General features: G+C 41.7%; 7 protein-coding genes and 1 non-coding gene across 12 annotated transcripts in view; 6 read left to right on the forward strand and 2 right to left on the reverse strand.

The window, feature by feature from the left end:
• The first annotated feature begins 15,156 nt into the window (after positions 1–15,156).
• On the forward strand, positions 15,157–17,733 carry LOC135505913 (alpha-1,6-mannosyl-glycoprotein 2-beta-N-acetylglucosaminyltransferase-like). The gene is made up of 2 exons (XM_064925156.1): positions 15,157–15,235; positions 15,333–17,733. The coding sequence occupies exon 2, from the start codon at positions 15,624–15,626 to the stop codon at positions 16,866–16,868; it is 1,245 nt and encodes a 414-aa protein (XP_064781228.1). The 5' UTR covers positions 15,157–15,235; positions 15,333–15,623; the 3' UTR covers positions 16,869–17,733.
• Positions 17,734–20,534: 2,801 nt separating this feature from the next.
• LOC135505914 (BRO1 domain-containing protein BROX) lies at positions 20,535–28,461 on the forward strand. 2 transcript variants are annotated; one of them, XM_064925157.1, is made up of 13 exons: positions 20,535–20,611; positions 21,156–21,289; positions 21,373–21,479; positions 21,638–21,734; positions 23,981–24,076; positions 24,235–24,307; positions 24,592–24,697; positions 25,037–25,126; positions 25,268–25,353; positions 25,891–25,972; positions 26,089–26,239; positions 26,346–26,505; positions 26,710–28,461. In XM_064925157.1, the coding sequence occupies exons 2-13, from the start codon at positions 21,189–21,191 to the stop codon at positions 26,797–26,799; spliced, it is 1,239 nt and encodes a 412-aa protein (XP_064781229.1). In that variant the 5' UTR covers positions 20,535–20,611; positions 21,156–21,188; the 3' UTR covers positions 26,800–28,461. The 2 variants fall into 2 exon arrangements, with proteins under 2 accessions (XP_064781229.1, XP_064781230.1); XM_064925158.1 differs by having other exon boundaries at positions 20,552–20,611; positions 21,159–21,289.
• A 444-nt stretch (positions 28,462–28,905) lies between these two features.
• LOC135505919 (protein FAM177A1-like) lies at positions 28,906–32,216 on the forward strand. 4 transcript variants are annotated; one of them, XM_064925162.1, is made up of 6 exons: positions 28,912–29,112; positions 29,248–29,309; positions 29,938–30,093; positions 30,192–30,246; positions 30,407–30,501; positions 30,885–32,216. In XM_064925162.1, the coding sequence occupies exons 2-6, from the start codon at positions 29,289–29,291 to the stop codon at positions 31,077–31,079; spliced, it is 522 nt and encodes a 173-aa protein (XP_064781234.1). In that variant the 5' UTR covers positions 28,912–29,112; positions 29,248–29,288; the 3' UTR covers positions 31,080–32,216. The 4 variants fall into 4 exon arrangements, with proteins under 4 accessions (XP_064781236.1, XP_064781234.1, XP_064781235.1 ...); XM_064925163.1 differs by having other exon boundaries at positions 28,912–29,101; XM_064925164.1 differs by having other exon boundaries at positions 28,906–29,309; positions 29,989–30,093.
• A 147-nt stretch (positions 32,217–32,363) lies between these two features.
• Positions 32,364–32,445, reverse strand: trnas-gcu (transfer RNA serine (anticodon GCU)). Its single transcript has one exon. It is a non-coding gene; the product is annotated as a tRNA-Ser (tRNA).
• A 3,694-nt stretch (positions 32,446–36,139) lies between these two features.
• Positions 36,140–41,882, forward strand: mep1a.1 (meprin A, alpha (PABA peptide hydrolase), tandem duplicate 1). The gene is made up of 14 exons (XM_064925155.1): positions 36,140–37,734; positions 37,875–37,899; positions 37,998–38,042; positions 38,174–38,214; positions 38,345–38,420; positions 38,570–38,687; positions 38,917–39,092; positions 39,301–39,522; positions 39,746–39,892; positions 40,021–40,236; positions 40,336–40,800; positions 41,029–41,202; positions 41,418–41,495; positions 41,659–41,882. The coding sequence occupies exons 1-13, from the start codon at positions 37,675–37,677 to the stop codon at positions 41,465–41,467; spliced, it is 1,815 nt and encodes a 604-aa protein (XP_064781227.1). The 5' UTR covers positions 36,140–37,674; the 3' UTR covers positions 41,468–41,495; positions 41,659–41,882.
• Positions 41,883–44,117: 2,235 nt separating this feature from the next.
• Positions 44,118–48,260, forward strand: LOC135505911 (meprin A subunit alpha-like). Its single transcript, XM_064925153.1, has 14 exons — positions 44,118–44,228; positions 44,317–44,341; positions 44,553–44,609; positions 44,714–44,754; positions 45,000–45,075; positions 45,203–45,320; positions 45,524–45,699; positions 45,789–46,010; positions 46,171–46,317; positions 46,492–46,707; positions 46,861–46,995; positions 47,103–47,429; positions 47,666–47,836; positions 47,931–48,260. Exons 1-14 carry the CDS (start codon positions 44,166–44,168, stop codon positions 47,996–47,998), a joined length of 1,842 nt encoding a protein of 613 aa, XP_064781225.1. The 5' UTR covers positions 44,118–44,165; the 3' UTR covers positions 47,999–48,260.
• Positions 48,261–50,430: 2,170 nt separating this feature from the next.
• mep1a.2 (meprin A, alpha (PABA peptide hydrolase), tandem duplicate 2) lies at positions 50,431–59,417 on the forward strand. The gene is made up of 14 exons (XM_064925148.1): positions 50,431–50,524; positions 50,631–50,655; positions 50,743–50,796; positions 50,932–50,972; positions 51,067–51,142; positions 51,233–51,350; positions 52,948–53,123; positions 53,383–53,604; positions 53,789–53,935; positions 55,572–55,787; positions 55,928–56,377; positions 56,615–56,791; positions 58,418–58,631; positions 59,129–59,417. The coding sequence occupies exons 1-14, from the start codon at positions 50,462–50,464 to the stop codon at positions 59,277–59,279; spliced, it is 2,130 nt and encodes a 709-aa protein (XP_064781220.1). The 5' UTR covers positions 50,431–50,461; the 3' UTR covers positions 59,280–59,417.
• A 1,390-nt stretch (positions 59,418–60,807) lies between these two features.
• LOC135505905 (adhesion G-protein coupled receptor F3-like) overlaps positions 60,808–69,536 on the reverse strand; it is a 19,260-nt gene continuing 10,531 nt past the window's right edge. The window contains exons 2-18 of the mRNA XM_064925146.1: positions 68,056–68,116; positions 67,563–67,575; positions 67,208–67,336; positions 66,943–67,095; positions 66,656–66,720; positions 66,446–66,504; positions 66,182–66,303; positions 65,568–65,795; positions 65,140–65,376; positions 64,793–64,933; positions 64,431–64,627; positions 63,971–64,141; positions 62,566–63,888; positions 62,417–62,458; positions 62,233–62,268; positions 61,116–61,192; positions 60,808–60,914 (exon numbers count right to left, since the gene is read on the reverse strand). Of these exons, the coding sequence (XP_064781218.1) occupies positions 61,127–61,192; positions 62,233–62,268; positions 62,417–62,458; positions 62,566–63,888; positions 63,971–64,141; positions 64,431–64,627; positions 64,793–64,933; positions 65,140–65,376; positions 65,568–65,795; positions 66,182–66,303; positions 66,446–66,504; positions 66,656–66,720; positions 66,943–67,095; positions 67,208–67,336; positions 67,563–67,575; positions 68,056–68,116 (3,043 nt within the window). The 3' untranslated portion in view covers positions 60,808–60,914; positions 61,116–61,126. The remainder of the gene's footprint in view (positions 60,915–61,115; positions 61,193–62,232; positions 62,269–62,416; positions 62,459–62,565; positions 63,889–63,970; positions 64,142–64,430; positions 64,628–64,792; positions 64,934–65,139; positions 65,377–65,567; positions 65,796–66,181; positions 66,304–66,445; positions 66,505–66,655; positions 66,721–66,942; positions 67,096–67,207; positions 67,337–67,562; positions 67,576–68,055; positions 68,117–69,536) is intronic.

A 69,536-nucleotide genomic window follows, 5' to 3' on the forward strand; every position in this document is an offset into this window, starting at 1 on the left:
CCACTTGTATTTCACAGCATACAGAAATATACTCTATACAGATACATACTGCACCTTATATGCACCCACCTGTATGTTTTACAGTAAAATGTATGTTCGCATAGTTTTTGTCTATGTGAAAGTGTGCGATGCATCACTGCATTTTTTCCCCACATAGGACTGCAAGATTACCTCAAACTGGTGGCAGAGGACGCCTTTTCACACCTCAACAGGAGGAGGCTATTTGCACCATGGTCCTAGCAAACAATGCCATGACACTCAGGGAAATACAAAAAGGACCATTATAGAAGACAACGATGTCGTTAAAAACATCCATATGGTTAGCATCTCAACCATCGACAGGGTACTGCATAGAAACCAGATGAGTATGAAACAGCTGTCCCGTGTACCATTCCAAAGGAATGAGGACAGAGTTAAGGAGCTACGGTACCAGTATGTACAGGTAAAACATATATCTATTTAACTACTTTACAGCAACATTTTATAGTGATACATAGTACAGTAAGCATAAACTGCACACATTTCCATTTCTGTGGAAGGATCATGCAATATATGCACATTTTATGTCACTCTTCCTTACCAAAACAAATTCAACTGTGTGTTCTGGGATATAGAGTATAATGGAGTCGGAATCAAGTGAACCCTCTCACAACTTTGTATACGTGGATGAGGCTGGCTTCAACTTGACCAAATGCAGAAGGCGGGGTCGGAATATCATCGGTCACAGAGATACTGTGGATTTGCCAGGCCAACGGGGAGGAAATATCACCATGTGTGCTGCTATTTCGGAGCATGGTGTCCTGACCCGTATCCCCCGTATAGGGCCATACAACACCCAGCATCTACTCAACTTTTTAGAGACTCTCTACAGGGCTCTCATCCCTGATGATGAGAGGGGTCTGTTTAGAGAGGATTTGCCAAAGTATGTGGTCATTTGTGATAATGTGAGTTTCCATCGATCAAACATCACAAGGCAATGGTTTGTGACCCACCCGAGGATGCTCATAGAATTCCTCCCACCTTATTCACCACCCAATTGAGGAGTTCTTTTCAGCATGGAGGTGGAAGGTTTACGATCGTCAGCCACACACACAGATGACCCTGCTGGCTGCAATGGATGCAGCATGTGAGGACATCACAGTAGACGCCTGCAGAGGATGGATAAGGCATTCCAAAAGATTCTTTCCACGTTGCATTGGAAGGCAAAATATCCGGTGTGATGTGGATGAGAATATGTGGGCCGACAGACAGGAACGTCTGGATGCGTAGAGACAGCACAACAGTGCTGTGGGCAAAGTTGTGCCTTAGGGGTGGTTTCCTGTGTTTCTTTCAAATTTAGTTTTTTTTCCTTTGTGCCCCTTGGGTTGTCCAGTCTCTTTCAATCAATAACCCACATACAGTAATATGTAAATAGTACTGTTGAAATTGATATACAGTGCCTTGCGAAAGTATTCGGCCCCCTTGAACTTTGCGACCTTTTGCCACATTTCAGGCTTCAAACATAAAGATATAAAACTGTATTTTTTGTGAAGAATCAACAACAAGTGGGACACAATCATGAAGTGGAACGACATTTATTGGATATTTCAAACTTTTTTAACAAATCAAAAACTGAAAAATTGGGCGTGCAAAATTATTCAGCCCCCTTAAGTTAATACTTTGTAGCGCCACCTTTTGCTGCGATTACAGCTGTAAGTCGCTTGGGGTATGTCTCTATCAGTTTTGCACATCGAGAGACTGAAATTTTTTCCCATTCCTCCTTGCAAAACAGCTCGAGCTCAGTGAGGTTGGATGGAGAGCATTTGTGAACAGCAGGTTTCAGTTCTTTCCACAGATTCTCGATTGGATTCAGGTCTGGACTTTGACTTGGCCATTCTAACACCTGGATATGTTTCTTTTTTGAACAATTCCATTGTAGATTTTGCTCTATGTTTTCGATCATTGTCTTGTTGGAAGACAAATCTCCGTCCCAGTCTCAGGTCTTTTGCAGACTCCATCAGGTTTTCTTCCAGAATGGTCCTGTATTTGGCTCCATCCATCTTCCCACCAATTTTAACCATCTTCCCTGTCCCTGCTGAAGAAAAGCAGGCCCAAACCATGATGCTGCCACCACTATGTTTGACAGTGGGGACGATGTGTTCAGGGTGATGAGCTGTGTTGCTTTTACGCAAAACATAACGTTTTGCATTTTTGCCAAAAGGTTCTATTTTGGTTTCATCTGACCAGAGCACCTTCTTCCACATGTTTGGTGTGTCTCCCAGGTGGCTTGTGGCAAACTTTAAACAACACTTTTTATGGATATCTTTAAGAAATGGTTTTCTTTTTGCCACTCTTTCATAAAGGCCAGATTTGTGCAATATACGACTGATTGTTGTCCTATGGACAGAGTCTCCCACCTCAGCTGTAGATCTCTGCAGTTCATCCAGAGTGATCATGGGCCTCTTGGCTGCATCTCTGATCAGTCTTCTCCTTGTATGAGCTGAAAGTTTAGAGGGACGGCCAGGTCTTGGTAGATTTGCAGTGGTCTGATACTCCTTCCATGTCAATATTATCGCTTGCACAGTGCTCCTTGGGATGTTTAAAGCTTGGGAAATCTTTTTGTATCCAAATCCAGCTTTAAACTTCTTCACAACAGTATCTCGGACCTGCCTGGTATGTTCCTTGTTCTTCATGATGCACTCTGCGCTTTTACAGTTTTTTTTGATTGCTTAAGCACGATTTTCAAAACAGGGCCCGTGTTTTCAAAACACTACACACAATTAGCACAACCACACACCCAATTAGCAAAACACTACAGATCCTTTACAAAATTAAACACTCTTGTAAAAACTATACACTTCTTTTTAAAAACCACACTTTGTTACCATATGAAACACACACGTTTCACATAACTATACTCTTGTTTGCACGAGTTACACTCTGCTGTGATAAACCTAAAACACTTTTAGCACTTCTACTTCCCTATGATGAGAGTAGGCTACTATAAACAAAGTACAAATATAATGTAAATTCACCAAACACTACACAAGACCAATGTTGCAGACTGAAGAAACTCATTTATTTCTCAACACGCCCAAAATGTTGACATGGAGATTCATAATAATGTAACCAAACGACACTTTACGTATTGTAAGTTCAAAAAAAATAAAAAAATAACTATACATTGTCTCTTCGCCTAGCTGGATCTGGTCAGAGAATTTCATCAACATCGCAGGCAATGTTGTCATTAGCAAGAAACCTTGGAAAAAAACGTCTTGAATGACGAATCCATCCTTGCATTGCTGCTACCTCCATCTGGTCACAGGCCTCCTCCATGGCTTGGATGAGGGGTACCTCAGCCTGGAGACGGAGATCATATACCTTCCAACGCCATGCCGAGAAAAAGTCTTCTATACATTTACATTTAAGTCATTTAGCAGACGCTCTTATCCAGAGCGACTTACAAATTGGTGAATTCACCTTCTGACATCCATTGGAACAGCCACTTTACAATAGTGCATCTAAATCATTAAGGGGGGGGGGGGGTGAGAAGGATTACTTATCCTATCCTAGGTATTCCTTGAAGAGGTGGGGTTTCAGGTGTCTCCGGAAGGTGGTGATTGACTCCGCTGTCCTGGCTTCGTGAGGGAGTTTGTTCCACCATTGGGGGGCCAGAGCAGTGAACAGTTTTGACTGGGCTGAGCGGGAACTGTACTTCCTCAGTGGTAGGGAGGCGAGCAGGCCAGAGGTGGATGAACGCAGTGCCCTTGCTTGGGTGTAGGGCCTGATCAGAGCCTGGAGGTACTGCGGTGCCGTTCCCCTCACAGCTCCGTAGGCAAGCACCATGGTCTTGTAGCGGATGCGAGCTTCAACTGGAAGCCAGTGGAGAGAGCGGAGGAGCGGGGTGACGTGAGAGAACTTGGGAAGGTTGAACACCAGACGGGCTGCGGCGTTCTGGATGAGTTGTAGGGGTTTAATGGCACAGGCAGGGAGCCCAGCCAACAGCGAGTTGCAGTAATCCAGACGGGAGATGACAAGTGCCTGGATTAGGACCTGCGCCGCTTCCTGTGTGAGGCAGGGTCGTACTCTGCGGATGTTGTAGAGCATGAACCTACAGGAACGGGCCACCGCCATGATGTTGGTTGAGAACGACAGGGTGTTGTCCAGGATCACGCCAAGGTTCTTAGCGCTCTGGGAGGAGGACACAATGGAGTTGTCAACCGTGATGGCGAGATCATGGAACGGGCAGTCCTTCCCCGGGAGGAAGAGCAGCTCCGTCTTGCCGAGGTTCAGCTTGAGGTGGTGATCCGTCATCCACACTGATATGTCTGCCAGACATGCAGAGATGCGATTCGCCACCTGGTCATCAGAAGGGGGAAAGGAGAAGATTAATTGTGTGTCGTCTGCATAGCAATGATAGGAGAGACCATGTAAGGTTATGACAGAGCCAAGTGACTTGGTGTATAGCGAGAATAGGAGAGGGCCTAGAACAGAGCCCTGGGGGACACCAGTGGTGAGGGCGCGTGGCGAGGAGACAGATTCTCGCCACGCCACCTGGTAGGAGCGACCTGTCAGGTAGGACGCAATCCAAGCGTGGGCCGCGCCGGAGATGCCCAACTCGGAGAGGGTGGAGAGGAGGATCTGATGGTTCACAGTATCGAAGGCAGCCGATAGGTCTAGAAGGATGAGAGCAGAGGAGAGAGAGTTAGCTTTAGCAGTGCGGAGCGCCTCCGTGATACAGAGAAGAGCAGTCTCAGTTGAATGACTAGTCTTGAAACCTGACTGATTTGGATCAAGAAAGGTCATTCTGAGAGAGATAGCGGGAGAGCTGGCCAAGGACGGCACGTTCAAGAGTTTTAGAGAGAAAAGAAAGAAGGGATACTGGTCTGTAGTTGTTGACATCGGAGGGATCGAGTGTAGGTTTTTTTCAGAAGGGGTGCAACTCTCGCTCTCTTGAAGACGGAAGGGACGTAGCCAGCGGTCAGGGATGAGTTGATGAGCGAGGTGAGGTAAGGGAGAAGGTCTCCGGAAATGGTCTGGAGAAGAGAGGAGGGGATAGGGTCAAGCGGGCAGGTCGTTGGGCGGCCGGCCGTCACAAGAAGCGAGATTTCATCTGGAGAGAGAGGGAGAAAGAGGTCAGAGCACAGGGTAGGGCAGTGTGAGCAGAACCAGCGGTGACGTTTGACTTAGCAAACGAGGATCGGATGTCGTCGACCTTCTTTTCAAAATGGTTGACGAAGTCATCTGCAGAGAGGGAGGAGGGGGAGAGGGAGGAGGATTCAGGAGGGAGGAGAAGGTGGCAAAGAGCTTCCTAGGGTTAGAGGCAGATGCTTGGAATTTAGAGTGGTAGAAAGTGGCTTTAGCAGCAGAGACAGAGGAGGAAAATGTAGAGAGGAGGGAGTGAAAGGATGCCAGGTCCGCAGGGAGGCGAGTTCTCCTCCATTTCCGCTCGGCTGCCCGGAGCTCTGTTCTGTGAGCTCGCAATGAGTCATCGAGCCACGGAGCGGGAGGGGAGGACCGAGCCGGCCTGGAGGATAGGGGACATAGAGAGTCAAAGGATGCAGAAAGGGAAGAGAGGAGGGTTGAGGAGGCAGAATCAGGAGATAGGTTGGAGAAGGTATGAGCAGAGGGAAGAGATGATAGGATGGAAGAGGAGAGAGTAGCGGGGGAGAGAGAGCGAAGGTTGGGACGGCGCGATACCATCCGAGTAGGGGCAGTGTGGGAAGTGTTGGATGAGAGCGAGAGGGAAAAGGATACAAGGTAGTGGTCGGAGACTTGGAGGGGAGTTGCAATGAGGTTAGTGGAAGAACAGCATCTAGTAAAGATGAGGTCGAGCGTATTGCCTGCCTTGTGAGTAGGGGGAAGGTGAGAGGGTGAGGTCAAAAGAGGAGAGGAGTGGAAAGAAGGAGGCAGAGAGGAATGAGTCAAAGGTAGACGTGGGGAGGTTAAAGTCGCCCAGGACTGTGAGAGGTGAGCCGTCCTCAGGAAAGGAGCTTATCAAGGCATCAAGCTCATTGATGAACTCTCCGAGGGAACCTGGAGGGCGATAAATGATAAGGATGTTAAGCTTGAAAGGGCTGGTAACTGTGACAGCATGGAATTCAAAGGAGGCGATAGACAGATGGGTAAGGGGGAGAAAGAGAGAATGACCACTTGGGAGAGATGAGGATCCCGGTGCCACCACCCCGCTGACCAGAAGCTCTCGGGGTGTGCGAGAACACGTGGGCGGACGAAGAGAGAGCAGTAGGAGTAGCAGTGTTATCTGTGGTGATCCATGTTTCCGTCAGTGCCAAGAAGTCGAGGGACTGGAGGGAGGCATAGGCTGAGATGAACTCTGCCTTGTTGGCCGCAGATCGGCAGTTCCAGAGGCTACCGGAGACCTGGAACTCCACGTGGGTCGTGCGCGCTGGGACCACCAGATTAGGGTGGCCGCGGCCACGCGGTGTGGAGCGTTTGTATGGTCTGTGCAGAGAGGAGAGAACAGGGATAGATAGACACATAGTTGACAGGCTACAGAAGAGGCTACGCTAATGCAAAGGAGATTGGAATGACAAGTGGACTACACGTCTCGAATGTTCAGAAAGTTAAGCTTACGTAGCAAGAATCTTATTGACTAAAATGATTGAAATGATACAGTACTGCTGGAGTAGGCTAGCTGGTAGTGGCTGCGATGTTGACACTACACTAATCAAGTCGTTCCGTCGAGTGTAATAGTCTCTACAGTGCTGCTATTCGGGGGCTAGCTGGCTAGCTAGCAGGTTGATTGCGTTACGTTACCTTAAAAGAATGACAATAGCTGGCTAGCTAACCTAGAAAATCGCTCTAGGCTGCACAATTGTCTTAGATACAAAGACGGCTATGTAGCTAGCTAGCTACGATCAAACAAATCAAACCGTTGTACTGTACTAGTTTCTACAGTGCTGCTATTCGGGGGCTAGCTGGCTAGCTACGTTAAAAGAACGACAATAGCTGGCCAGCTAACCTAGAAAATCGCTCTAGACTACACAATTGTCTTAGATACAAAGACGGCTATGTAGCTGGCTAGCTACGATCAAACAAATCAAACCGTTGTACTGTAATGAAGTGAAATGAAAATGTGATACTACCTGTGGAGCGACACGGAATGTTGACCGGGTAGTTGAAGTTCAATTCGGTAGAGGTTGGCTAGCTGTTGGCTAGCTAGCTAGCAGCATCTCCTACGTTAAGGACGACAAATAGCTGGCTAGCTAACCTCGGTAAATTAAGATAATCACTCTAAGTCTACACACTCTAAACTACACAATTATCTTGGATACGAAGACAACTATGTAGCTAGCTGACACTACGCTAATCGAGTCGTTCAGTTGAGTGTAATAGTTTCTACAGTGCTGGTGGACAGTGGATGTTAGCTAGCTGCTTAGCTAGCTGCTGGGCAGATACGTTAGGACGACAAAATACGATAATTATGCAATTATCTTTGATACAAGGACGGCTATGTAGCTAGCTAAGAAGAAATTGCTAAGATTAGACAAATCAAACCGTTGTACTATAATGAAATGTAATGAAAAGTTATACTACCTGCGGACCGAAGTGTAGATGCGACCGCTCGCTCCAACCCGGAACCGGAAGTTTTTGAGGAATGGAGAGTATGGTGGAAGATATAGGACGGTGAAATGTGGATGTTGCTGAAACCAGTTCTGAACCAGAGCAGAGCGGTGGAAAGACACATTGTCCCAGACAACAATGTATTGCATATGATCGATTTGATTTGCTGCTGTTATGTTGTACAATTGGTCCAAGAATGTAAGTATGAGTGCTGTGTTGTAACGGCCCACATGGGCATGGCGGTGGAGGACCCCATTCTGTGTAATGGCTGCACAGAGTGTTATATTACCCCCACGTTGCCCTGGGACATTGACTATAGCCCTGTAGCCAATGATGTTTCTTCCCCTCCTTCGTGTTCTCGTCAGGTTGAACCCAGCCTCATCTACGTAAATGAACTCTCCATCCATTTGTAAAAACAGTGTGGTGTAGATCTAGTATACATATTACAGTACAGTAAAAGATAATGAGACAGTATGCAAGATCACTGTTAAAGTGAATACATACCTCTGCATAATCATGCCGCAGTCGTTTCACCCTTTCGGAATTGCGCTTGAAAGGCGCTCGATAAATTTGCTTCATTTGAATATGTTTGTTTTTTTCGGATGCATGCCAGTGTTGATGTTGAGACCTGATGGATATCGTTGAAAATGGCGTGGTTATTGACAATGTTAGCTTGAAGCTGCTAGAGTGTTATAGCATTGTTGGCCAAAACCATGTTTACTATCTCCCTCTCTTGCTGTTCTGTGAACATAGGAGGCCTTCCCCCTTGTCGTCCCTGACCCTCAATCCTATGTAGAAAAAAACCAGTATTCAATAGTACAGTAATTTCACAGGAAAAGGTAACAGAAGTGCTGATAGTGCATAGAATACAGTACTCTAAGCAGTTACTGAAACCGTGCAGATGTTTTTGATATGATGATATTTTTACAATACCTATTTTCCAGTCTAAATGTTCTCATCACACTTGCCACTGTATATCGGCTTAGATTTGGCTGTACTCGCAGTCCAGCCTCCCTCAGCGTCAGGCCGTGGTTGACAGTGTTGCGCGGATCTCATTTGTCAGATTCGGTCCTCTTTGAGCACCTTCTTGTCTTCCTCTTCGTCGTCCTCGTCCTCCTCCTCCTCCTCGTCTTACTCTTTCTCTGACTCTTTCCATTGTGCTTGAAGACCGATTAACTCACCTGCTGCTTTTTATAGTGCTTATACACCTGATTGGTGTGTCTACAATTAAGCAAATGTGTGTTTGCACACCTGATGACTGTGTTGAACCAATTGGTTGGACGGTGTGGTAATTTGACAGTCAGTGCTTTGGTATTGCAAGGACGTGACTTCATGATAGATTTTTGTGTGTAATGTATGTTAAGTGTGTTTAGTGTTTTGCAAATCACTGTGTGTAGAGTTTTGCAACAAGTGTGAGGTTGACAATGTGCTTATAGTTGTGCTAATATGGACTGATGTTTTGCTTCTTGAGTGTAAGGTTTTGCTAATAGTGTACTACTTTTCATTTTAGTGTGTAAGCAATCCAAAAAAACTGTAATGGACATCTGAGACTATCACAGTGCAGGTGCATTTATACGGAGACTTGATTACACACAGGTGGATTGTATTTATCATCATTAGTCATTTAGGTCAACATTGGATCATTCAGAGATCCTCACTGAACTTCTGGAGAGAGTTTGCTTCACTGAAAGTAAAGGGGCTGAATAATTTTGCATGCCCAATTTTTCAGTTTTTGATTTGTTAAAAAAGTTTGAAATATCCACTAAATGTTGTTCCACTTCATGATTGTGTCCCACTTGTTGTTGATTCTTCACAAAAAAATACAGTTTTATATCTTTATGTTTGAAGCCTGAAATGTGGCAAAAGGTTGCAAAGGCACTGTATGCCATAGAAGTGCAGCCTTGTGCATTTTCAATACAGTAGCTGTCATCCAAACTGTAGCCTAAGTTTACATCAGGTAACACAGTTACATTGACAACATGCCTAAACATTTTGACGACCTTGTTCGTGAACAATGACTCAATGACTTATCATTCTGATGACACTGACATGATCATTGGCATGAATATTTACTTTTGAGAGATGTACTAAGGATTTTTAGTGACTGACTAGCTTTAGAATCATATATATGTATATTGCAGTTTGTACAAATTGTTCTGAGAAATGCACTTATTATTTTGCACATGTTAGGGATGATGTGAAAAATGCACCAAAGCGACTGAGAAAAACTGTAATGTTTCCCATCACTGCCTCTGAATTGTTTACAGGAATAAGGAAGCAAAACTTGAATTTATTAGCAATACCTACAGTATAATGCATTGGGTGTAGTCATAAGAATGTTTGTGTGGCTTAAAGCAGTCTTGAAGTGAGAAAGCATCAGAACTCTATAAGATATAACTCTAATCAGTCAGTAATACTCTTGGAAAACACTTACTAAATAAGAGAGAGAGAGAGAGAGAGACAGAGAGAGAGAGACGGACAGACAGACAGACAGACAGACAGACAGGCAGGAGGCAGGAGGCAGACAGACAGACAGACAGACAGACAGACAGACAGACAGACAGACAGGCAGACAGGCAGACAGGCAGACAGGCAGACAGACAGACAGAGTGAGAGATACACACAGAGAGAGAGAAAGAGATAGAGAGAGACAAAGAGAGAGAGGGAGACAAAGAGAGAGGGGGAGAAAGAGAGCAGAGAGAGAGAGAGCGAGAGAGAGTGAGAGAGAGAGAGAGAGAGAGAGTGAGAGAGAGAGTTGACAAAGATAGAGAGGGGGAGAAAGAGAGAGAGAGAGAGAGAGAGAGAGAGAGAGAGAGAGAGATAGATAGATAGATAGATAGATAGATAGATAGAGAGACAAAGAGAGAGAGGGGGAGAAAGAGAAAGAGAGAGAGAGAGAGACAGAGAGAGAGAGAACGAGAGAGTGTGTTTCCAACTGGTTCGTATAACTACAAGTCACTTTTGTCCAAACCTTCTTTACTACAAGTGCTTGTTAATGATATACAATACTAAGCAGAATTTGGCTCAAAGGAATGCCATAAACCATTTTGTATGTATTTTATAGCAAACACATGATCAACAGAGTAGCCTACATTATTGTATAACGTGTCAAATGTTATAATATGTGTAGCCTATAACATGATGCCTTTGTAGAAATGTATGAATGACATTAACCTCAAATCTGCTTTAAAGCACAGCCATGTTCTTTAATGATTGGTTCCACATTCTTCCTGTTAATGGTCAAGGGACATAGTGTACTCATACAACATTTCAATGTATTTTACTGGAATGTGTTTCTTCTGAAAGTTGTCACATTTGATGTGAGATGTTATTGTCCTAAAATGAAATGTATCCCGCTTGATTGGTTATTTGCTGCAGTCCCTTATTTCATCAGCCACAGACAAGAAGTCCTAATCGTTATAGCTCCATACGCTGTTTCGTTACCACAAAACAGCCTGTTTAACCTTTAGATTAAAAACACCATGTGGCTAAAGTTACAAATCAAATCCAATTATATGTGTCACATGCTCCGAATACAACTGGTGTAGACTTTACCATGAAATGCCTGTTTAAGAAAATAGTGACACAAGAGGGATAAGATAAAATACACAGGAATGGTGCTATATACAGTGAGTACCAGTACCAGATCAATGTGTAGCTATATACAGGGGGTACCAGTACCAGATCAATGTGGAGCTATATACAGGGAGTACCAGTACCAGATCAATGTGGAGCTATATACAGGGAGTACCAGTACCAGATCAATGTGGAGCTATATACAGGGAGTACTAGTACCAGATAAATGTGGAGCTATATACAGTGAGTACCAGTACCAGATCAATGTGGAGCTATATACAGGGAGTACCAGTACCAGATCAATGTGGAGCTATATACAGGGAGTACCAGTACCAGATCAATGTGGAGAGGTACAAGGTATTTGAGGTAGATATGTACATGAAGACAGGGTAAAGTGACTAGGCATCAGGATAGATAATAACAGTTCACCTGTCTTTGTGCTTGTCTCCGCCCCCCTCCAGGTGCCCATCTTCCCTATTGTCCCGTGTATTTATACCTGTGTTCTATGTTTGTCTGTTGCCAGTTAGTCTAAACTTGTCAAGTCTTACCAGCAGTCTTTCCCGCCTTCCTGTCTCTCTAGTTCTGTTTCAGAGTTTTTCCCAGTTCTGACCTTTCTGCCTGCCCTGACCCCGAGCCTGCCTGCCGTCCTGTACCTGCCTGACTCTGACCAGACTACGAACCCCTGCCTGCCCTGACCGCAAGCCTGCCGTCCTGTACCTGCCTGACTCTGACCAGATCACGAAACTCTGCCTGCCGTCCTGTACCTGCCTGACTCTGACCAGATCACGAAACTCTGCCTGCCCTGACCCCGAGCCTGCCTGCCGTCCTGTACCTGCCTGACTCTGACCAGATCACAAAACTCTGCCTGCCCTGACCCCGAGCCTGCCTGCCGTCCTGTACCTGCCTGACTCTGACCAGATCGAAACTCTGCCTGCCCTGAAGCCTGCCTGCCGTCCTGTACCTGCCTGACTCTGACCAGATGAAACCTGCCTGCCCTGACCCCGAGCCTGCCTGCCTGCCGTCCTGTACCTGCCTGACTCTGACCAGATCACGAAACTCTGCCTGCCCTGACCCCGAGCCTGCCTGCCGTCCTGTACCTGCCTGACTCTGACCAGAACACGAAACTCTGCTTGCCCTTGACCTGCCCTTTGTTTCTAAATAATCTGAGAACTGTACTATCCACCTCCCGTCTCTGGGACATATCCTGAGTCATGGTACACAGAGTAGCAGCAGCATATGATGAGTGTAAAAGTGTGTACAGTATGTACTGTCTATGTGTTTGTGTTGTGTCCGTATGCGTATGTGTGTTATGTGTGTGTTTATGTAGTGTATGTGAATGTGAATGTGTGTGGGTTTTGTGTGGGAATGACAATGTAGTGTATATGGTGTGTATATAAAGTCTAATGGGTGTTTATAGAGTCAGTGAAAAGAAGTCAGCGGTGATGCAGCCAGTCAAGATGCTCTTGATAGTGCAGCTGTAGAACGTTGTGATGATCTGAGGGCCTACCTTACAAGTTGTTTTCCGACCCGTGCCTCTGACTCTTTGGCAACACATTTCCCATTTTGTAGACGGTTCTGATTAAGAGGTTGTCATTTGCATCGCCGAGCAGTGCCCAATAAATAAAATAATAAAAATGTTAGATGCTAACATTGCTAGATGCTAACATGGTAACACCCCCCTCCAAAACCAAACCATGGGGCGGCAGGGGAGCCTAGTGGTTAGAGTGTTGGACTAGTAACTGGAAGGTTGGAAGTTCAAACCCCCAAGCTGACAAGGTACAAATCTGTCATTCTGCCCTTGAACAGGCAGTTAACCAAATGTCCCTAGACTGTCATTGAAAATAAGAATGTATTCTTAACTGCCTTGCCTGGTTAAATAAAGATGTTGTGTGCACAGCTGTCTGTATTTCATTCCTGACTGTCCTAGCTAATCAGTCTCACAATATGGGCATCAAGAAGGTGTGTGTGTGTGTGTGTGTGTGTGTGTGTGTGTGTGTGTGTGTGTGTGTGTGTGTGTGTGTGTGTGTGTGTGTGTGTGTGTGTGTGTGTGTGTGTGTGTGTGTGTGTGTGTAGTGGTAGCGTCTAAGAATTGGGTTCTGCTCGGCGATGCAAACATCAACCTCTTAATCTTACAGATGTACATTCAGACAAAAGGAAAAGTGTCGCCAAACAGGCAGAGGCCCTGGTTGGCAAATAACTCCTCAGACACGTGCTGCTAAACAGCTGCAGTCGTTTGCCTCCTTCCTTGAGGTATCAGAACCTGGTTCGATCCCGGGCTGTATCACAACCGGCCATGATCTGGAGTCCCACAGGGCGGCGCACAATTGGCCCAGCATCGTCTGGGTTAGGGAGGGGTTTGGCCAGGGAAGGCCGTCATTGTAAAATAAGAATTTGTTCTTAACTGACTTGCCTAGCTAAACAAATCAAAATTACTTGAAAGCTTCTCCAATGTTATTCCCTAAGATGAAAGGTTACTGTTAAAATAACTGTACTTACTGTTAATAATTGCATATGTGACGGAAAGCTCTGTAGAGATGTGGAGATATGCTCTGATGAAGGTCGACTGACTGAAAGCTTAGCCTCTATTCAAATAAATGCACTAATTTAGGTATGTAAAAAGAATTGCTGACACGGGCTAATTCAGTGACTGACACCATGAGGGAAACTGCTGCTACACAATCAAATTTCGAAATTTCTCCTTGTTTATTCTACTATTCTGTCAACAGTATGCTGAGACCCCGAGCAAGGGGGATTGATCCTGGGGCCTACAAAAGGGGGTCCACCAATAGCCCAACCCCGGTCTAGCTACTGTATTTTCTGTCTGCTGTCGCCATCTAGAGGTGAAAGTGATTAACATGTTTTCACTAGTGACTCGTTACTTAGTAACTTATGACTCAGCAACATTCTTTTACGGTTGAGTCTGACTTGGAAAGTTGGCTATACTGACGCGGGTTGGTGCCACTGGTGGGTTTGACCATGCTGATTAGGGTATGGGTGGGGGAAACAGACAGATGACAGCAGTGCCGGGTGGGGCGTTAACAGATCCACGCCAGATCCGCTTTCTGCTATGGAATCCAAAACAAAACTCCATGTAAATGTGTGTGTGATTATCATCAAATAAATATGGGTGTTTCTCTGTCCTCTGGAATATCATCCAACTGTAGACAGAATTTGTAGGCAGCCTGGTCTGTAGACAGCCCGGTCAATGAATACCCTATGTAATCACTAGTGTGGAAGACTACAAGTGTACATGTGTACTGAGACTAGTTAAATGTTGGATTGAATAGTTACAGGAGGCTTAGTTTGATGAGGAGCATTTGTCTTCGGGAAAATGTAGGCACAACTATATCATTCGTTCAGCACTGCAGCATCCATCACACTCAGACACACCCACAAACTGACACAGTGAATGGAGATGGTAAATAGTTGTGTTAAAAACAACTTTGTTTTCATTGTGTAACTCTAACAAGTATGTTTAGGCAACTAACTACTGTAATCAACATACCCTAACACATACACCCCATGTGGGTATTGGACAGTCTCATTCATACCAGCTGGGTAGCTTTAACCAGTTCAGCCTGACTGAAGAGGCCCTTATTGCCAAGCCTGGACCAAAGCCTGGAAAATGTAATCTTATGTAGACTGGAATCTCATTATTCATTGAATTCATATAACACTTCATAGCATAAATCATACCATGACTTGCTGGTCCCATACCTTCCTTTACTCTCAACATATCTCCTCCAAAGTAATGGATGCTATGGTGTAGGATTACATAAGCATAGGTAGGACACTTATTCCTTGACGAAGAAGCCAGTCTATTCCTGTTGGCTGAAAAGTACACGTCAGCACTCAATTTGTAGGTTACTCGTACGCTGTACGGCAGATATGCCACGTTCAAATGCTAATGGTAATTATGAAATTCAGAAATCTCCGACTTGCTAATAGGTTGTAGTTATACACGTGCCGCGTTTAACCAGTTAGAAAGTCGGATATATTTGAGTTTTCTAGTTCCCGACTATCACTTGAACGCTGCAATAGTTCTAAAACACCCTTACTTCCTGATAGCGGTTTACTGACACATGACACTCTGTTGGTAAGTCGACTAAACTACTGTAAATGAACTTCCTGAATGGAAACAAAGCTAATATGTCTGACAATAAATTATTTCATTATCTTGTTACTTTTCTCAGGTGATACCACCGAACGCTAAACTTCTAAACTGCAATAGCAACAGATTATATCAACCGAACTGACAGATATTTGTGGCAGCAAAAGGAGTCATTATCAATAGACTTTTATATTTTTTTTTGCGTGCCAGTTTGCAACCTTCTGCGGAAACCGCTGCCTCTCGGCTCTGGGTTCCATCGAAAGTTACAATGTTGCAACTGCAAGTAGGATGAAACACGATGTGGACGCTTTCAATAGTCAGGTGATTCAAGTCATTGTTATTGTATTCAAAGTTAGCCTTTACCGTTACGAAAATGAGGTTACGATTCTTTAAAAAGAACCTGCTCATTCTCATGGGTGTTTCTTTAATTATTGCCACTGTCATGATCATAACACGTGTATTAATTTATGATGAAGTCACGGGTGTTGTCGCTCAGGAAAACATGTTGTCTGGTGACATGGCGAAGTTTCAGTATGGTTCTGTTCCTGAATTGATGAAGTCTGTTTACAATGCCAATTATCACCAATACGTTCAGAATGCGGACACGTATCCCGGGGAGCCTAAACTGGTCCTGGTTATTCAGGTTCACAACAGACCAGACTACCTCAAAATACTTATCAAGTCATTGGAAAATGCAGCTGAGGTCCACAACTTTTTGCTGATTTTCAGCCATGACTATTTTTCAGAGGAAAACAATGACATAGTGCAAGGGATAACTTTCTGCAAGGTTGTACAAATATACTTCCCCTACAGCACACAGCTCTATCCCAGTGAGTTTCCTGGGCAGGATCCACGGGACTGTCCACGAGATATATCCAAGGATGATGCTTTAAAAACAGGATGCCTCAACGCTGAGCATCCAGATTCATATGGCCACTATAGGGAAGCCTCCATCACACAGACCAAACACCATTGGTGGTGGAAACTGCACTTTGTGTGGGAGCGAGTGCAGGCTCTTCAAGGTTACAGTGGCTTTGTTGTCTTCCTCGAGGAGGACAACTACATCTTGCCTGACCTCTACCACCTTTACAACGAGATGGTTGGATACAGGAAGAGCAGCTGCCCTGAATGTGACATGCTGGCGCTAGGCAACCACAACGGCCTGGCAGATTTTGATAAGCTCAGCAACAAGGTGCAGACTGCAGGGTGGATGTCTACTAAGCACAACATTGGCATGGGCATTTCCAGAGAGGTGTACTACAAGCTGATGGGTTGCAATGATGACTTCTGCACCTATGATGACTACAACTGGGACTGGACCCTCCAGCACCTGTCAGGGACTTGCATCTCCAAGCCACTCAAAGTGCTGGTGGCCCAGGGATCCAGGGTTCTCCATACTGGGAACTGTGGGCTGCACCAGAACAAGGAGGCCTGTCTGCCTGAGCTGGCCCTACAGAAAGCACAGGAGTCTCTTAAGCTTGCCAAAGTCTCCCTCTTCCCTCAGTCCCTGGCCCTAACAAACACAGAGTCAATGGAGCACAAGGCTCACATGAAAAACGGCGGGTGGGGTGATATTCGTGACCATGTTCTTTGTAATAACTATGCTAAACGTCTATGAACTAAGGGTTTCTCACTTTCATCTTTTTGATGTACTGAGGATTGAGGAAATAAGTGCCATTCGTATATTGAGTTCCAAAGACCGCAGTGTGTTTTACTTGTGGTTTTTAATGAGGTCTTCCAAGGGTTAGTGAACATTTGATTAGGAATGTTTTGGTGTGTATGCAGTAGTGTGATTTATAGCTTGGTTGTTATTTATGAAAGTACCATGATTGCCAAATATATTTCTTTATTTTTTTGAACAGATTATGCAAGCCTATTCTTATGGACTGTAACATCGTTTGCTTTATATTTTCTAAAAATTAAGACTACATTTTTGTTGAAGTAAAATGACTGTGTTAGACTTCATGAAAAGAACAATGTTTCAACGCCAGCAGCTAATTATTATGGTACACATAAATTACTTCATCTTGAAAACAAAACTAAATCAGAGTAATACATTCTTGGTTTCGACTACATGTTAGATCATTGCCATTTGTATACATCCTTCAGAACAAATGAGAGTTGAGCCATTTTCCCATTTAATGTGGTGACACTTGTCCAACTTCAGGATCTCTTACCCATTCACACAAAATCTAGAATCTAATATTTTTCCTTTAATTTATATGTGGTGCATACGGTATAAATAGAAAAATAACAGCAACAGTCATTGTTCGGTATATAATGAACAAACCTATAGGTTCTATTGTACAATAAAAGTGAATCTTGAGATGACTGTTTTATTGACAAATATATTAAACTATGTTCACTTTGTATCTGACAATTGGTTTTACTTGTACAATACTTACTGTACAAAGCCTACAGTATGTAATTTGTTTGACAAATGTGAGTACAATAAAACATGTTTTACATGGGAACAACAGGAATTTACTGATATTGGTGTGTTTTTGTTATTGTGATGGTTAGGATTTCTTATCATTATGACCTTACAATGATCACAGACCTATTCTTGTTAGAACAAAAGAGTGTGATGGGTCCACACTCAAATGTTGCATAAAGCTTACTTTAAATAAAAGTGTTTGAACCAACCAAACTTCTGGCAGAGCGCAATCCCCTTTTGATTACAATGGCTTGTGAAAGTATTCACCCACCTTGGCATTTTTTCCTGTTGTTGTCTTACAAACTGAAATTAAAATACATTTTTCGGGGGGGGGTTGTATCATTTGATTGACACAACATGCCTACCACTTTGAAGATGCAAAATATATATTTTTTGTGAAACAAACAAGAAATAAGACAAAACAGAACTTGAGCGTGCATAACAATTCATCCCCCCCCCCAAAGTCAGTACATTGTAGAGCCACCTTTTGCAGCTGCAAGTCTCTTAGGGTATGTCTCTATAAGCTTGGTACATCTAGCCACTGGGATTTTTGCCCATTCTTCAAGGCAAAACTGCTCCAGCTCCTTCTCGTTGGATGGGTTCCGCTGGTGTACAGAGATCTTTAAGTCATACCACAGATTATCAAATTGGATTGAGGTCTGGGCTTTGACTAGGCCATTCCAAGACATTTAAATGTTTCCCCTTAAACCACTCGAGTGTTGTTTTAGCAGTATGCTGGAAGGTGGACCTCTGTCCCAGTCTCAAATCTCTGGAGGAATGAAACAGGTTTCCTTCAATAATTTCCCTGTATTCCTTCAATTCTGACCAGTTTCCCAGTCCCTGCCAATGGGGAAAAACATCCCCACAGAATGATGCTGCCACCACCATGCTTCACTGTGAGGATGGTGTTCTTGGGATGATGAGAGGTGTTGGGTTTGCGCCAGACATGGCGTTTTCCTTGATGGCCAAAAAGCAACATTTAAGTCTCATCTGACCAGAGTACCACTTCTATATGTTTGGGGAGTCTCCCACATGCCTTTTGGAGAACACTTTTTTCTTTCAGTAATGGCTTTTTTTCTGGTCACTCTTCCGTTAAGCCAAGTTCTGGAGTGTATGGCTTAACGTGGTCCTATGGACAGATAGTCCAATCTCTGCTGTGGAGCTTTGCAGCTCCTTCAGGGTTATCTTTGGTCTCTTTGTTGCCTCTCTGATTAATGCCCTCCTTGCTTGGTCAGTGAGTTTTGGTGGGCGGCCCTCTCTTGGCAGGTTTGTTGTGGTTCCATATTCTTTCCATTTTTTAATAATAGATTTAATGGTGCTCCATGGGATGTTCAAAGTTTAGGATATTTTTTATAACCCAACCCTGATCTGTACTTCTCCACAAATTTGTCCCTGACCTGTTTGGGGAGCTCCTTGGTCTTCATGGTGCCGCTTGCTTTGGTGTTGCAGACTCCGGGGCCTTTCAGAACAGATGTATATATACTGAGATCACGTGACAGATCATGTGAGACTTAGATTGCACACAGGTGGACTTTATTTAACTAATTATGTGACTTCTGAAGGTAATTGGTTGCAACAGTTCTCATTTGGGGCAGCAGGGTAGCCTACTGGTTAGAGCTTTGGGCTAGTAATCAAAAGTTTGCAAGTTCAAATCCCCAAGCTGACAATCAATGACAATCTGTCATTCTGCCCCTGAACAAGGCAGTTCCTAGGTTCTCATTGAAAATAATAATTTGTTCTTAACTGCCTAGTTAATAAAGGTTAAATCAAATTTTGGGGCTTCATAGCAAAGGGGGTGAATACATATGCACGCACCACTTTATTATTTTTTTGAATTTTTTGAAACAAGTAATTTTTTACATTTCAGTTCACCAATTTAGACTATTTTTGTGTATGTCCATTACATGAAATCCAATTAAAAATCTATTTAAATTACAGTTTGTAATGCAACAAAATAGGAAAAATGCCAAGGCACTGTAGCTATTTTAACTTTCAGCAAATATTTCCATGGGCTTCCACGATCTTTCTATTGGCAAACATTATTTTCACATAATTTGCCTAAAAGGGAAATATTTGTATTTCCCTCTCCTATGCCTGTGAATTTGACAATGTACCTGTGTTTTTGAAAACCAGATGACATCATTGGATCTGTCTTTAAATAGAGGTGGAAATTTAACCTGCAGTGCTCTGACGATTTTCTCTTCAGTGGTGGAAATGTGTAGAATGCAGTTACTTTTTTCTTATTTAAAAAACAAATCAGTGCCTCGTAGAGATGCCCCTTTCTGCTTCTTATATCATGTGTAGTTTAAGATTGCATATGCAATATATTATATGAATGCTGAATGCAAATTAATGCAAAATGTTACTCACCCACTTTTTTATTATAAAGCACAATATTTCTGAGATTTTTCATTTTACCACGGTTTCTTGTTGGGTGGCTGATCCACATTCCTTTTGGGAAATTGCTTTATGAAATTATGTTCAGACAAAAAGCCTGTAGGCTACTATAGTTCTGTTATAGGCATTATAGCTGTCTATTTGCTTTCTCATCTCATCATTTAATGTTTAACAATATAGGGAAATAAAAGATGGCATTGTCAATCAGTGATAACATTCTTCAGAATGCTTGGTTTGTAAATGGGCTTGGTTTGAATAACATGTCTCGATGTGAGCAAATTACTTTATGCCCCAAACTCTCCCATATTTGGTACAGCCTATAGTTTTAACTGGTTTATGATCATTTTTAACATTTTAACTTCGATTGATTAACATTACAGCTAGAGCAGAAAAACGGATCCTAGACCTGTCGCAAAAAGCAACGTATGGTCACATGACTCAATACGTTCTTTCCACTGGTCAAGAACCATTCTGTGCCTTTATTTCCGGAAGTGCATCTTCAGATTGTAAGAGTTCCCAGATCCAAGGTTCGTAAACATCACTTCCACAATATTGTACAAACTAGCTTAATGATCCATCATGAAAAATATCTGAATTTTGTGGCTTTAGATTTTCGATATTTTTAGTCCATTAGGCAAACAACAAGCTAGATGCCAATTTGTTTACATTAGCAAGCTCGCTAGCTAACGTTAGTTGGAGTTGCTGTTGTCACATTTGGATAGAGGTTACGTAACAAACCACTTATTAATATTCATGTGTATTTATTTTTTGGTAACATTCTCGAGTAACATTATACGAACAATGTGGTGTGTAATGTGTTTACAATAGCTACGTCGTCTTGCAATATGCTAACCCGACTAGCCTGTATGGAAACTAATGTTAGCTAGCTAACGTTACCTACGCTTAGCTATTGTAGCTAGCTAACTATTTGTGTGTCATCAAGGCACAGTCAGCAGTTAAGATACGTTTACTGTCATAACATAAGTATTTTATTTGTAGCTAATCAGGCCGTTATATGTCCAATTTATTTATGTATTAAATAGTTAATTCATGTCCCTGTGCCTCATCTAGCAGACATCCAGCTTTTACCATCCAAGCCACAGAATGACTCATTGGTTCCACCGAAACCCATTGAAAGCAACTGCACCTGTCTCCTTCAACTTCTATGGAGTTGCTGGAAGTCCATCAGCAAACAAGATATGCAAGTATGTAGACTTGGCAATTGATATCCATTCTTAGTATGGCAATTGAAAACAAGTTATGCTTACATGTATACCCTCCTCATCAGTGACTTGAGAACAACTAGGGCAAGACTCTTGGAGATGTTCACAGATACCACCTGCAATCCCGAAATCATGAAAAATGCCACCGATGCTTATTTCTCCCTCTTACAAGGTGAATTTGCTGTTTTGTTTGTGCCTTTTTCTCCTCTCTTTAGCCGGGCTCACTGTTTTTGTGTGGTCTTTTAGCTACACTCAGCTCATCATGCTTAACTATTTTCCTTTTGTTGTTATTAACAATTAGTTGGCGCTCTTTTGATTGACATGACACAGGATTCATTGCATCTCTGGATGGCACCACACAAGAGAACAAGCTTCGGTTCATGCAGAACTTCAAGTGGACTGACACTTTGCAAGGAAACACCCCAAGGTAAAGGCTTCTAGCCCATAGGTGGTTTCACAGAGGTGGTTGGTTACCTCCATCAGCCCCACAGTCAGGTCTCCAGTCAACACATACATTTTTAGTTACAATAGGCTTGTCTTGCATTTCCTGTTGACCCTGTTTTATAAATGTGACAAGTGGCTCGATTCGGTCTTATGAAGCAAAATGTGAAATGTTTTTTTACATTGGTTTAAAAGTAAAGACTTAGCTAGACAATGGTATATCAAACTCCACAGTTGAGTAACAATATGAAAGTAATTCTGCTTTGAAAGTTGGCTCTTAAATGTTTTGGTACACCTACTTGTTAGCAATTTATGTCATTCTTCAATAACACAAACTCCAAGCAAATCAGAGGGAGGAAAATAGGTTTATTCAAAGAGGACAAATCATATGGGGAGGTAGATTGTCATTCTCCCTGTCATCACTGGTTCTCTCCAGTGATTCTCTCTCCAGAGCAAAGGGACAGCATGTCGTTTTATAACCCATCCCTAGCCTGTGGTTGACCAATTAGAATTCCTTCCATTAAAGCTAGCCAATGGCCAAATAACAAGTATCCTATTTCAGAAGATGGTCTCTGAACCATTGATCAATAATTCCCTATTACAGAAAAAACACTATTTCCCTTAATCGTTATTACTCTATTGACTTCTCGTCCTTTTGACCTTCCGTCCTCTGTCTCTGCATTCTGTATTTATCTTTGACATATTCTTACATACTGGAGAGCTCTTGTCGACACCCATTCAGCATCTTTCACACCTTAAGTTAGCCAGTTAAAATAATGATCATATAGGTGACAGCGTCTTAACTTTAGCTAATTTGTATTAATTATTACAGGAAAATAAACTCACAAGATCATTATTTACAAGTCCATTTAGAGAATTTTAGAACTTGGTCTCGTTGGCCTAACATTATATCCTCCTTTGACTTTGGTGCAGGTCATGTTGTTTTTCAAATTAAGGTCTCTGGTAAAAACACACTATATCAAATAAAATGAGTGTATTTGTCACATGCATAGGATACAGAAGTGTACACGGTACAGTGGAATGGTTACTTGCATAGTGGAGTCTTTTGTTTAGACATCTAGCTAGCTAAACAATTAACCATATCAAATTGATTTTATTGGCCACAACACATGGTTAGCAGATGTTAATGCCAGTGTAGCAAATGCTTGTGCTTTTAGTTCCAACCGTGCAGTAATATCTAACAAGTAATACATTTCCTGGGGTAACAGTTTAAGAAATAATACATTAAAAAAACAAAATACTTCATAGTTTCCTAAGAACACAAAGCGAGGCGGCCATCTCTGTCGGTGCCAGATGTACTTGAACCATAATCCCAACTCCTAATGTAACTACCCTGCATGAATCTGCTGGTAACTAAACTAACCAACTTGGTTCAATGTTAGCTAGCTAGCTAACATTAGGCTATGACTAACAAGGCAAATGGCTCTGAGATACAACTAATATTAATACACAGCCAGCTAGACTCTCTATACATGGATGAATGCTTCTCCCTCTCTGTCATGGATGCCATGTTTGCCCTTATTTTGAAGTTGTAATCTGGAGACAAGTGTTTTATACAACAGCCTTTTGTGTTCTCTTTTTGACTCCCTCTGCATATTTGCAATCAAACGGCAGAATTCTCCATCTCCTTAGTTATCATACTCTGCTTCCACCGGATATTCCACTGATTTCAAAACTTGATCCTCCAGGAAGTGGAGAGCATTAGCTAGCAACACTTTTGCAGTTCTGCGTGATGTCTTTTGAAAAAAAGCTGTGTTAGAAAGGATTACCTACACATACCAAGCAGCTCATGTTATAGACAGAAGCGTGGTACATGTCAGCATGTCAGCATGTCCAGCCCAGCCATTATCTCAGCCAATCATGGCTAGCGGGAAGGTTCCTGTTTTTTTTTCCCCGTGGCTAAACCAACTAGGCTTGTAATTTAACATTTGTATTCATATTTACAGATGGCATACAAGTTTGTTATTAAGACATGAAAGTTCACATGTTCCAGAAGGCATTTCTGGCAAACACATTTTGATAGAAAATGTATGTTTACATTCAAATGCTTCTCCTGTGAAGTGACACAAGTCACACATGTGTTATTACATCATTACTCAGGTTCAACATTTGCATAGTTCTCTCACTGCAAACAGATGTCTCTGTTTATTATAGAAATACAGTCTCTCTCTAATATTGTTATTAATATTCTGTCCCATTGCCTCTTTACAGTGCCCAACAAGATGCTATTTTTGAACTGATCTCCATGGCCTACAATGTTGCAATTTGGCACACCAAGTTTGCCTCAAGACTTGCAGGAAAGGAAAAGTAAGTGTTTATTTTCTGCGTTACTAATTTATCGTACAATGCATCTGATTATGCAAATTAGGTCATTTATGACTTTGATGTCAATTCACACTCATTCTATTTACATATCGATATTTTAAAGGTTACACATTGACATTGTAATTTTCTTCCCTTTTCAGTGTAACAGAGGTAGATGCAAAAGATGTCCACAGGAGCCTGAAATTTGCTGCTGGGATTTTCAAACACCTCAAGGTGATAAGCTCATATTATCTTATTATTATTATTATTATTATAATACATTTTATTTTAAGCACTTTTCAAGACAACCAAAGTAATTTTACATAGAAATAATCAGCAAGTTAAAAAGTACACTCTGATAAACCTAATATATGGTTCCTATATTGCCCACTTTACATTAACCTCAACACATGGTGTATAAATTACAGTATCATCAACCTGGACACAGGTCACTGGTTGTTGGTGCATGGTTGTGTTTAGCAGCAGACTCATTCTCCTCTCTGGTCTCTCCTCTGTAGGAGGTCCACATCCCCCGCCTCATCACCCCAGCAGAGAAGGGCCGGGACCTGGAACCCAGAGTCATTGACACCTACATTGTCCAGTGCCAAGCAGAGGCACAGGAAGGTAGCTACACTGGACCCAGTCAACTGTTCTGCATAATGACTAGGGTTGGGAGCTGACAATGTGACTTGGTCAGGAAAACTTCTGGGGCCTTAGGGCAAACTCATGTTCCCATGTATTAGTCAAATCAAGTTTTATTTGTCACATACACATGGTTAGCAGATGTTAATGCAAGTGTAGTGAAATGCTTGTGCTTCTAGTTCCGACCATGCAGTAATATCTAACAAGTAATCTAACCTAACAATTAGTGTGTATGTGAGAGAGGGAGAATAGCCTACTTATGAAAGTGTTTGCAATGAATATGATATTAGCAATTATTAACCCATTTTTTTCTGTTTGCAGTGACGATTGCCAGAGCGATTGAGCTCAAGCATAACGCCACTCTCATTGCAGCCTTGGCCTTCGAGACAGCAAACTTCTACCAGAAAGCTGGTAAGTATTTAGGTCTGTCCTGTCACTTCATTACAAAAATGCAACAAAGTCAAGATCTTAAATTGTGTTGGAATGTCTGGATCTAACCATTGTTGGTCCTCCTGATCACTCAAATGAATGTTATCCTCTCTGTCTTCCCAGATGGCACACTGAACACCCTGGAGCCTGAGTGCAGCAGTAAGTGGAGGAAGTACCTCCAGCTGAAACAGCACTTCTACATGTCCTATGTAAGTCATTGAGCAGTTCTAGACAGTTGAGAGAAATCTTTGTTTTGTTTTTGACTGTTCTGTAAATTTTGCGGTATCCAAATGGTAACTACAGTCTTGTCTCATCGCTGCAACTCCTGTACGGACTCGGGAGAGGCGAAGGTAGAGAGCCGTGCATCCTCCAAAACCCAACCAAGCCACACTGCTTCTTGACACAATGCTCACTTAACCCGTAAGCCAGCCGCACCAATGTGTTGGAGGAAACACCATACACCTGGCGACTGTGTCAGCGTGCACTGCGCCCAGCCTGCCACAGGAGTCGCTAGTGCGCAATGGGACAAGGACATCCCTGCCGGCCAAACCCTCCCGAATCCGGATGACGCTTGGCCAATTGTGCAATGTCCATGGGTCTCCCGGTCGTGGCCGGCTGCGACAGAGCCTGGACTCGAACCAGGAATCTCTAATGACACAGCTAGCACTGCCTTAGATCACTGCGCCACTCGGGAGGCAAAATGTGTTTCTAATGATGCTTATGCCCTTGATCTGTCACTTTTTCAGGCATACTGCTACCACGGACAGACTCTCCTCTCTAGTGACAAGTGTGGGGAGTCAATAAGATCTCTCCAAGAGGCAGAAAAATGTTGGTATTTCTGTTCTAGAGATGATACATCATGTTTTGCCTTTTTGAAGCACTTAACAGGTGTCTCTTCATCTTAAGAAGTGTAAATATTTACAGATCTTGCTTACTGTGTTAAGGCTACTCCAGAGCTGAGACTCTGTGCAAAGAGTACCGTCAGACCAAAGGGCCGGGTAGCACGGCCAAGCCCTCTGAGCAGCTCTTCTTCACCAAGCTGGGTGGCTTGATCAAAAATACCCTGCAGAAATGCGAGAGAGAAAACGGATTCATGTGAGTCACACACACACACACACACCTCCCGAAGAACATTGATTTGTTTAGAGTAAATAACATTAAGCAATTGTAGCATTTATACACAAATGTTTCATTTCTCCAGATACTTCCACAAGGTCCCAGCCGAGGCGCCCCAGCTGGAGCTGAAGGCCAGCTATGGCCTTGCTGAGCCAATCTCCTTTGAGTTCCCAGTGCTCAGCGAGCAATGCACCCCTGAAGTCTACGCCACCTTTGACCTCACCAAGGGGGCCAAAGACGAGAAGGTAATGCTGCTCAGCCATTTGGCACCGAAACATAACTTGACTACTATAGTTTTTGTGCTCTGATTTTTTTTTTTAAAGTTATGTCTTCACATATTTTGTCTTGTTACTGATAATAATCATATAAAGACACTGATAGAGTTTTGTTCATTTGCTTGGCTGGGACAAAAGGTTTCACATTTATCCCCCTAACTATTTTGATTGCAGGCCAAACCAAAACGGGAAGATGAGGTTATTAAGCCAATGAAGGAACCAGATTTGAAGCCTCAGAAAGATACAGGCTGTGTCATCTCTTAAACAACAGGAAGACTACTCCCATAGTGTATACAGGCTTAAATTCCATCTAACGGAGATATGGAGTCCCATTTCCTTTCCATGAAAAGTAAACCATAGGAAAAGTCCTTGTTGTTTCTTTGATTTGTGGTAAAATGTTTTACATTATGCTGATATGCAGTGCTACCAAGCCAGACTATTCAGTCATTGAGTATAAAATGGCCTCTGGTTATTGGTGATGGGGGGGATAACATAATAGATATGGGAGTAGAAATGTTAATCAACAAGGAACAAAAGAAAAGCATGGATTTATTCATGCATTGGCTTGTTTTACCTGTAGTGTTTTATGGTCAGTGATTTACGGTAGCATCTGTTGTACTTCATTTTATACGTAGCTGTTTTCACATTTTTTGGGACAAAATATTATTGGGTCAGACTTACAGCTGAATTGTTCTCTCACTAGTGCTGTTGGGGATTTTGTGAAAAGCCCCTGTCATATTGGATCTTTATTTATTACTCATTTAAGAAACTGACAAATCGTATAATAAGAACTTAACACTCCATAATGAATATCTAATCATTTGAGGAAATCATTTATTTTTCTGTCTCTGCGATTCTCTAATTTAATCCGTTTTCTTAACTGAAAGGACACTCCTGTACATACAGAGAGTATTCATACTCTCTCAAGACTCCATTGCTGGGTAGGGCCTGTATTTATTATAGTAACCATTGTGAAATATTTCCCTCTTTTTATTAGAGATTTGAGGACAAGGCGGTGCTTGTCTTGGGTCATAATAACATTGGCAAAGGCCAACTGTTCAGCAGGAACATGGAACAACATCTGGGAAGCAGTCAGGAGAGCGCAATGTGCTGAATGTTGCAGATAATAAATGTAATTTATAAAGCTGATATGAGCATGCCTGTTCTACTCAAAATATTTCTCTGAACGTTCCATAACATTGTACCGTTTTAAATAACCCAGACTACTGGCCATGGTTGCTGTTAAGTCTGATTGATGAGTGCAGGAACAATAGAATAATGGTTAATGAAATTCAAATATGATGTCAATCAACCTGCTCAAACCATTTCAGTGAATGGAATAATGTTGTACTTTGGCACATGGTTTTACACTATGTACGGAAATCTATCAAATTAATTTACTCAGTTTTATTTTCTGTAAATGACTGATATACTCCATATGTATGCATTACTATAGCTTTCAGAGCACTGATTCGCCATCATTTCCTAACAGTTTTTTAGAACTAATGACAACTAGCCTCTACTAAGGTAGTACAATAGGGGGAAAGTAACCACTAGTGTAGTATACTAATTTGCCAATCAAGGAAGACAATTTGGCATTCTTTCTGTGCAACCTCAGAGCCCATTTGAATGGCTTTACATTTGAAATCTTATTAGTCACACCGATGTCAGAACTCAGTGTAGATGTACTGTATCCAGCTCTAAATTAGAATGAAAATAACACAGACTATATATTGTCTTTACAAGCCCTTTTTATTCTTGGAACAATGGATTTTCACATTCAAGGACCAATTGTATTTATTTTAATGAACACATGTCATTTGCTGTATCATAATGTATACACCAGTCTAACATTACTCTTCTTCGAATGGTGTTCTTCATTGAAAATGTGTTTCAAATGGAAATAAAAACATCAAGAAACCTGAATTACTATTTTATGTTAAGTTCAAACACTACATCTCCCGGTGTGTGTTGTAGTTAGGGTTGCAAAATTTCAGGAACTTTCAAAATCCCTGGTTTTCCTAAAATCCCAGCCTTAGATAGATATCACATCATTGTATGTCCCATTATGGTGTATGTGAGGGCATGGGCAGTGCCATTGAGGCCATCTCCATTTGAAGTAGTCAAGTTTGTTTGCTAACCCATAAAAGTAGAACAAACTGCCACCTGTAGTGTTACTTGAACAGGTATGAAGACAAGGTTGGTGATTTACTGCCACCTATATTTATTGAATGTTTGCTCAAGAGTACAATTCATTGGCTGATCACTCCTCGTGTGATCCTTCCTTAAACCATAGGAAGTCCCACCCAGTTGACTACCTCAAAATGGTGAGTCCTCAATGGCTCTGCCCATGCAAAAAAAAAATGGCTTTTGGGCACTAGCATCCTCTTTCTATGTCTATGGTTAGTATCATTAGCCAGAGGAACAACAGTACTGCATATAACAGTTATCAATAAACCTTGAGATTTGAAAAAGCCCAACCCTCAGCCTTGGAAGGAACTGAAATGAGTAGCCTGTCATCCAAAGGCAGCGTCTGACTGGTGTACACAGTAATCATGACTCAAATGTGTGTTTCTGGTGTGTATCAGGTTTCAAAACTAACGAAGGGCTCGGTATCTTGCTTTTTTCTTTTGCCTTGATTGACCATTCCAGTAGCATCAAAGTGGAGGAAATGTATTTACTCTGAGCTGAGAAAACATTTATACTCTACAGACAGCAGCACAAGGAAAGGAAAGCATTTTCTTCAGTGAAGAATGAGCAAAAGTTTCAAGGAAGTAAGTGCTGTTCATATGAATGCTAAAGGGTTTACCTGTCGGAGGGTTACAGGCTTTTCTTTATAATTACTTTTTCAGTATCTCAATTCAGAGCTACTTTTATGTTTGCTACCTGCATGGATCATGCTAATAGCTCTTTAAAGCTAGAATCTGCAGTTGCTACATCAAATTTTGGATTTATAGATGTATGATATATACTCATTGAATATAACGTATACATGCCTCATGACCTTAGTTGAACTGTCATACCCTATCAGAATCAAAAATGTAAGCTTGTTAATGTAAACAAACACTGTATAGCCTCAAAACATGGTTAAAACTATCATATCGATATCATGGGTGCATCCATAGAGCTATGTATTTGAGTGGTTGCATTTTTCTAGGCCCTCACCCAGCTTTTTACCAAAACAGAGGTGGGGTATCCACTTTGTTATTTTTTCAACTGCAGATTCTAGCTTTAAGACTATCCCTTGACTAATAGATGGCGCCATTGGAAATTGCTAACCATAAGTGAATGTAGTACGCACACAGACACCATTATCAACACAACCACAGACCTTATATGAATTGTTTATGCAGAACAGGGGTATTCGAGAGGATATTGAGTAATTCACAGTGTCTCTCTCAGGGCCCTGACATTCAGGGGACACAGTTCAGGGGTCCTTCTCTGTCCCAGCAGAGGAGGGTCATCCATTTCTCCAGCGGTGAGACTCTAGAGGAAGATAACAGTGAGGAAGAGGAGGATACATCACATGAGCAGGTGTTTAGGGAGCCTGAAGACACGGTATGGAAGTATTCAAACAGATAAGATTTAGATTCTTAGTAGAAATACTTTTTTTGTCCATTAGTAGTCTAAATGTAGCACTAACCTGTGTGTTTTAGCTTAAACCTCCGTGGAGAGCATATACTTGGTCTCTGGGCAGGAAGTCATTGCGCAGTAAGTTGCATTCCATTCCAGTGTGCTCTTGAAATATTAAAATTCAGCAAGGCAGTGTACTTCATATAATTCAGTCAATGTATAGAAATACTGCTTTACCACTGTATGTACAATAAATACATTTTTGAAAAGGTCTTACATAAAGTATTTTTCTCTTCAGCTTGTGATTTTCTTGGGGAAAAACTGGCTGGGCTACTTGGCCTTAACACTGCCAAATACCAGTATGCTGTAGACGAATATCAACATTCCATTAAGGTAAGGTAGTTGTACACATAACATAACACATCACATAGTCTTTCTTGACCACATAGGGCCAGGCATGAGTTTTTCCTGACAATGTGAGCTGACCAGGTACAACCTGGTGATTGGCATTAGGCCCCACAGTTGTTCCTGTTCTGGTCAAGTGGCCAGGAAAAGCTCCTAGACCTACATATAAAGCCTGCACGACATATTCAGAAATATAAGCCACACATGAATGTGTCCATTCATCAGTCATTTTTAGCTCTTGATTAGACATATCAACTCTAATAATTTAGCAATTGAACTCAGACAGAATTGAGTTCTAAACATAATTGACAGAATTGAGTTTCTAAACATAATTGAAACATTGGTAACCCAACGTTTTTTATCACTTCTAGACCACAGCCAGTAAAGAAACGGAATGCTCTTATGAGGAAGGAACAGAGAGAATTCACCTTTCTTCAAGGATGAGCAGTGAATATGGGGCCACAAGCTCCCACAGACCCCCTGCTGGTTCTCAAGCCTTCCAGAACATTGAGCACAGAACTACAGGATCCCACAACAAGGGCTATCAAAATGATAATGAGCACTGAGAAAGAACTAGTGTTAAGAAAGCCAATATTCATGTTGATGATTGTATTTTTTGCTGTTCCTCTCGCTATGGTTTCTACCAAACCAGGGTTCAAATACATGTATATTTGATATTTAAAATACTTGTTTCTGTGTATTTGAGTATTGCCCAAAACCAGTACTTTTATACTCCTGAGACCCAGTAATACATTTTTGTCCTCTCTAGTGGACATCAGTTCTTGGTCCATATCACTGAGGCCATACAAGCCACTGTATTAAGTCCTGTTGTCCCTTTGAGAGGACATTCTGGGCTTTTCGATGATATCACGCATAGTAGCAACACACCATCACGACAACCATGTATGTTTCTGTGTGGGCGAGCGGTTTGCTGATGTCAACATTGTAAACAGAGTACCCCATGGTGGCGGTGGGGTTATGGTATGGGCAGGCATAAGCTACGGACAATGAACATTTTATCGATTGCAATTTGGATGCACAGAGATACCGTGACGAGATTCTGAGGCCCACTGTCGTGCCGTTCATCTGCCGCCATCAACTCATGTTTCAGCATGATAATGCACGGCCCCATGTCGCAAGGACCTGCACACAATTCCTGGAAGCTGAAAATTTCCCAGTTCTTCCATGGCCTGCATACTTACCAGACATGTCACCCATTGAGCATTTTTGGGATGCTCTGGATCAACGTGTACGACAGCGTGTTCCAGTATCCGCCAATATCCAGAATGTTCACACAGCCATTGAAGTGGGACAACATTCCACAGGCCACAATATATCAAAAATACAAAATATATAATATATCCCTTATTTTTTCTCCCAACTCTCAGAAGGTTATTTTAGTATTTGAATGGTTGTTTGACAAAACAAACAAATAGTCTTCCAAATTGTATTTGAAAGCACTGTATTTTCAAATACTTATTTCAAATAACTGGGTTAAATTCATGGGAGTCAGAATTTGATCATTTTCAAATAATTTCCAAAATTAAACGACTTGTTTTTTCAAATAAAAGTGATATGAATAATTGTTTTGAAATGTATTGAAAAGTAATTTAAATACCTGCAATAGAATTTGATCACAGGTTGGATTCTACTCTATTGCACTTTATCTGTCTATATTAATAAAATGCTGGATTTGAAGAAAAAAAAAGACATTTCCCATGCATCCCTTCAATTTAATTGAATTTCTGACAAAATACGTTTGTACAGTATGCGAGCAAATGTCAGACATATTTTGTAGAGCATAGCTAGTTGCTACATTGGACTACCTTCAGGACAGGGCCAAAAGAATTCGACGAGGATGGGATTCGAACCCACGCGTGCAGAGCACAATGGATTAGCAGTCCATCGCCTTAACCACTCGGCCACCTCGTCGTTCTACCCAATGCTAAACAGTTAGCTTTATCAAACGAAGCTACATATGTTTTCACAACATATAACGTTGCATTTCAGAATCGTTCTGATTTGTATAAATAAAATGTATACATTTTAGCTAGCTACATCTGTCTTAATCATTCCATTGTGGTAGATAGCTAATGTTAGCCAGTTATAATTTTTTTGGCGCATTCTGAATTCAACAAATATCCAGTAGCAGCAGCGAATGCTTTGAAAGCCAATGTGCAAATGATTGACAGAGTAATTTAGTCTGTTTCGGATTATCGTGAGTTGTATAATATAACTTTAAACTCTTACAAGGACTCACAGAGAAAGGCAAGGGCACGGAGAGCTGTAACTCTGCAAGTGGAAATGCCTGGTAAGGACAGCTTGCTGCTAGCAAGATAACCGTAACTAGCTAACTCGTAAGGGTGAGCACTAGATGGTATATAACTACGAAGATAATGGACTTTTCGTAGCAGGTTAGGATAATTAGGTTAAGGGTAGGACAATTGTTAGGTTTAGGGATAATTAAAATGCAGAAATTCTCCCGAAACGACATTTTCTTTTTAAGATTTAGACGGTATTTGCGTCACTTCCGTCCGTAGCAGTATAGCTTTTAGCCACAACCGCAAGTAAACAAGCCAACTTGCTAGTTTGAGCTGTGTTGTTGACCAATTACACAACTTTCTCTCACCTATTAGGTAGCCAACGGCATACATAGCCAGCTACATACTTAGCTAGCTACCTTCCAAGTATTATTTACCTAATAAAACAACAATGTGATCCCTGCAATAAGGTAAATTAGAAATAAATATATGTTTACATAAGATTCAAGAAATGGCATGGTGTGTATTTCCCTCAACCTTTGATAGCTCAGATTGAGATTGCTCTATTTGTGTAAAATGCCGATATCCTTCCCTGTCTCCCCTCTTTTTTTTGTTTGACGTGTCATTTGGTATGTTCAGTTGATGACTGTCAGAAGAAATGGAAGAACCCAAGGGACACACTCGTCAGATTCAAGCAGGCTGAAGAGCAGAGGAAAGCCTCTGGTCAGATTCAAGCAGGCTGAAGAGCAGAGGAAAGCCTCTGGGGGCCAGATAGTTACAAGAAGAACTGGATGCACAGCAGGAGAATGTCCTTCCTCACCCCCTTCATCCAGGCCAAGAGCTGGCAAGGAGACACCACACTTGACTTGGAGGATAGGGGAAATAAGGAAATGGAGAGGAACGGGGAAAGTGCCACAGAAGGGGTGGATGACAAATCAGCCTTCATTATCCATGAGATCGAGGGGGACTAGGCAGACGATGAGGACGCTCCCTCTCCTGACACTGCATCAGGATCCTATGGGCCCAGCCAGAAGAGGAGGTGGCAGATGGATGGGATGGATGGAATGGAGGACATAGAGGATGAGATGTTCTTTAGTTTGCTCCCATATTTTAGGAAGCTCCCCCATGGAAAGAAGAGTGCTGTAAAACTGAAAATACACCAACTTTTACATGAAGCAGCATTCCAATAACCCACTGCCCCGCCTCGCCCCCTCAAATCAAATCAAATCATATTTTATTTGTCACATACACATGGTTAGCAGATGTTAATGCGAGTGTAGTGAAATGCTTGTGCTTCCAGTTCCGACAATGCAGTAATAACCAACAAGTAATCTAACTAACAATTCCAAAACTAATATCTTATACACAGTGTAAGGGGATAAAGAATATGTACATAAAGATATGAATGAGTGATGGTGCAGAGCAGCATAGGCAAGATACAGTAGATGGCATCGAGTACAGTATATACATATGAGATGAGTATGTAAACAAAGTGGCATAGTTAAAGTGGCTAGTGATACATGTATTACATAAGGATGCAGTAGATGATAGAGTACAGTATATACGTATACATATGAGATGAATAATGTAGGGTATGTAAACATTATATTAGGTAGCATTGTTTAAAGTGGCTAGTGATATATTTTACATCCTTTCCTATCAATTCCCATTATTGAAGTGGCTGGAGTTGAGTCAGTGTGTTGGCAGCAGCCACTCAATGTTAGTGGTTGCTGTTTAACAGTCTGATGGCCTTGAGATAGAAGCTGTTTTTCAGTCTCTCGGTCCCAGCTTTGATGCACCTGTACTGACCTCGCCTTCTGGATGATAGCGGGGTGAACAGGCAGTGGCTCGGGTGGGTGTTGTCCTTAATGATCTTTATGGCCTACCTGTAACATCGGGTGGTGTAGGTGTCCTGGAGGGCAGGTAGTTTGCCCCCGGTGATACGTTGTGCAGACCTCACTACCCTCTGGAGAGCCTTACGGTTGTGGGCGGAGCAGTTGCCGTACCAGGCGGTGATACAGCCCGCCAGGATGCTCTCGATTGTGCATCTGTAGAAGTTTGTGAGTGTTTTTTGTGACAAGCCGAATTTCTTCAGCCTCCTGAGGTTGAAGAGGCGCTGCTGCGCCTTCTTCACGATGCTGTCTGTGTGAGTGGACCAATTTAGTTTGTCTGTGATGTGTATGCCGAGGAACTTAACTTACTACCCTCTCCACTACTGTTCCATCGATGTGGATAGGGGGGTGTTCCCTCTGCTGTTTCCTGAAGTCCACAATCATCTCCTTAGTTTTGTTGACGTTGAGTGTGAGGTTATTGTCCTGACACCACACTCCGAGGGCCCTCACCTCCTCCCTGTAGGCCGTCTCGTTCGTTGTTGGTAATCAAGCCTACAACTGTTGTGTCGTCCGCAAACTTGATGATTGAGTTGGAGGCGTGCGTTGCCGCGCAGTCGTGGGTGAACAGGGAGTACAGGAGAGGGCTCAGAACGCACCCTTGTGGGGCCCCAGTGTTGAGGATCAGCGGGGTGGAGATGTTGTTGCCTACCCTCACCACCTGGGTGCGGCCCGTCAGGAAGTCCAGTACCCAGTTGCACAGGGCGGGGTTGAGACCCAGGGTCTCGAGCTTGATGACGAGCTTGGAGGGTACTATGGTGTTAAATGCCGAGCTGTAGTCGATGAACAGCATTCTCACATAGGTATTCCTCTTGTCCAGGGCAGTGTGCAGTGTGGTTGAGATTGCGTCATCTGTGGACCTATTTGGGCGGTAAGCAAATTGGAGTGGGTCTAGGGTGTCAGGTAGGGTGGAGGTGATATGGTCCTTGACTAGTCTCTCAAAGCACTTCATGATGACGGAAGTGAGTGCTACGGGGCGGTAGTCGTTTAGCTCAGTTACCTTAGCTTTCTTGGGAACCGGAACAATGGTGGCCCTCTTGAAGCATGTGGGAACAGCAGACTGGTATAGGGATTGATTGAATATGTCCGTAAACACACCAGCCAGCTGGTCTGCGCATACTCTGAGGGCGCGGCTGGGGATGCCGTCTGGGCCTGCAGCCTTGCGAGGGTTAACACGTTTAAATGTTTTACTCACCTTGGCTGCAGTGAAGGAGAGACCGCATGTTTCCGTTGCAGGCCGTGTCAGTGGCACTGTATTGTCCTCAAAGTGGGCAAAAAAGTTATTTAGTCTGCCTGGGAGCAAGACATCCTGGTCCATGACTGGGCTGGATTTCTTCTTGTAGTCCGTGATTGACTGTAGACCCTGCCACATACCTCTTGTGTCTGAGCCGTTGAATTGAGATTCTACTTTGTCTCTATACTGATGCTTAGCTTGTTTGATAGCCTTACGGAGGGAATAGCTGCACTGTTTGTATTCAGTCATGTTACCAGTCACCTTGCTCTGATTAAAAGCAGTGGTTCGCGCTTTCAGTTTCACACGTTAATCCACGGTTTCTGGTTAGGGAATGTTTTAATCGTTGCTATGGGAACGACATCTTCAACGCACGTTCTAATGAACTCGCACACCGAATCAGCGTATTCGTCAATGTTGTTGCCTGACGCAATACGAAACATGTCCCAGTCCACGTGATGGAAGCAGTCTTGGAGTGTGGAATCAGCATGGTCAGACCAGCAGTGGACAGACCTCAGCGTGGGAGCTTCTTGTTTTAGTTTTTGTCTGTAGGCAGGGATCAGCAAAATGGAGTCGTGGTCAGCTTTTCCGAAAGGGGGGCGGGGCAGGGCCTTATGCGTTGCGGAAGTTAGAATAACAGTGATCCAAGGTTTTGCCAGCCCTGGTGGCGCAATCGATATGCTGATACTTTTTAGGGAGTCTTGTTTTCAGATTAGCCTTGTTAAAATCCCCAGCAACAATGAATGCAGCCTCAGGATGTGTGGATTCCAGTTTGCAAAGAGTCAAATAGTTCGTTCAGAGCCATCGATGTGTCTGCTTGGGGGGGAATATATACGGCTGTGATTATAATCGAAGAGAATTCTCTTGGTAGATAATGCGGTCTACATTTGATTGTGAGGAATTCTAAATCAGGTGAACAGAAGGATTTGAGTTCCTGTATGTTTCTGTGATCACACCACATCTCGTTAGCCATAAGGCATACGCCCCCACCACTCTTCTTACCAGAAAGGTGTTTGTTTCTGTCGGCGCGATGTGTGGAGAAACACGCTGGTTGCACCGCATCCGAGAGCGTCTCTCCCTCCTTTCCTCGATTCTGTTTACCGTGTTTTGTAAAGCATAAGTCTACATTTTGTCGTGTTACCAATTATGTTTCTATACTCCGTTTGATACTATGCCTGTTGTTTATGGTGATTGCAAGGTCAATTGTTAACAAATAAATACTTTATATATTTGAGGGCCTGAATTGATTGCTGTGTCTGCAAGCAATTCTCCCAAATGCTCAGAATAATGAAACACTACACCCTTCCCTCCGGGCAGACATGGAAACCATTGGCAATGGTGATGCTCCCAGCAAGGTGAACCATTAATGCAAATCATTGGCAAATCCGGGGAGGGAAGATCTCACTAGCCAGCTTTGACTCTGTTTTGCATGCTTTTTTAGAATAAGCACCAACACAAGTCAGTATTTGTTTTTAACACATACGCAGAGCGGGGTAGTTTTCAATACTTACCAGGTGGTGGCAGTCTCACTGATTGTCATATAAAAAATTGTTATTCCCCCCAAGCCAATGAGTGTTGTCTCTCATTCGTTTTCCCTGAGTTGTTTGGGAAGGCACTCTGAACTGGTTTTATAACATCCCACATATCAGCAGCACTGTAGATTCAAGGCCCCCAGTTACTATTTACCATAGCAGACATAAACTTTATCAAGGGCTAAAGGTCCTCTGGTTCACTTGGACACTTAAACCAAAGCAGAAACTCTAGTCTAGCCATATTCATCATGTCCATGCAGACACTTCTCTTCTTGACAGGGCTGGTTGCGCTATCCAGTTCATACACTGTAAGTACAGTCAATACATTTGAATTATGATTGTGAAGATGACTACTAGACATGTAAAGGTAGTGCTTAAAGGAATAGTGGAATTGAAATTCTAGCATCTTTATTATTTGCTAAATATTTGTTTCTCTTTGGGGGGACAGATTCCTCTGTCATCTCGTGTGCATGGTATGTCAACCAAATATCTTACCATAAAGTCAATTCCAAATACATCAAAATGATTCTACCTGCATGTCTTGATCTGAGCCATGCTTTTTTATTTGCAGAGGTATACGGAAACGGTGAAGATGATAACCCCTTACTTAACTTGGGTGAGTTTGAGGAACTTAACAGGATGCTTGTATGTGGTCATTTTGATTAAACATGTCATGTTTGATATTCATGACATGAATGGTGATCAAATGTTCAATTCATTGTTTTCAAATTCTATTTGGCCTGACAGGAGCAGAAGAAGACTTGGTTGAAGGAGATATGCTCATTCTGGCAAGAACCAATGGCGCTATTTTGCTATAAAAAAACCCAGATTGTCATTTGATAATCATTATAATGTCTTCCCTGAGTCCAGAAAGATTCAATCCAATTAGTACATTACTCTTTTTCTTCCTTTTAACAGCCAGGACGCAATGCCTTGATTGACACTAAATACAGATGGAAGTTTCCCATACCCTACATTCTGTCAGATGACTTGGGTAAGTGCAAGTTGAATTTGATATAGAGTCCAACTAAAATGACTTGAATTCATTTATTTACATGCAACACAGCATACAAGGCATATTAGCAATTTATTACACTGTAAGCCACTTGTAATGTCTTAGCTTTGTTCTTCCTTGTCTTTCAGATTTGAATGCCAAAGGTTGTGTCCATCAGGCATTTGAAATGTATCGTCTGAAATCTTGCATAGACTTCAAGCCCTACGAAGGCGAGAAGACATACATCAAGTTTGAAAAGAGAGGCGGGTATGAGCTGACAGTGTACATATTGTCCAATGGCCATTGCTTTTACACAGAACGCTCTATAGCTTTCATGCATGCATTCACCAGGACAGACTAAATGAACAAATCTCAGTCAATTTGTTACGCAAAACAATTGCCTTCTTGCGTAACTGCTGCAACGTTTTAACATTCGACTTTAAACATGTCTGCCCTCACACATCCATATAACTCAACGTTGAACTGTGTTTGCCAGCTGTTTCTCCAGCGTTGGGGACCAGCAGAATGGACAGATCCTGTCCCTGGGCGATGGCTGTGACCACAAGGCTGTGATCGAACACGAGCTCCTCCACGCTTTGGGCTTCTACCATGAGCAGTCTCGCCAGGACAGAGACGACTATGTCAAGATCTGGCTGGACCAGGTCACTCCAGGTCAGTATCAGTCAGCCCTCTGGTTGATGAGAGACAGCAAGGGTAGTGGATCCTGGCCACAAAGGGCCAGGTGGAGGGTTTTGTTACTGCCCAGAACTAACACTATTCAGCCTAGCACTATTCACAACATGTGACTGTCTAGATGCAATACCATTATTAGTTAAGTGGGAACATTTTAGTATAACATGTTTTTTAACCTTTCTTGCAGGGCTGGAACATAATTTCAACAAATACGATGATTCCTTCATCACTGACCAGAACACTCCTTACGATTATGAGTCTGTCATGCACTACCGGCCATACTCCTTCAACGTGGACCCCAACATTCCCACAATCACCACCAACATCCCAGAATTCAACAACATCATTGGCCAGTACTTGGACTTCAGCAAACTGGACATGCTGAGGTTGAACAGGATGTATAACTGCTGTAAGTGTTGTGAGACATATGACAGAGAGTGTTACCTATTTGTCCTGACACAGCTGTGTGGCAGCAGTGTAGGAAAATGCAAACTACTCGTTTTAAGAACAAGCTAATCACCTCTCAGTTTTTGTCAAGTTAAAATGTTCTAGTGTCAGATGAGATGATCAAATTATAGTTGCTTCATTGTGATCCACGTGTCGACTAAGATATGCCCCTCCTCCGTTGCCAGCCTCCCCTCTCACTCTCCTGGACCAGTGTTCCTTTGAGTACAACAACATCTGTGGGATGATTCAGAGCCCCACTGATGATGCAGATTGGGTCCACACCAAGAGCAGCACTGGGAATGAGGATCACACTCTCATTGGCCAATGCAGAGGTCAGAGTTCAACAATACATCACCTCAGATCAACCACTTCTAGGAGTAGATTATCATACCCCCAATCCTAACCATTAGAGTGAAGAGCTCTAGCATATTGTATGTGTGATATCTTTGTGGTCTTTTAGATGCAGGTTACTACATGCACTTCAACACTAAGACTGGGAAGGAGGACGAGTCAGCTCTGCTAGAGTCTCGCATCCTGTACCCCAAGAGACACCTGCAGTGTCTGCAGTTTTTCTACAAGATGACAGGCGGACCAAAGGACAGACTTGTGATTTGGGTGAAGATTGACGATGGGACTGGGACAGTTCGCAAACTGAAGAAAATACACACCATCTGGGGTATTCATTTTCATATATACAATCACTGATGTATGTATTGTTTATCCTCTTTGGTTGAAACTTTGTTACTGCATGATTTCATTTCGATATGTAAACTAGGAGATGCCGACCACACATGGAGGATTGTCCACGTCTCCATGGAGATCGAAGAGAAGTTCCGCTATGCTTTCCAAGGTGTCCGAGGAGATCCATCTACAACCAATGGAGGAATCTTCATTGATGACATCAGCCTGACTGAGACTCGCTGTCCCAACGCTGTCTGGCAGATCAAGAACTTCACCGGAATCCTCAACACTGCAAACAATACCACCGTCATGGACAGTCCAGTCTTCTACAGCCCAGAGGGCTATCGTTACGGTGTACGTGTGCGTCCCGTCTCTGACTACAGTGACCACACGGGTGGCTACACTGGGATGTACTTCCACCTGGCCAGCGGGGAGAATGACGTGGTCATGCAGTGGCCGGCCCTGAATAGGCAGGCTAAAATCGTCGTCATGGACCAGGATCCTGACATTCAATTGAGGATGTCGTCTGCTCGCAGTCTGACTACAGACCTGATTAAGAGTACGTCATTACTGTGTTTAGAGAATACACTTTAGGTTAGATTTGTCTTCATGTACACTTTACCTTAAATTATTTTCTCTTTGCTTAACTGAATTATATCTGGATAAATCAGGAAAGGCTTTGTTTGTTATATCTGGCCCAAAATCTGGTCAGATTACGACGGCAATGAAACAGCTATAATGTGATTTAATAGTCTAATGATATACAGTATGTTTCTGTGTTCTCCAGCTCCAGATGGGGAGCTGTGGTGGGACAATCCAACTAATGTGGGGACCTACGATCCAGGGTGTGAGTGCTACAGGGGAGAGTCGCGGGGATGGCGCAACATGATCAAGCATTTCGACTTGCGACGACGGAACTACCTGAAAAATGATGATCTCATCATCTTTATCGACTTTGAAGGTAAGAATTTGTTATTAAATCAAGTTAAATAAAGGTTACAAAAATCATTACTGGTCAGATCACACACTATTACAACACTCATTTGTTTTACATCACTGTCAGAAATCAGGATTTGACTTTCTGCAATGCTTTGCGATAGCCAGAGCAATAAAGGAGCTTGTTAGACTTTGAGGTCAGCTGATTGAATGGCCACACTGCTTTTAATGTCTCTATAGACATAACATCTCTGATAAAAACTGAGGTTCCCATCAACCCAAAGGAGTGAGGACGTATTTTACTGCCACCGAGGGGAGGTAAGCTGTTTATTTTAAATTCTTTCAAATGTATTTTATTTTTGTGCTGGGGATTTTGTGAGATATTTCCGAGAGTCACTTTTTAAAGTAGACTGACATTTGTATTTTCATTAATATTGTTCCAATTTAGTTTTTCGTGTCTTTGTATTTGATATTTTGGCAGAACCGGCAGCCCTGAGGATTTGGACAGACTCAAGAAGAGTACAGAAAATAACAGCACAATTTATCTAAACTAATGTTGTGAGTAATTATAAATTATTTTGTAGAAATTTTGATTGGTTGAAAACTTTATAAAATCACTAAAAACTCTTGAAATGTTATTTGTTTTTACTGTTCAAACATTCTTATTCACAAATTCTTTCATTAAAGTTTGAGTCTTCAAATAAATGCTTCATTATGTTTTTTTCTGTTGCACAGGATTTTTTTGTTATGGAATAAAAATCAATATCACATAACACTTCGTAGATATGATCACAGTAAAATATATATATTTTTATATACGTATGAGGATCATGGCTCCTTTATATGTCCCTTAAATCACAGGGGAATATTATGATTAACTTTTAGTATCTCAAAATGTTCATTTTGTAATAGATTTTATCTCACACACTTCAATCATCATATTCATAATCTAAAATATGTTTGCATTGTTACCATAGGGTAGCCTAGTGGTTAGAGCGTTGGACGAGTAACCGGAAGGTTGCAAGTTCAAACCCCAGAGCTGACAAGGTATTAATCTGTCGTTCCGCCCCTGAACAGGCAGTTAACCCACTGTTCCTAGGCCGTCATTGAAAATAAGAATTTGTTCTTACCTGACTTGCCTAGTAAAATAAAAAAATAGTGTGTTATATTACCCATAGAAATATATACTGAACAAAAAATATAAACTTAATGTGTTGGTCCCATGTTTCATTAGCTGAAATAAAAGATCCCAGAAATGTTCCATATGCAAAAAAAGCTTATTTCTATAATATGTTGTGCACAAATGTGTTTACATCCCTGTTAGTGAGCATTTCTCCTTTGCCAAGATAAACCATCCACCTGACAGGTGTGGCATATCAAGAAGCTGATTAAACAGCATGATCATTACACAGTTGTACCTTGTGCTGGGGATAATAAAAGGGCACTCTAAAATGTGCAGTTTTGTTACACAACACAATGCAACAAATATCTCAAGTTTTGAGGGAGAGTGCAATTGGCATGCTGACTACAGGAATGTTCACCAGAGCTGTTACCAGATAATTTAATTTGAATTTCTCTACCATAAGCCACCTCCAATGTTGTTTTAGAGAATTTGGCAGTATTTCCAACCGGCCACACAACCGCAGATTAAGTGTAACCCTGCCAGCCCAGGACCTCCACATCTGGCTTCTTCACCTGCGGGATAATCTGAGACCAGCCACCCAGACAACTGATGAAACTGAGGGTTTGCACAAGTGAATGATTTCTGCACAAGCTGTCAGAAACCATCTCTTGAGTCCCTGTTTCAACTGTACCGGGCAGATGGCAGACAGCATGTATGGTGTTGTGTGTGCAAGCAGTTTTCTGATGTCAACATTGTTAACAGCGTGCCCCATGGTGGTGGTCAGGTTAGGGTATGATCAGGCGTAAGCAATGGACAATGAACACAACTGCATTTTATCGATTGCAATTTGAATGCACAGAGATACCATGACAAAATCCTGAGTCCCATTGTCGTTGCATTCATCTGCCGCCTCATCACCTCATGTTAGGGGCGGCAGGGTAGCCTAGTGGTTAGAGTGTTGGACTAGTAACCGCAAGGTTGCATGTTCAAATCCCTGAGCTGACAAGCTACAAATCTGTCGTTCTGTTAACCCACTGTTCCTAGGCCGTCATTGAAAATAATAATTTGTTCGTAACTGACTTGCCTAGTTCAATAAAGGTCAAATTAAAAAATGTTTCAGCATGATAATACACAGCCCCATGTCCCAAGGATCTGTAGCATATTCCTGGAAGCTGAAAATGTCCCAGTTCATCCATGGCCTGCATACTCACCAGACATGTCATGTTTGGGCTGCTCTTGGTCGACAAATACAACAATGTGTTCCAGTTCAAGCCAATATACAGCAACTTCACACAGCCATTGAAAAGAAGTGGGACAACATTCCACAGGCCAACGATCAACAGCCTGATCAACTCTATGCAAAGGAGCTGTGTCATGCTACATGAGGCAAATGGTGGTCACAAATGGTTACACAACACCATTTGGTGGTCACACCAGATACTGACTGGTTTTCTGATCCCCTTCCCTACCTTCTTTTAAGGTATCTGTGACCAACAATTTATTTCAATTGATTGATTTCCTTAAATTAACTAAAATCTGTTGCGTTTATATTGTGGTTCAGTGTAATTACTATGTTGTTGCCAATGGACGCTAGCAGAACTCAAAACCCCACTATTGCACTCTTGAACACACTTATCAACACTTATCACTTTAATGGCCATATCTGATTATTAACCAAAACTTTCCACTGAACCTGACAAGACAGTTTCCACACAACAATAAAGTATTGGTGCTGTATTTTTAATGTTTTGATATGTAACATGATCACCTGTGGGTCAAAGTTCCCTTCCAGCTTGCTGTATTAAGAGTATTTAAAGGGCTTTAATTAGTGCTGTGGTATCAGGTCTGTGGTCAACCTCTCCAAAATGTCACTACTGGGGGTCTTGTGCTGTCTGGGACTGCTGCTGTCTCCGTCCTCTGCATTCACGGTAAGATCTCTCTCTCTCTCTCTCTCTATCTAATACATTTGCCATGAATGCGTGATTTTGAAAACAACATTCTCATCTCACCTCACAGATCAGGCGGATGTCAAAGGAGAAATGTGAGAACTATATTTTATTTAACCTATTATTAATCATATCGTATGTATACATTTGTAATGCACCCGAATGGTGCTCATGTCACATTGGTGAGTTATTTTACATAACAAGACATATTTGTACTTCCAAGACAGGTCTAAGAAAAAGTGTTCAAATGTGTTTATAGCCAAATGAAAATGCATTCATTGTCTAACATTGTGGATCTTACTGTAGCCTTTGCCATTGATGCTGATGAGGTGATACGACGAGACATCCCCTTCGTCAACTCAGGTAACTTTCTTTGTGCGTACTGGTATACAGTGTATGTATTTGCTATTATATTTTGTGGTGTTTTAAAACTATCTCCCATGTCTATAATCTTTGATTTTCCATAGGATTGAAGACCCCTGTTGTTGAGGGCGACATTGCATTGAATGTAAGTTAGTACTGTGCTAAACCTCTCATTGTCTGCAAGTATGTTTGCTATCTTTTGACTTAGAAGAAAAAATAGGGCTTTCAATAAAAAAAAGAAGTGTGGTAAATAGCCCGCACTCTATAAATGAAACTTTGACCTTTTACCTATCTAGATTTTGATTGATGTGATTTCAATAAAGACAACGATAGTACTTCCGGTGCAATCAATAATTAAGTGTTGTAATAAAAGTTATATCACTCTACCAGCCTGGACGCAATGCCCTTGTGGATCCAGCCTGCAGGTGGAAATTCCCCATCCCTTACATACTGGCTGACAGCCTTGGTAAAAACTGGTGATAAACCATGATTAAAGAATACTGAACTATGGGCATTGCTACCAATACCATTATAATCAATACACATACAGATTATAATATTTCTAGTCTGTTAATCCCTTGTTTTTATTTCAGACCTGAATGCCAAGGGGGTCATTTTCCAGGCCTTTGAGATGTATCGGCTGAAATCCTGTGTGGATTTCAAACCCTATGAAGGAGAGAAGAGCTTTATCAAATTTGAAAAGCTAGATGGGTATAGTTTGTTTTTCTGATATACGAGTCTGCTCCTCCACTCCATTCTGCTAATGATCACAGTTTTAACAGCCTGAGTTGAATCTTGTGCATTACTGCTTGGCTGGAACAAAGGTCTGCACCCACACTGGCACTATGTGGATAAGATTGGTCTCTCGTGTTCAAGAGATAATTCACTGCTGTGGCATCACGGAATTGTTGCAGGTGCTGGTCTATGGTCGGAGACCTACAGACAGGGCAACAGCTGTCATTGGGCCCATCCTGTGACTACAAAGGCACCATAATGCATGAGCTCCTCCACGCCCTGGGCTTTTACCATGAACAGTCCCGCACCGACCGAGATGACTATGTGGACATCTGGTGGGACCAAGTCCTGCCTGGTAAGGTTCAAGAGCTCAACACCCAAAACATTTTTGCAGGCCAGCCTTATTGTAAAACTTACCACAACCTTTGTATGTACATTCTACAGGTATGGACCACAATTTTGATAAATACGCTGATGATTTCATCACCGACCAGAACACGCCATACGACTACGAGTCTATCATGCATTACGGTCCATATTCCTTTAACAAAGACCCACGGTATCCAACCATCACAGCCAAGGACCCAGAGATGACCAAAGTGCTGGGCCAGTACAATGACTTCAGCAGCCTGGATCTACTGAGGCTCAACAGGATGTATAACTGCTGTGAGTTTTTCCTGATCAGGTCAATTGATCAGGAGGACAATCACTTTTTTCCTTATCATTTGATTTGACCAGAGAAAACTTCTGATGTTGTGTATAACTTATGTTGTGTTTAACTGATTAAGTTTGCTTAGTGTGCTTGTGTATGATGTCTGTCCTGTAGCCTCCTCTCTGACCTTGTTGGACCAGTGTGCCTTTGAGACCGTCAACACCTGTGGGATGATCCAGAACCGTAACGATGATGGTGACTGGGTACGCACCATGAGCCAGCCAGGGTCTCATGACCACACTCTCATTGGCCAGTGCAAAGGTAGGGTTAACATACAGTAATACTAGGGTCAGGATCCCTGACATTGTCCAGAAAAAAACTCCTGCCCCTACACATCACAAGGGTGGACACAGGTCTATCAACCATTCTGAATGGCATTCATGACTATTTTACCATAACACATCTATGATAACATCTTGTTTGTGATCTGTGTAGACGCAGGATTCTTCATGAACTTCTACACCGACACCGGCCGGGCAGGTGACTCAGCCTTTCTGGAATCCAGGGTCCTGCACCCCAAGAGGAATCTGCAGTGTTTGCAGTTCTTCTACAAGATGACTGGAAGCTCCAAGGACAAGCTGGTGGTCTGGACCAGGAAAGAGGATGCTAAAGGCAAAGTCTTATCCCCTACTGCAGCTGGGAATTTCATAGGTAGGCTTGAGAAAACTGGTGAACAGCCATGCTCAATAATCTGATAAACCATGGCTGTGCTATGCGTTGTAGCATCATAATATAGCTTCAACAGGTACTGTTTGAAAATGTTCAACCTTAAAAATGATCATTACCCTGCATCTGTTTTCACAGGTGATGACGACCACTCCTGGAAGATTGCCCACGTTCCTTTGACAATGGACTCCAAGTTCCGCTATGCCTTCCAGGGGATCAGGGGCGACCCAGCCAACTCCTTGGGGGGGATCCAGGTGGATGACATCACCCTAGGTACGGTACTCTGTCTTAACATTTTAAGTAACTGTAAAACCCTTCGATGTGTATGACAGGTGCTTTGTGAATGAAGTTTTTATTGTCTTTATTCTTATTCTTATTAGCGGAGACACGCTGCCCCAGTGGAACATGGCGTATCAAGAACTTCAGCGAGTACATGAAGAGTTACGCCACAGGAGAGTACATCCAGAGCCCACGTTTCTACAGCCCCGAGGGCTACGCCTTTGGCATCCAGCTGCTACCCAACTCCTACTACGATGGGTACATTGGGGCCTTCTTCCACCTGAGCACCGGGGAGAACGACCAGGCCCTGGAGTGGCCGGCAGGGAACAGACAGGTTACCATCACACTGCTGGACCAGGACTCTGACGTCAGGCAGAGGCAGTCCTTCTCCTACAGCTTCACCACCAGTCCCACTCATCTCATCCCAGGTATGGGGCAGGCTAATGTTGGTTCAAAGGGGCACATAAACATTTTTTTTTCCCTCACACTCAGATTATTGTGGCTATTAAAGATTTTAGGTTAAACAATCGTCATAGCATTACCAACATTTTTATGAGTCAGCATAACAAGACATCTATACATCAATATAAATCAGGACATGGAAATCAATTGCCTTCACATAATCTATATGCAGATTATCTGCTTATTTATAACACTCTTTCAGACTCCAACATATTGTACTGGGATAACCCGTCCAAGATGGGGACGTACGACCCGTCCTGTGACTGTTATCATGGCTGGACCTGGGGCTGGAACGCCTACTTCTCCCACTACCACCTCAATAGTAGGAGCTACCTGAAGAATGATGACCTCATTCTCTTCGTTGAGTTTGAAGGTGCGCCTGACTCTACTTTCAAAGGGCTCTGAGATTTTTTTGGGGACCACTTGAAACTGTGTTAAACATGTCCCCTGTTGTTTTGTATTTCCAGATCTAACTCCGCTGATCAAAAGTGAAGTTCCAATTAAGTCTCCAGTTCAGCTCCGGAGTCAGGACTGAGGCTGTCCAGAACAACTGTCAGACGCAGACTTCATGCATTTTTCAATGTCAATGTTCACTTTTCTTTTTATTTCAAATGTTCACAGAAAGGCAGAGGAAGTAAACATTGGCAGGCCTATACAAGTAAATGTGTCAATTGTAATGTTAAACACTGTCTTGACAATCTGTCTGTGGCCTCCATCTGGATACTGGTTTGTTTATTTGTAGCCTGTGAAATGCACCTCCATGCAGCTTTGAACGGATTAAAATCAAACTATTCAAAGTATTGTCTCCAACATTAGTCTGTTCACCAGTTAACCACCATTTGCTCTGCCATCCATATCCAGAATAAAATATAAGGATGTACAGTGTGCTCCAAAAGTATTGGGACAGTGACACATTTTGTTGTTGCTTTAGCTCTGTACTGGATTTTAAATGATACAATGATTGTGAGGTTAAAGTGCAGACTCAATTATTTTTTACAACACTAAATAAACAACAACAACAAAAAACACCACATGTAAACACGACACCACATTGTTCTCTCCTATCCTATTTTGATTTAAGGGCACATTTCTATACTTTCATTTCTGTCATCCTAACAAAAAATCTAAATACAAATGTTGCATATATGGGAGGGCTGCAACAAATGTACAAGAACAAGAAATAAATAGGTAATTAATAATTAAAGAAAATTGCCAGCATTTTTTCATTATCTACATTATCGAAATTACATATGATTTATTAGTATAATATCAATAATTTTGAATCAATTTCCATGATTAGTATTGATGACATACTGTAAATAACAATATAATAATATATACAGACTGTCAGCTTTAATCTGAATGAATCGTGAATAATGATAAGTGAGAAAGTTACAGATGCACAAATGTCATACACCCCCAAAATGCTAACCTCCCCTGTTATTGTAATGGTGAGAGGTTAGCATGTCTTGGGGGTATGATATTTGTGCATCTGTAACTTTCTCACTCACCATTATTCACGATTCATTCAGGATTATCCGTAATCATGGTAGCATCCACATTAAGGTAGAAGTGTTTATAAACATATTCAATTCTTATTTACAATATAATTAACTAAAAAATGGCACATTACATTATTTACCATTCCTTTCTTTTGGGCACAAAATAATCTGAAACACAACCAAAATAAACAGCAAATGCATCCAACAAATTTGTATAGTCACAAGCTTGATGTAGTTGTTACGTGCTATGAATATGGGACCAAATACATCGTTTTTTACTACTTTAATACACATAAGTGAATTTGTCCTAATACTTTTGGTACCCTAAAACGGGACTATGTACAAATTGTGCTGTATCTCTTAACGATTTATTCGATAGGGATGGAAATACCCTCAAATTAAAGCTAACGGTCTGCACTTTAACCTTATTGTCATTGTATCATTTCATATCCAAAAGTTACAGAGTACAGCGCCATTAAAAATATATATCACGTTCCCTAACTCACTAGCTAGCTAGTTAGTGGGGTGCGTGCTAATAGCGTTTCAATCGGTGACGTCACTCGCTATGAGACCTTGAAGTAGTTGTTCCCCTTGCTCTACAAGAGCCGTGGCTTTTGTGGGACAATGGGTAATGATGCTTCGAGGGTGGCTGTTGTCAATGTGTGCAGAATGTCCCTGGTTCGAGCCCAGGTAGGGGTGAGGAGAAGGATGGAAGCTATACTGTTACATAAGTTCAAACTTTTGGAGCTCACTGTATGTTCAAACACACTGACACACTATTACCCACTCTGCCTGTCTTTAATAACACCATGTAGCTCAGGACAAATGAAGACCAGTAAATACATAAACCTGGAGAAAACACAACTGTGATTAATACACTATTTGTTTTATATTAAAATCATTTTGAAATAGGTTTAAACTTAAGAAACTTAAACCTGCATGCTAAAAGTGCATGTCAGAAACTCAATCGAAAATACTAAATCATGTTTGAAACTGTTGCTGACATAGTACCAAAACACAATAACATATTTATCTGCCAAGGTTACAAGATAAGATCATTGAAGATAATGATATGACAAGACACATTTGACTGAACGGCAAAGTGAGAGAGAGAGATGTGATGGTCATGTGTTAAGTTCACGTTACTCATTACAGTCATTATACACAGATGTAGGATCTTAATTTGAGCAGGTTTGTTACAACAGGAAAATAATCCTCCAGCAACAGCAAATGTGAATTATTATGTGGATTATTATTAATGGACATTTATGTAGGGATTGATACATTTCCATTAGAGCAAATCAAGTCTGATATTGTAAAGTGGATACATTATTTATAGCTTTGCAATTCCTGCTGTGCAAGAAAATTCTTAGCAACAAAATGGTGGTCAAATTAAGATCCTACTTCTGTATAGATCAAAGTTTCATCAAGACTCTGACTTTATTGGCCTGTTTACAATAGCAGATAAACACATATCCAACTTCTCCAGATTAAACATGGGCTCTGTCAATGCGCCATGGAGGATCACCACTTTCATTGCAATTCTGGTTGTGTTCAAGGTAGGGCACACATCCTATGTTATTGAAAGGAATTGACTTAATTATAATAATTGTACATTTGATCAATTATATGTTGTGAGTCAAGCAGTGTCTCTTTTTGTTGTAGGTGCAAGCTGTTCCGACACGTTATGGTAAGTTCCAGATCGTCTCGTGCATAAGGGTGTATGTGTGATAATGCTCTGTGTTCTTACAGAATGGTTTCTCTGTTGAATGAATAGGTGGTGATGCAGATGCAGGTGAATTGCGAGAGGATATACTTGATATCAATTCAGGTAATTTTCTCTACCCTCTCTCAGTTAAACTGTAACATTACTGAAGTTATATAATAATATGTGCAATAATCTCACAAATCTGGCAATATTTATTTTGCTGAGAGTGATAGATTTGTTTATTTCCTGATATTTCAGAAGCAGATCTAAATCTCTTTGAGGGAGACATTGCAGGTGATGTAAGTACACTTCTCTTCACAGCCTTGTTCTATGTAATAGTTGACTAAACATAAATCAGTTAGCCTCATTTTTTTTATTTTATGGATTTTGCAGCCAAGGCGAAATGCAATCCTGGATGAAACGAGAAGATGGAAGTTTCCCATTCCTTACATCTTGACAGATTCTTTGGGTATGTAGGCTCTACCAACCATGTCTCAATGCTGTGTGAAATACATTCATTGACAACATTCTGAAAACCAGTTCATATTCACGCCCTCAGAGCTGAATGCAAAAGGTGTTATTCACCAGGCATTCGAAGCATACCGCCTGAAATCCTGTGTGGACTTCAAGCCCTATGAGGGAGAAAGCACATACATCTCCTTCACAAAGCTGAGTGGGTGAGTTCAGCCAAATACACTGTAATGTCATGAGCTCTTGGTTAACTTTATGGATCGTCTGTCACTACAAAGCATAAAATACAAGGTTATATGGAAAGCACAGGTTAGAAAATGCTTATCTAAGGAAATGACATGCGTCTACCGATTCCAAACCTGTAATAAACGGTGACGCCTCTTTTAGTGTAAAGTCGAGGAATATTGTATGTCACACTCTGACCTTAGATATCTCTGTTTTCTTTATATTTGGTTAGGTCAGGGTGTGACGAGGGTGGGTATGCTAGTTTTTGTATTGTCTAAGGTGTTTGTATGTCTAGGGGTTTTGTAGGTCTAGCTATTTGTATGTCTATGGTGGCCTGATATGGTTCCCAATCAGAGGCAGCTGTTTATCGTTGTCTCTGATTGGGGATCATATTTAGGTAGCCATTTTCCCTTTTGTGTTAGTCGATTCTTGCTCTATGTTTAGATGCCTGTCTGCATTATTCATATTAGCTTCATGTTTGTTTTGTTGTTTTGTTAGTTTGTTCAGTGTTCATTCTTTTAATAAATATAGAATGTACGCAAACAACTCTGCGCCTTGGTCCGATTCATACGACGAACGTGACAGAATATACTAAAGCATTTTGTTGAGTACTATCCTTCATGTCACCATTGTTATGATGAGGTACATATTCTGTGTGGACCACAGTAAAGTAATGTTATGGTGAAATATAAAGTAAGCTGTACGATTGTAAATCAGTTTTCTCCACAGAACAAATGAGGAAACATTGTATTGTTCCTATTTTTCCTTTAGCACATTTTTCTTACTTACTTTTTTAAAACTCTTCATTGTTGGTTAAGGGCTTCTTGGTTAAGGGGATCATTTATGGATCATTTAGCGATTTGATTTAGAATTTTAGAACCCCTTCAGGTCAAAAAAATATATATTAAAAAATGATTGATAAAATATTACATTAGGCTTTTATTACTATAGCCCATAGAAACACATTGAAAAACACATTCATAATTGTTTTTTTAAGTGTCTGTCATATATCTAGGAGCTCAGAAATATTGCGTTTTTTTAATACACATATTTAAACCCTTTTGGGGGGTAGGCAGAAAACTACCTTCATACTTCCATTCATTTTTTGAAACTAGTACCAGTTACCTTCAAACGAGTCCCATGACACAATCGTTTTCGTGAGAATCTCCCCTTTCCACAGTGGGGTCACATTAGTTTGTAGCCGGAACAGTTTGGACAGATGAGTCCCCTGACACTTGTGGGGGTCATAATAGATATATAATAGGCAAAATAGTTCAGATGTTACAGGCGTTTTCGTGAGAAGACCGATTTTGGGGGGATGTCTCATGGTGTGACAAACACTTTTCAACACGACATCTGGGGAGGTGGATTGAGAAACATCCAATGCAAAACAAACGGATATCTCGATCTTAAATTGACAGATTTTGATGGGGATTGTGTGAATCGACACGTAGGGATAATTAAGGTCTATTAAGTAAGCATTTCTCGGTATGTGACGAATAACATTTGTTTAAATTTGATTTGATTTTGTGTTTACTCTCGTGTCATAATGCGTAATCCTGTCTGTGACGGCCACAGATGCTGGTCATTTGTAGGAGATGATAAGGTAGGACAGAACCTCTCCATAGGGGCGCGCTGTGACACCAAGGCCATCGTGGAGCACGAGCTCCTCCACGCTCTGGGCTTCTACCATGAGCAGTCACGCTCTGACAGAGACGACTACGTCAAGATCTGGTGGGACCAAATCATAGAAGGTGGGTGTGATGGAGTTAAGCACAGACGGTGGCAGATGCAAGTATCAGTTGTGTATCAAAGTGTACACAGATTTGCAGATGTTATCACAGGTAGAGCAAAATGCTTGTGTTTTTAGCTCCAACAGCACAGTAATACCTAGAAATAGGAGAGAAAAAAAACACATTCCACACAAGAATAAGTGCAAATCTTACTTGGAAAAGTGATTTACAAGCGTCTAACAATTTTGAATAACACATTCTGTAACCTGCATATCTACAGGAAAGGAGCACAACTTTAACAAGTATGAGGACGACTTCATCACAGACCTGAACACGCCATATGACTATGAGTCCGTCATGCATTACAGGCCATTGTCTTTCAACAAGAACGCCACCATCCCTACCATCACCACAGCCATCCCAGCATTCAATGAGATCATCGGACAGCGTCTGGACTTCAGCGCAGTAGACCTGCTCAGGCTGAACCGCCTGTACGACTGCAGTAAGTGACCCAGATGGAATGACCTACATGATCAAACTGCAAGAGCCATCAACTTTGCTCAGTAGCATCAAATAAAGCATAAGGAAATTATGATGAACAACCACAGCCTTAGACATTGCCATTCTGATAGAGATTTGATGATGATGATTATGAATAACAGCTAACAGAGTTGCCGTTGTTGCAGCCAATACACACACTCTCCTGGACCAGTGTTCCTTTGAGCTGATCAACATCTGTGGTATGATCCAGGGTGAGACTGATGAGGCAGACTGGGTCCAGACACTGAGCAGCGCTGAGGAGCCAGACCACACACTGGCAGGCCGCTGCAGAGGTTCCTACAGTACTACCTACACACACAGACAAAATCTTTCACATTCTTCATCCTGTCGTGACTTTACTTTCATTCATATGATGACTGTTATTCATCTAATCAACTGACTACGTTCAAGTGTTTCCCGATTGAATGAATAATGTTACAATTAACGCATAAGAAATTTGGGCCACCATGAGAGCGGTTGTTTATTTAGTTACCATCTCCTTAATTAAACTCTAAAAGGCCTTTACTTATCACATCCATAAAACAGTCAATGTATGAATCAACCCCTCATATCATATCATCATTCTGAACAGTCAAAACCTCCTGCATCTGCAAAAACCTCAGCCTTACTTATGATTCAGTACTACACAAATTTGACTTATTTACGAGCTAACTAAATGATAACACAGGATAAACATACACACTCAATACATTAGAAACAGGTCCCTAGCAGACTGTCACAATATTGCAGCTTGTTACAAAGGAGATGGAGAGGGCGAGAGAGAGGGGCAGAGACATAACACTTTGGTACATTTAGAAACTACTCTCACAGTAATCATATACTTTGCACACGAACCGCCGCCCGTTTGGAGTAAGAAATCAGGAATGCATTCACGTGTAAATGCCTTGGTTCGCCGGGAATCTCGGTTGGAACCAAGCCTACTTGGAAGGGGTTTTGTTTGGGCCTTTCCGAAGCACGCTCCAAAAGGGTCCCCACCTGTCTCTTCTACTGTTGTCCTCTGCCGTTGTCCAGTATCCATTGACTTGTCGCATAGTCCTGAACAGAACTACAGAGTTTATTCTACTTTCCATTCGCTCCTGAACCTTTCTCTTTGAATATAGGCTAGCCAGCAGTGTCGGTGGTATACATTCGGGGATGAGATTAAGAAGAGTAGTAGTATGGTCCCGCTTAAGTTCACTTTTCTAGATACTTTACTTAGGACAGCTGATCAGCTGTACCAGTGATTGTCTAGGGGGTGACTATCGTCTCTACCTCGTGTTGAGATTTCAGAGTTCGAACCACTTGAGACGCCTTTCTGTTCTCATATGTGAATTCTTAAGCCCTCGTTTTATACAGTTCATTCAAAATGGGATTGTTCGAGAGCCTGACATGCTCTCTGACCTCCCTCAAGGGGCAGTGACTACTCACTTGTACAAAGTTATAGAAACAATTTCCTCTTATATTTCTAACATCACATCGTTCTCTTAACAAAAACACTTTCATCATTGTTCATATTTTCACAACGTATTGAATGGAGATTTCGCACATGTAGTGGGTATACTTTCCAAGTTAAAGTATTTCCTTTATAACATGTTTAATGACATCACAAAATAACCAAAAATGTCACCATTCCCAAGTTCTCTGTTGGGAATATTGTTCCAGTATTCACTTTTGAATGAGTTAAAGTTTCCGTGGGAAAAGTCTCTGGAGATAAAGCACATTCCTTTGTGAATTTGGAGAGGGAGACACTGGATCTCCTCTCCTTTAATTTACAACAGGGTGTGAGGTGTCAACCCCCCCACACCAATTCCCTCCTCCCCCTATAAATTTGGATCCTCACAGGACAGTCATGACAATCCTTCCACTTGATGTTAGCAATCATATATGGTTGGTTAAGTATTTGTACTGTATCAATGACCTTCTCTGTAGATGCTGGCTATTTCATGAGGTTTGACACATCTAAAGCGACAGTGGGGAAAAGCGCTCTTCTAGAGTCACGCATCCTCTACCCTAAGAGGAAGGAGCAGTGTCTGCAGTTCTTCTACAAGATGGTTGGGGCCCCCGGGGACAGGCTGTTTGTGTGGGTCAGAACAGACGATGGGACAGGAAATGTCTGCAGTGTCAAGAAGGTCCATACCATCACAGGTACTGTATTCAGGATAACTCCGCTTTCAACAAAATACATAAATATGTTACACATATGGTTTGTGGAGTTTTGATAGTGTCTGTGTTCCAGGACTATTGGAAGGTGATCAGGAAGCTGATCAGATGTCTTATTTCCTCAGGTGATGGAGATGACTCCTGGAATGTAGCCCACGTGACCTTGAAGGTCAAAGAGAGGTTCCGCTACTTCTTCCAGGGCACGGTAGGGTCCAACAACAATGCAGAGGGGGCCATCTTGATCGATGACATCACATTAACAGAAACCACCTGCCCCAGCGGTGTTTGGAGAATTCAGAACTTCACTGGCCTGCTCGCCATAACTCCAGCCGGAGGGCGCATCAGGAGCAAGCCATTCTACAGCGCTGAGGGTTATGCTTACGGGATCAGCCTCTACCCCAAGGGAAGAGACGGCACATATCCTGACTATGTGGGTGTGACCTTCCATCTATGCAGCGGGGAGAACGATGGTGTGATGGAGTGGCCAGTGATCAACAGGCAGGCCACCGTCACTGCCATGGACCAGGACCCTGACGCTAAGCTGAGGATGTCTGCCACCAGAAGCTTCACCACCGGTCAGTTAATGTAATCAAATGCTTATGAGTCCCTTACATAAAATATGTCTTGCATCGCATACAAACAGGCACAGTATTGTTCAGTATTTACTGATTCGCTGTGAAATTGTATACGCTTGATGATCTTAGTCCACCATAAAATATACTATCAAAAGTACACACCAGGCAATCTTTTGATACATGTAAAATAATTGTCTTTGTAACATGTTAATACCTTAAACTGTTTTTTCCCCCCAGATACTACTAACCCATATTGGGTCAAGCCCACCAGCACCAGTGGGGCGGAGTGGGACGCGAGCTCCAACTGCTACAGAGGATCTGAGTATGGATGGACTACGTTCCTCTCTCATGACCAGTTGCACAGGAGAAGCTTTCTCAAGAACGATGATCTCATCATTGTTGCCGACTTTGACGGTGAGGGCCTGTACATCAAACTTGACAACATCAGTTTATTTGCACTACATACAAAATAGCGAGACATACAGTGCATTCAAAAAGTATTCAGACCCACTACACTTTTTCCACATTTTGTTACGTTACAGCCTTATTCTAAAATGGATTACATAAAACATTTTACTCATCCACCTACACACAATACCCCATAATGACGAAGCGAAAGCAGGTTTTTTAGAAATTTTTGCAAATGTAAAAAAACAAAAACAGAAATACCTTAGTTATAGAAGTATTCAGACACTTTACTATGAGACTTGAAATTGAGCTCAGGTGCATCTTGTTTCCATTGATCATCCTTGAGATGTTTCTACAACTTGATTGAAGTCCACCTGTGGTAAATTCAAAGGCACACACCTGTCTATATAAGGTCCCACAGTTGAAAGTGCATGTCAGAGCATAAACCAAGCCATGAGGTTGAAGGAATGGTTTGTAGAACTCTGAGACAGGATTATGTCAATGCACAGATCTGGGGATCTGGGGATGGGTACCAAAAAATTACTGCATCATTGAAGGTCACCAAGAACACAGTGGCCATTCTTAAATGGAAGACATTTGGAACCACCAAGACTCTTCCGAGAGCTGGCCGCCCAGCCAAACTGAGAAATTTGCGGAGCAGGGCCTTGGTCAGGGAGGTGACCAAAACCCCATGGTCACTCTGACAGAGCTCTAGAGGTCCTCTGTGGTGATGAGAGAAACTTCCAGAAGGACAACCATCTCTGCAGCACTCCACCAATCAGGCTTGGCACATGAGAGCCTGCTTGGAGTTTGACAAACGGCACCTAAAAGACTTTCAGACCATTAGAAGCATGAATGCTAAGCGTCACGTCTGGAGGAAACCTGGCACCATCATTACGGTGATGCATCGAGGTGGCAGCATCATGCTGTGGGGATGTTTTTCAGCGGCAGGGACTGAGAGACTAGTCAGGATCGAGGGAAAGATGAACAGAGCAAATACGACTGGGGCAAAGGTCCACCTTCCAACAGGACAACGACCCTAAGCACACTGCCAAGACAACGCAGGAGTGGCTTTGGGACAAGTCTCTGAATGTTCTTGAGTGGCTCAGCCAGAGCCTGGACTTGAACATGATCTAACATCTCTGGAGAGGCCTGAAAATAGCTGTGCAGCGACACTCCCCATTCAACCTGACAGAGCTAGAGAAGATCATCAGAGAAGAATGGGAGAAACTTCCTAAGTACAGGTGTGCCAAGCTTGTAGCGTCATACCCAAGAAGTCTCGAGGATGTATTCGCTTCCAAAGGTGCTTCAACAAAGTACTGAGTAAAGGGTCTGAATACTTATGTAAATGTGATATTTCAGTGGTTTTGCGTTGTCATTATGTAGTACTGAGTGTAGATTAAGGTGTATATTGTTATGTGATGATTTGAACAGTTTCTGACTGTTACTATTTAACCTAACCCACGTCACCCTAAAACTGTGCAAAGCAATCAATTGACATGGTCACTTGACAGCAAGAGACAAAATAGAGTTGAATAATTTAGCAGTTGGATTATTACACCACAAAACAACAAAAACAACCACATTCTCTCTCCTAACACTAAACAAGTATTAGTTGTGGATGTGTTCCAGATTTGACCCATCTGGTGAAGATGGAGGTCCCTGTCCAGCCAAAGAGTCCCAGTGGTGACCTCCCAGAGGAGGAGACCCCCAGACAGGAGAAGGAGATGGCTGACGGTCCCAAACACAGACAGGCACGGGCCATCCCTAGTGACCCGTGTAGCCCCGACCCCTGCCTCAACGGGGGAGTGTGTGTGGTTGAGAAACATGGGAAAGCCACGTGCAGGTGTGTTTACAAGTATGACCTGCACAACCCCATACCAACACCTAGGGTTCAATTCAATCTTTATTTCGGAAATTTCGTGCTGCAGCGTGATTGAAATGTAAAGACAATGTTCCCACGTTTACGGAGACTACATTCACGGTAAACGCTGCATATTTCGGCTCAATCTGAAATTATCTTTACATAGTAATTGCGCTATAATGCTGAATTGATAGTGCAGTTACTGTGTGACAAACCATACACTAATTTCCTTTTCTGTTTTTTCATACACATCTTTGTCTTTGTTGACTGATTCTGTAATTGTGAAGTTTGACATGGGCACATCACATCTGAGTCACTACTTGCAATATACAGTACATTATCATTTTGACATGCTCCCTGCATTTTTACTAGGGTTTTTGTGTCCATGAAAGCACAGTACAATATGGTATAGGAGACAAGGAGTGAGTATGTGTATTCACTGTTATCACTGACTCATAATGGCTGTTATTCTCACTAAGGTGTGCCACTGGCCAGGCCACATACTATGCTGGTGAGACGTGTGAGAAGCAACATATCGATGGCCGCATTCTGGGCGTTCTGATTGGTGGAGCGGCAGGGACGATCGTGCTGACTCTGGCCATCTTCTCAGTCATCCGGAGAGTTCACTGAGTCACCATACTGCGTCACAGCTATACTTATGTACCACCTCAATTCCAATGCCTCTCTAAGAAACAGTGATTATAGATTGCCACGTGTATTGTACATTTGAAATTGTTATTTTGAATCAATAAGAACTCCTTGACCATGGCTGGCATTCAATCAATTCATTGCAGGGAGTGACTTTTCATAGACCAGTTCACTCTCCACTGTATGTGAAATGATTTATGAAATTACTTATGTTTATGTCAGGTTTGGACACTTGTAATTTGCTCAATAATTGTTTATTTAACTAGGCAAGTCAGTTCAGAACAAATTCTTATTTACATTGACGGCCTACCAATCACGGCTGGAATCGAACCAGGGACTGTAGTGACACCTCTTGCACTGAGATGCAGTGCCTTAGACCACTGCACCACTCAGGAGCCTCAATGAAATAATGAAATAATTGCTTCTGTGAGATTTATGTTTCTTTATTTGATTGATTATTAGATGATTGCAAGAGCACACACACATACAGATAACAATGTAAAAAAATAAACATTAACATAGGGCTAGATTTAATTCAGATTGCGGAAGATCCATGTTACAGCGTAATTGACATTGAAAGGCAATTTCCGATTGGACTGACATTACTGTGACTGCAGACTCTGAGAAATGTGGGAACATTGCCTTTAAATGTCAATCACACTCTGGATTGAATCTAGGCCATAGACGAATGGAGATACTACCCTTCCCTAATAAAGCTAGTTAATCTAGGGGCTCTATTCATTCCGTAGCACTGAAGATCTTAACATTTTTATGTGGATCTTCCACGATACTTTGTCGAAATGGATTGAATCCAGCCCTAGGTTTCTCATTCTATTACATAAATGCATATGCTATACAGCCACAAATGATACTCCTATTTTCCAAACAATGAATTGGTGGCAGCGGGTTTAAATTAAAAAAGACAATTAGGCCGGGATTCAATCAAAGGCACGTTGTCTACAAGTGCACAGCACTTGAAGGGCATTTTCAAGGTAATTTCAGCTTGAGCCAATATCCGCAGTGTTTACTGTGAATGCGATCTTTGCAAATGTTGGGGAAATAGCCTTTAAAAGGCACTTTGTCAGTATGCAATGTGTTTGTCTACAACATGCCTGGAATCCTGGCCTTCATTTATTACAATAACTTTGATTGCCACAGTTCATCTACAGTTATAAATAATGCAAGTACAGGAAAACTCAATCAATTGAATCATTAGTATTATTAACCAAATGCCATTGACCAACACAACAGTAATATTATGACATCATAGTATGCTACTGTACTGTTTGTAGAAAATAAGTGTACAGGAAATCACAAAGATGTGTTTAGCAATTGATTCATGTCTAGGAATTCAGATATTAATATGAAACATGATAGGTAATTGACATAATATAATGAAATCATGATAAGACCTGTCTAAACACCACCTAAAGGACAGCCATCCCTGTCTTTTGTAAGTCGCTCTGGATAAGAGCGTCTGCTAAATGACTTAAATGTAAATGTAAATGTCTTTGAGGAAACAACCAGGTGGATGTTTCTGTCTGGGTGAGAGTAGTGGCAGACATATGGGTTGGTCCTGATCCAGTATATAGCTTGATCCAGAATATAGCTAGTTTTCTGAGGCAGAAAACATATGATGAGTACGGTATCTTTCATTCGCCAATCGTGCAGACCCTTAAAGTGTGCAGGCTTTTGCTACAGCCCAGTACTAGCATGCCTGATTTAACTAATTAAGGGCTGGAGGAGTTAAGAGTTAGGTGTTAATTGAATTCTTGTTTAGCAGCAGACATGTTTGTCTTGTATCAAGACTGTACAAACCTTGATGTTCATCAATTATTTGAAGTGGACTTTGTCAAGTCTTTCATACTCTCACTTGTCCCTTTGGTAGTACTTGCCTGGTGAGAGAGGTGGGCAGATTTATATCTGTGCTTTCAGTAACACATGACACTATGTTTATTTTCTGTGTAGTAACACTGTAATTACACTGGCATTACAATATTGATACATGGTGCTTTATTTTGCTTTGCTTTCTAATTACAAAGGAATAGAACTGGGCGTTTTTTGTTATTTAACAGTCTTTATAAACTGGGTGGTTCAAGCCCTGAATGCTGATTGGCTGACAGCCGTGGTATATCAGACTGTATACCACGGGTATTTTTTTTTATTTAAATTTTTCATTTTACATTTATTTAACCAGGCAAGTTAGTTAAGAACAAATTCTTATTTTCAATGACGGCCTAGGAACAGTGGGATAACTGCCTGTTCAGGGGCAGAACGACAGATTTGTACCTTGTCAGCTCGGGTTACAAGTCCAATGCTTTAACCACTAGGCTACCCTGCCGCCCCAGTATGACAAAACATTTATTTTTACTGCTCTAATTAAATTGGTAAAAAGTTTACTATGTCATTACAAGACAATTACCATAGTACTATGGAAGTACAGTGTTGTAACTAGCGTAATTATAGCATTCCTACACAGGTATAAGAGCAACTTGAAGAAAGATTTAACCACATTTGACTGCTCTATAATTTGTATTTTTTTTTTATTTATCCGTTATTTTACCAGGTAAGTTCACTGAGAACACGTTCTCATTTACAGCCACGACCTGGGGAATAGTTACAGGGGAGAGGAGGGGGATGAATGAGCCAATTGTAAACTGGGGATTATTAGGTGACCATGATGGTTTGGACACCGGGGTTAACACCACTACTCTTACGATAAGTGCCATGGGATCTTTAATGACCTCAGAGAGTTAGGACACCCGTTTAACGTTCCATCCGAAAGATGGCACCCTACACAGGGCAGTGTCCCCAATCACTGCCCTGGGGTATTGGGATATTTTTTAGACCAGAGGAAAGAGTGCCTCCTACTGGCCCTCCAACACCACTTGAAAGAAAAGATAACAAAAGCAGGGGAAAAAAGAGCAGAACTCACCCCAGCCAAGAACAGTTTCAACACCTCATCTTTCACCTGGTATTAACATGACAAAGAAGGAGTAGTAGTAAGGGTACATAATATCTATACAGTTAGTATACATTATTCACTATTGTAACACTATTAAATTATATCTTTCATCTATATCTAAATTATATCTATTTCTTTAAGGATGGACAAATACCCTTTTCTCTGCAAAACATCCAGTCAGCAAAATGAAGAGGCCCTGAAAAACATCACACAATGAATACAATGGTAAAAACGAATTACAGCTAGTTTCACTTAATCATCTCAGACAGGAATATCTGTAATGAAAAATGGATGACAAAGTACCTGAAAGGAGTTTATGATGGTGAAAGCATAATTCATCAGAACACCCATTGGTGTGTTGATATCAATGAGCAGCACAAAGAATCCCAAAACCCATGTTACTCCAAAGACTGGCGTTAAAAAGACCATCACTTTCATGATGCTTTTGGCTGCCTCTTTCTCATCGGTTTTACTACCATCAGAGACAGTGGACTTTAGGAGTGTCATGATGACAACACCCATGGAGAAGAGATTCATCAAAATAATTGTCCCGACGGGCAGAAGAAATGCGTGAATGGACCCCTTCAGAAGTCCCTCGTAAGTGAGCCAGCAGGTTTCCGTGTTGTGGTAGGGTTTCCCTGTGTATTTGTAGTACACATAGGTAGCTGACACTATCACTGTGGGACAGATGTAGCCGAGGATGATGGACAGGAGCAGATATACCCTCTTCCTCAGCGGGTGGAAGATGAAGATGAGCTGGTGTAGTAGCATGATGCTGAGGCATAGCATCCAGCAGAACATAGCCAGGAAGAAGTACTGCTTGGTTACGGTCAGGACGAGGCACCAGGTAGAGGTTTTGATGCTGGAGAAGCAGGCGGCCAGGAAACTGCAGTCGGCCAGTAACAGGCACAGAGAGATGTTGACCAGGGCCGTGTGGCGGAAGTGCGAGAGGTTGGACTTGACGACGGCCGACCACACCAGCGCCTCGATGATGAGGAAGATGATGAGGGAGCAGATGGACACGCCGAGGCCCACGTAGGTGATCTCATCCAGAAAGAGCAGGGTCACCGGGATCTTTGACATCAGCACTGAAAAGGAGGTCAGGTGGGTGCACTCGCAATAGCTTCTATTGTTGTCCCCTTTCTTCCACTTGCAGCCTTCTTCAGACCATTCGTTCAATGTGGTGTTCCAGAACACACAGAGGATGTTGGAGTCTTGAGTCATCGACTGGTTCATGGGAAAGTCCAATTTGATGTCTATTTTGGAGTCATTGCTGTTTTGCAGTGTGGCTGACACCACAATGCTAGGGAATTTATAGTCTGAGAATTTAGAATTGTTTAATTTGTCAGCTAGGTTTTTTACTCCCACAGTTTTCACTATTCCCGAGGACAGGGTCAAATTGACCTCTACACCAAACACAATGTAATTGCAAGATGTGCCGTTTTGAACATTGCAGAGTTTGAGTTGTATATTTGGGGTGTCATTTCCCTCACTGGAATTCATTTTGATGTTATCCACTAGACCCTCGATAGACGTGAGGTACTTTGAGGACATATCGTATTCAAGGGTTTTGTTGACTGCCTTCCACGTGTTATTCAACATGTTGCTTGCTGCATCAAGAAATGTCTGAAAAATAAATATACATTTAATTTTCTGTATGAGATATATTGTACACGACTGTATAACAGTTATTTGGGGTTTGGCTCACATCTAAAATGGTGTTATCCAGGGTGATGGTTTTTGATGCTATCGACATGGTATCCAGCACATCGATGGATGCACTCAGATCAGCAACTGAGTCAGCAACCATGCTCTTCCTCAAATCAGAAAAGATTTGAATAGCAACCTGAACAGTGGCCCCAAGTCCCTCTTTAAAATTCTGTGATGTAAAAACAAACATGGAATAGTAACTTGGTTTCCTATACCAACACATTCTACAGGCCCAGAGTATTTCAACGCAAGTCACACATCATTCCATTGGCTGGATGTGTAGTTGAAGAACGTGATATATCATATGACCAACCCGTGAGTAGTGTTGTCATATTACTAAATGGCAGGAATGCACTTTTACAGAAAATGTAGGCATTCACTGAAACATTACCAATGTTCCATATCAACTTCACAGTATAAGAGTTGTGTGAGTGCAGAAGGTGAAAGGTCATACTCACTGCTGCTGCATTGACAACTTTGTTGAGCTCCTCATTGACACAGTTATCCAGCACCTCCATCCACTCAGGCCCCTTGCATGTCCGCTCTTTGTACCCAACTCTATTCACCTCACATTTTCGGATGGTGACAGTTACACCTCTTGGGGTCTTTGGCCAAACATTACTGTCTTCAGGACAAGCCTGGTTCTTGTCATGAGCTGAATATAAACAGCAGTAAAGAGTATTAATAGGAATTAAGCCTCATCTTCTTCATCCCTTCTGGAGGTAAGGGGCCTTTAACCAATCACATCAGAAACACATTTAACTGGTATGGCTTTTCCTTTTCCCTCCCTGTTTTATGGACTCATACAATCTAAACATACCATATATCACTGGGATAGTTATGCTTGCTTTCTTGATCTCATCCATCTGGTTTGTAAAGCTGACGATGACAACATGGGGTGAGCTTGATGGACGGCAATTTATAGATATCACTGTGGAGTAGGCTATCCCAGTTGGTGGTACTAGAATAGAATGTGGTCACACTTTATTTGGATAGTGAAGATTTTCCATCTGTAGATGCTCTACAGATGGTCATACTATCAACAAGCTATCTGTTGATAAGCAACTGCTTCTTTATTATCAAGTTACTGCAACCGTCATCATTTTGAGCACAAACATAAACAAGGTGATACATAGTTCAAGACACAAGACTAAGAGTTCCTGGTACCTGGTTGAGTTTGGAGATTTGGAGTTTGGAGATAATTTTGGTATAACCAAGTGACCTTGTATTGCTCTGTGCTGTTATCGATGGTTGCAGTGACTGTCACAGGTGGCACCGCATCTTGGCATTCTACAGTCAGAGGGTCAATCATCATGGTGATCTTATCTGGTAGCAGGGCTACCTTCAACTCTGCAGTGGCTGCGTGCACAATGGACCCTTTGGAAAATCCACACTTATAAATCCCTTCAGAAGCATGAAGAGAGGGATAAAATAGTTAATCATCACTCAAAAAGCAATAAACATTACCGACAGTAGGCCTATTTCAGCATCGAACAAAATGAGATGCTATATTTACAATGGCTTCATAAACATGAAATCGAATCCTACACCCTCAACTTATATTGGCAAAAGCATCATAGGTCTCTCAGACTCACCTGCCCAGTTCCCTGACAACTTTATAATTTGGACTGTGGTACAATTCTGTGGCGTTTCATTGGGTAATGAGACTGTGATGCTGCTTCCAGTGTTCAGATCAAATGTCTTATTTCCTTTTAACAGGTTCCAGTTCCAAGAGCCGTTTGTTTTCTCTTCAAATCTGCAGTTTAGCGTGGGTGTTGAGGAGAATTTCACTGTGTCCATTGGACACTGAATGCTCACGAGTCCTGTGGAAAAGCAAAAACATACAGTATCAATGCAATAAATAATACAATACGTCCTTACACGCTTTACATAATCATTTCCAACATAACAATCTATTTCATACCATAATCCTTGCCACATTTCTCAGTATGAAACTGTCTCTGCACTTGTTTGCATGATCCGGCGAAGGTCATCATAGTATCGAAAGCTTAGCAAGTTAAACTCTGAAACTGCAACTGATTAGAGTGTGCAGAGACTCCATTTAAAAAAATATATATATACTGTATATAATATTTTCTCGTGTGACTTATCTGAGCCTAATGCCCTGGTGTTTTTGGCAGATCTACTCATGGTCTTAATATCACTACGTGAAATGGCTGTACTGTATTGGAAGGGGCAGGGCATTTACCTGATGTTTCAACAGCTATTTTGCCAACAGTAGGTTCCAGGTCAGCTATTATTTTTGCAAGTGTATCAGTCAGAAATATGACACTGAGATCCACTTTAAAATCAAACATTTGTCCATCATCCCTTATGTGTCCGTATTGAGTTGCCAATGGGTGAAAGGGAGACAAAATCAGAAATTGATGTTGCACCTTTGGGGAGAAAAACAAGCACTCTGCCAAATATTAAGCAATGAGAAAATACATCCAATATATTTAGATTTCATTACCTCGGTCCAGACACATTGAGGCACTCAAACCCATGTAATTGTTTAAAACCATCTGTAAGCTGGGAAGAAATGGACATTTTAGCATCAATATTACATATAGTGTGTGTTCAGCTGTCACTTTAACTCACTATACATGTTAATCATTTTTATCACAACCAAAACTACTATTTCAGCGAATTTGAATTCCCTAAAATAAAAACAAAAATGTACCTGTTTTTTGATAGTATCAGTTTGATTAATTGTTATTCTCACTTGGACTGTTCCATTAAAGCGAACTATGTCAACAAAAACAAACAATTACAATAGTGTAAAATATACAGTAACACTGCAACAATAACAATGACTACATTAATAATAGCAGTGGATGACAATTAGTAGAAGCAACAGCAACAATGATACAATGAAGAAGGAATCATACCAATGCTTGTTTAATAGTATCAACTCGGGCGAGGCTATTGATCATATGATAGCAGAAATAACAGTACCAGCAATAGTACCTTTCACTTTGGGTATGCAGAGGGCTGGGTAGTGAGAAATATTTGCGTTACAATATGAGTCATGGCAACACTGGAAATTGTCACACACGTCGTTACTCCAGATGTATGTTGATGAACAGTTACACGTAGAAGCATTCCCGGCAATTTTACATTCTACAAAGAAACACACATTATCAATCGGCTATGGACGAAACTCTGATAGAGAATCATTTTAAACACATTTTTCTCTATGAAACCATATTTGGTAGAAATAGTGATACTGTACCTGCTGTTAGTTCAAGCAGTACAATAGTCATTGTTGTATTAGGTGTTGCTGTTTGCTTGATTGCTGATAGAGCACCAGAGACGTACAACGTAGCATTGCTTTCTATCATGAACTCAGCCATGTAGGTATCTAAAACAATCAGTGACATAAAGGAAACATTTTGGCAAATAGGCATGAGAGCCTGTTCGACTTCTGATTTAAATGATAAGAGGAGAGGTTTTCCAAGTGTGCATCTGCTTGTGTGAGTTACTTAGTAATTTCACCTTTCCTCATGTATTCCCTTTATGGTTCTCTTCATAGAGAGTAAGCTGCTTGGTTTGTTATATATTCAGACATAAATGCATAAATAACTCACCCACTGCTAAGGCCTGTGTCAATGAAGAGAGAGACACATTATATTTCATCACTAAAGGGACATTATAAACTGGCTAATTTGAGCCCTGAATGCTGATTGGCTGCCAGCCATAGTATATCAGAATGTATACCACGGGTATGACAAAACATGTATTATTACTACTCTAATTACATTGGTAACCAGTTTATAATAGCAATAAGGCACCCCAGGGGGTTGTGATATATGGCTGATATACCACGGCTAAGGGCTGTATCAGGTACTCTGCATTGCGTTGTGCACAAGAACAGCCCTTAACCGTGGTATATTGGCCATATACCACACCCTCTCTGACCACTAGAATTCATCTGTGAGATAATATGCATTAATTAGGTTACTTCCATTTCTCTATAACATGTTTTGTTTTTATCTGTGCTATAATTGATTTACTTGGCTAACATCCATGGCTCCTGTGTAAATTGTCTCAATTCAAATACCATTACAATGTACTGCTTACCTGCTGGTAATGGAATAACACACCAATGAAAAGTATTACAGCTCTGGCCCACATCGTTTGTCTGATGGAAGTAAAGAAGATGGACACTGCTTCAATCATTTGGACACATTACTTAATTACAATGTTTGGCTCGTCGAGTGAAACAAAAAGTGAAGACATATCACTTTTCTGATAGTCCATTCTGATAGTCCACTATTTGTTGCTTTTATTCTTCTATTCAGACGTTATTATCCATCTCTGGGAATGTATTTTATTTTTTTAATATTTCCCTGTGAGGTAGATACTTAAATAACGAATACACTTCAGAACCATTACTAACCTCTTATCTGATGTGCTCCTTTCCCTGAAGTACATAAAGTCATAATTTAACTAGACAAACATTCCTTTGCATTACTTTGCATGTTCCCCGTAACACAAACACAGCAGACAGTGAGCTTGTCCTGCTGAACTGCTGATGGTGAACTGAATAACTCTTGTCAATCTCTCTGATCAATAAACAAAACCCAGAACAATGCACGTACTGTGTACACTTTTCTATATGTCCTCTCAATCATTTACATGTCGGACGAGTCCCTTCAGAAAGTATTCAAACCCCTTAACGTTTTCCACATTTTGATGTGTTACAGTCTGAATTCAAAATGGAATAAATATTTTTTTCTCACCCATCTACACACAATACCCCATAATGACAAAGTGAAACATGTTTTTATAAAATTTTGCAAATGTGTTGAAAATGAAATACAGAAATATCAAATGTACATAAGTATTCCCACCTCTGAGTCAATACATATCTTTCTAGATACCTCTCTAAGAGTTTTGCACACCTGGATCATACATTATTATAAAAAAATAGCTTTGACAGACATTTTAAAGTCTTGCCATAGATTTTCAAGCCGATTTCAGTCAAAACTCTAACTAGGCCACTCAGGAACATTCAATGTTGTCTTGGTAAGCAACTCAAGTGTACATTTGGCCTTGTCTATTAGGTTATTGTCCTGCTGAAAGGTGAATTAGTCTCCCAACGTCTGTTGGAAAACAGATTGAATCAGGTTTCCGCTAGGATTTTGCATGTGATTATCTTTATTCCGTTTATTTTTATCCCTAAAAAACTCCCTAGTCCTTGACGATCACAAGCATACACATAACATAATGCAGACACCATATTGCTTGAAAATATGAAGAGTGGTACTCAGTGAAGTGTTGTGTTGGATTTGCCCCAACATAACACGTTGTATTCAGGACATGAAGTTCATTTCTTTGCCACATTCTTTGCCGTTTTACTTTAATGCCTTATTGCAAACAGGACGCATGTTTTGAAATGGTTTTATTCTGTACAGGCTTCCTTCTTTTCACTCTATAATTTAGGTTAGTATTGTGGAAACTACAATGTTGTTGATCCATCCTCAGTTTTCTCCCTTCACAGCCATTATACTCTGCAATGGTTTTAAAGTCACCCGTTGGCCTCATGGTGAAATCCCTGA

Source organism: Oncorhynchus masou, chromosome 19, assembly GCF_036934945.1.
Source record: "Oncorhynchus masou masou isolate Uvic2021 chromosome 19, UVic_Omas_1.1, whole genome shotgun sequence".
NCBI classification, from domain to species: Eukaryota; Metazoa; Chordata; class Actinopteri; order Salmoniformes; family Salmonidae; genus Oncorhynchus; species Oncorhynchus masou.

Bases quoted from the DNA above. Each gene is read 5' to 3' on its own strand.
- LOC135505913 (XM_064925156.1), top strand. From the start codon at position 15,624: ATGAGGTTACGATTCTTTAAAAAGAACCTGCTCATTCTCATGGGTGTT.
- LOC135505914 (XM_064925157.1), top strand. From the start codon at position 21,189: ATGACTCATTGGTTCCACCGAAACCCATTGAAAGCAACTGCACCTGTC. The intron at 25,127-25,267 runs GTAAGTATTTAG...CTGTCTTCCCAG, and splicing joins AAACTTCTACCAGAAAGCTG to ATGGCACACTGAACACCCTG. The intron at 25,973-26,088 runs GTTGGTATTTCT...TACTGTGTTAAG, and splicing joins TCTCCAAGAGGCAGAAAAAT to GCTACTCCAGAGCTGAGACT.
- LOC135505919 (XM_064925162.1), top strand. From the start codon at position 29,289: ATGAGCAAAAGTTTCAAGGAA. The intron at 30,094-30,191 runs GTATGGAAGTAT...TGTGTGTTTTAG, and splicing joins TTAGGGAGCCTGAAGACACG to CTTAAACCTCCGTGGAGAGC. The intron at 30,247-30,406 runs GTAAGTTGCATT...TTTTCTCTTCAG, and splicing joins GGGCAGGAAGTCATTGCGCA to CTTGTGATTTTCTTGGGGAA.
- mep1a.1 (XM_064925155.1), top strand. From the start codon at position 37,675: ATGTCCATGCAGACACTTCTCTTCTTGACAGGGCTGGTTGCGCTATCC. The intron at 39,523-39,745 runs GTAAGTGTTGTG...CTCCGTTGCCAG, and splicing joins GAACAGGATGTATAACTGCT to CCTCCCCTCTCACTCTCCTG. The intron at 40,237-40,335 runs GTATTCATTTTC...TATGTAAACTAG, and splicing joins GAAAATACACACCATCTGGG to GAGATGCCGACCACACATGG.
- LOC135505911 (XM_064925153.1), top strand. From the start codon at position 44,166: ATGTCACTACTGGGGGTCTTGTGCTGTCTGGGACTGCTGCTGTCTCCG. The intron at 44,610-44,713 runs GTAACTTTCTTT...GATTTTCCATAG, and splicing joins CATCCCCTTCGTCAACTCAG to GATTGAAGACCCCTGTTGTT. The intron at 47,430-47,665 runs GTATGGGGCAGG...ACACTCTTTCAG, and splicing joins TCCCACTCATCTCATCCCAG to ACTCCAACATATTGTACTGG.
- mep1a.2 (XM_064925148.1), top strand. From the start codon at position 50,462: ATGGGCTCTGTCAATGCGCCATGGAGGATCACCACTTTCATTGCAATT. The intron at 53,605-53,788 runs GTAAGTGACCCA...CCGTTGTTGCAG, and splicing joins GAACCGCCTGTACGACTGCA to CCAATACACACACTCTCCTG. The intron at 55,788-55,927 runs GTACTGTATTCA...TTATTTCCTCAG, and splicing joins GAAGGTCCATACCATCACAG to GTGATGGAGATGACTCCTGG.